The sequence below is a fragment of the Lytechinus pictus genome, chromosome 3 (assembly GCF_037042905.1).
Source record: "Lytechinus pictus isolate F3 Inbred chromosome 3, Lp3.0, whole genome shotgun sequence".
Lineage (NCBI taxonomy): Eukaryota > Metazoa > Echinodermata > Echinoidea > Temnopleuroida > Toxopneustidae > Lytechinus > Lytechinus pictus.
In genome coordinates, this window is record NC_087247.1 from 79,530,885 (window position 1) to 79,602,973 (window position 72,089).

The window sequence follows — 72,089 nt, forward strand, 5'->3', positions numbered from 1 at the left end:
CGCTCCAGGCGTTTGGAGAGTGAGGGTACGTATAGTACCATGATTTTTACTCTCCAGACGCCTCCAGGCTAAGTACAGTAGCGCTAGCGTACCGAAGCCTAAAATAAAAAGGGAGTCACAAGCAAAAAAAAAAGAAGCGAAAAAAGGGAAAGAAAATAGAAAAGAGGAAAAAGGAAAGAGAAAAAAGGGGGAAGGGGAAAAAGTAGAAAGAGTTTAAGAGAAAGGGGAAAACAAAAACGGGACTGCAGACTGTCGGAAAAAATGATATAACTGTCAGTGTCAGGCACAAGGCCAAGGGGCTGTTCCAACTGATTCGTTTTTTTTTAGTTCCACCATATTTTCGGTAAATATCAATTAAACTGTACAGTTTTAGCGGTAAATTGTGATTTTTACGCAATGCGACTTTTAGCTAGAGCTCTCTGTACCGATAGTAAGGACGGACTGGGCTGACCAGGGACCACTCACACAACATGCGAGGTTAGTATTACTAACCTCGCACAACACATGTGATTTCATAGTGCATTTTGACGTTTTCATTCATCACACGAATGTGAGGGACTAAACTACGCCAAGCCTTTCAATATTTGTCCACTATGTTAATCTTGATCGTATTATTTGAAAAAGGAATTATAAATTATTTATTAAGGTGTTTTTATCGCTTACCTCCAAATCTCAACCAGGATACTTCGTTCGATCCGTCCTTGGTCATCCTCATACTGCGGTGGAAATTACGCAAACTACAATCGAAATGCGAAATTTTCCTATCGAACATTCTCGATTCAAGTCGTAGAGGAGGGAGAAAGGAAAGAAAAGAAGGGAAAGGAAAAAGCGAGAAAGGGAATGGAGGGGGCGGTAAAGGAAAGGAGAGACAATGAAAGACAGATCAGGGGAGGGGGAAAGGTAAAGGAGAGAGAGGGAAAAGGAGACCATAAAATAGAAAGAAAACAAAAGAAAGGAAGAGGGGAAGGGAGAGGGAAAGAAAAATGGAAAGAGGGAGAAAAGAGTAGGGGAGGGAGAAAGGAAATAAAAGAAGGGAAAGGAAAAGCGAAAAAGGGAAGGGAAAGGGAGAGAAGAAAAGAAGGGAGAACGAAAATGGGGAAAGGGAGAAGGAGAGGGGATGATGAAGGGGATAGGAAAATGTCAAGTTTGAAGATCTGAATATTAACACTAAAACAAAATTAGACTCCCATGTTTTATTTATAAAAATACCATCTTTTTCATGATTATAAAGGTTCAACGTCCCTGTTCTAGGTCTAAACTTCAACATAAATCTACTGGCGCTTCGCGCTTGAATTCTGGAGGTCATTCCTCTTTTAAAAGTATAGGTAATCTGTCGGACTTTTCAAATCCCAAATTTAAATCTTAAGCGCAAATGCCCTCGCATTATTTTTCATTTAGATACAGTCCTGTCATCAATATCAAAAACTCTAAGCGCGAGCTTCGCGCTGGCATCATTTTTGTAAGTGACATTTATGATGTTGTTCATATTTTTAAAATGTCCATTTGTTGAGGTTTAAATGTCCAAAAGTTCAGCGCTCGCATAATTTGTAAGGTAAATAGGCCTACCCTTTTAGTTGTTATACAAAGGCGCTTATACAACGTCCAGAATGCAGTTCGGAATATTGAAAATAACTATTGGTCCCACTATTTCTGCCCGTGCGACAAGCATTTATCATTTTGAATCATGAGATTCACCTTTAAAATATGATGAAAAAGTATCGTTAAGACTGAATTAAGAAAAAAAGAAGCTCACGTTTCACGCTCGCATTTTGATCCGTTAGCTTGTGATAATAATGGTGACTTCGTTAGTATATCTTAGCGGACATGTCCACCTTTTGGTGCTTCAAGAAAAATAAACACAACACACAAATAATAATAGAAAACGAACAAGGTTAGAATAGATAGTTACCTATCCCACTCATGAATTCTTATTTAACAGTCCCCAAAACGTCTTTTTTTCGTGTTAGCTTATTTCATATACATATATATATATATATATATATATATATATGTATATATAGGTCTCCTCATCATGGTTATAAAAAGTGCTCAGAATGTTTTATTTTCAAGTCCTTGTATCAGAATTTTCAGCTCGGGCAGCTCTATCGCATTTTGATTACTATCCTGTTGATTTATTTACTTGAACAAAATATTTAAAATGTCCAGCTTTTAGAACAGATATCAAAAAAAGGTATTCACCTTTGATCATAGATGAGGAAGAAGAAAAAAGTGCAAAAAAATAGGTAACAAACTAACGAATTAATGTGACATAATTTTTCTTCATTTCAAGGCGACTCTTTACATTTCATCATCGCTGATGGCGCTACAATAGAAAATACCGCTTGACAGCAAAAAAAAAAACAGAAAGAGGAAAATAATGCTGAGCGTCTAAAATGCAGCTAGCAGTACAAGCTGCAGAACCGTAAACAAACATCTTGTGAATAATATCGCGCGCCCTCTTTAAGCAAAAGTTTACAACCACGATTACCCTGCGGTATCTACGTGAAGATCACGAGAAAATGCTTTTTTTTTCTTAAAAACACACCAAAGAGAAGACAAGAAACGATCCATATGGTTCGGTAAGTGTCATAGCACAATTAGAAACATTATTTAAAAAGGAATGGCATAGTTATTTTAGTAAAAAGGGTGTGAAAAATTCGCGTGCACCATGTGCATATGAATCCTTCGCACGCGAGATGCATTGATCCCATGAGTGACCAGGGACAGGAAAAAGGTAGAGAACAAACTTTTAGGTAATATAATTATAACAATAAAAACTTCACTTGCGCTATGCGCTCGCCACCCAAGGGTTCATCACATGCCGCCACGCACAGAAAAATCAAGCTATATAGAAGTCGTGTGTTGTTGACCCAAGAAGTGAGATCCCAGCACGCGCGACCCACTAGTTAGAAATCCACTGCCAAACGCGGTTCGTGGTGCGAGGTTAGTATACTAATACTAACCTCGCAATACGTGTGAGTGTGCGCTCGCATCAATTTTTTAGTTGGATACCTAAGATAATTTAGTATCCCGTAATTAGTAACCATCTGGAATAAAATTATTGGAAATGTTTTTTTTGACTGATTTGAGTAGGTATGGGTGTCAACATTTACCCCAAAATAGTAAGGAGGAATACGGGTTGGGGAAGGTGCTTTTTTTTCAAGGTCAAAGGTCAATGACCTTTTTAAATATACTGTATCATGGTATCTCTCAGATAAAATATTACAGGTTGGTGATCATGGTGTCAAAATGCACAGATTCTTACAAGAAAATCAAATCAAGTACCTACAATGCTCATTCACCCATGAATTTCAAGGTCAAAGCCTTTCAAAGGTCAATGACCTTTTTTACATTATATACCATATACATGTACGGTATAATGGTATCTCTGAGATGAAAAGGCACAGGTTGGTGATCTTGGTGTCAAAATGCAGAGGTTCTTACAGGAAATTCAAGTAAAATAAAATTAAGTACCCAGAATGCACATAAAACAAAAATATTCAAGGTCAAAGCCTTTCAAAGGTCATTGACCTTTGTTACATTCTATACCATATACGATATAATGGTATCTCTGAGATGAAAAGGCGCAGGTTGGTGATCTTGGTGTCAAAATGTAGAGGTTCTTACAGGAAGATCAAATAAGATAAAATTAAGTACCCAGAATGCATATTAAATCCATAAAGTTCAAGGCCAAAGACCTTTTTGCATAGGCTATATATCGTATAATGGTATCTCTGAGATAAAACGCTGCATGTTGGTGATTTTGGTGTAAAAAAGCAATTACGCAAAAAGATAAAAAGGCACAAAATCATAAAGAATTATCCTTCACCTTTGATATCCAAAGTCAAACGTCAAAAGTTAATATTTATATATCCATGCATGATTCCCCCCCCAAAAAAAAAAAAAATTAATCCATTATATTCACATTTTATTTGTGAATAAAAGAAAGAAAGATGGCTATTTGTAATAAAAACTCGGATGTTTGATAATTTCACTCTGAAATAAGGATAAATATTGGCCATGAAAAACATATTTAGGGGTTAGAGGTCAATCAACTATGTCAATAACGTCAGGGAATTTAAGTAAATAGGTCGATAACTTGATTGTGGCATGTACATGTAGCTATACAGTGCGTCCCACAAAAAACGAAACAGAGATTTAGCGATGATTTATCATAACTTAATCATAAATAAAATAGACAAATGACCTACCAATGTAACGCTAAGAATCTTCCTCTTTCATCTGGTATTACTTAGATTATTCCTCATTCACGCATGATTAAGCAAAAACAATTCGAAGAAAGGATGCCAAAAACTCATTTGGCGGGGGTATCTGAATTTCAAAAAGAAAATCACATGACTAAAAAGTTCAATATCTTCTCTTTTCTTTGATACCTAAATCACAGAAAATGGTCAAGTAGTAAAAAAGTTATGATCCCTCGAAACAATGCTTGTATTTCCATAATTTCATTAAATAAACGTGTTTTCACCGGTTTCCCACTGAAGCTATCGCACGGTAACAAAAGACTTAATGCATGGCTGATCGTCAACAAAACGGAGTGTCGAGTGAGTTTGAACGCTAGCCTGTAAAACCTCTTCATTTTATGAAATTATTGAAATTCAAGCCTTATTTCAAATAACCAGAACTTTGTTATTTCTTGACCATTTTCTGTAATTGAGGTATCGAATTAAAGAGCAGATATTTAACTTTTTAAAAATGTGGTTTTCTTTTTAAAACCCAGATACGGCCCGCCAAGTGACTTTTTGGTATCCCCTTTTCAAATTGTTTTTGCTCACTCATGCGTGAATGAGAAATCATCTAAGTAATTTCAGATGAAAGAGGAGATTCTAAGCTTTAAAATGGTAGGTCATTTGTCTATTGTATTTGCGATTAAGTTATGATAAATCATCGATAAATCTCGGTTTCGTTTTTTGTGGGACGCACTGTATAGTGATTCTGATGGGAAAAAGACTGACCTGGGTGGAAAATGAACACAAATTTAATAGTTGATTCCTTGACCAATGATGATGTCAAAATACAAGTTCGAGGTGAAATGGAGATCAAATAGCACTTTTCAATATATATTGTAGTAATGCATTGCCAAAAGTGTTTAAAAAATCATGAATGATATAATTTGAAATGGTGAAGTTGTCTAAAGAAGCAGCATTTAGATATGCATTTTATAGATCTAAATCAAGGTACTAATTTCTCTGTAGCAATAGGTCACTAACCTCAAATGCTACAATCAATACTATAAACTATAACTTCATCTGAAAATGGAAAGGATAGGCCTAACTCTTATGGAAAGCATCATCCAAGAACATTTTCATATAGCCAGGGACAATGATGAAGAATTAAAATAAGGCAATCATTAGAGCTGCAGCTTTTGTCATAGTAAATGAAGTTAAGTGTCTCAACTTCAGCAAAGAGTAATTGAACTCTTGAAAGCCTTTTGACATTTTCAGGACTTTGATCTGGCCCATACAATGAAAGCCTAACATTCTGTCAAGGGATATCAGACCAGGATCTATTATGTTGCACAGCTTGATTCTCAAGAACTGGAAGTGGTGCTGGAGGAGTTTTGTTAGGTCGATGGATGTGTACTTGTAAGCTATTATCTCCTTTTGAATTTCATTATTATATGCCTAATTTTTGCATGATAACAATCAGTTCTGGACCAAATACATGATCCTTGTACATAATGATACCTAGTAGAAATAGCATCATGGGTGACGTACGGCAGAGAGCAGATATGAAGTTTTGTCCTGCAGCATTAGCATCTCAAGAGATTTTGGCAGCTCGCAATGAGAGGTAATTAATAATAATACGGGAATTCATCTTTGTTGTCAAAGTTGAGATACATGCCACTTACTATGACAGAAGCTGCAGCTCTAATGATGGCCTTCATTTCATCTTCATCATCATCCCTCTGCTGTTTGGAAATGCTCTCACGATGATGCTAGCTGTGACATGAGAGTTAATCCTATCCATTTTCAGAAGATTAAGCTAATAGTTTATAGTATTTATTATAGCATTGAGGTGAGTGGCCTATCGCTGGAGAGAAAAAGACACGACAACCTTGATTTAGATATTATGATGCATTAAATGCTGCTACTTAAGATAAAAATCATTTCAAATTATATACTTGATTTCATATATTTTTTTTCATTGCTTTTGGCAATGCATCGCAGTGTATGAAGAAGTGTTATTTGGTTATTAACTTTGTTTTTACTTCATTTCCACTGATATTTTGGAAAGAGTTCATTGACCTCTGACCCTTAAATACATTCTCCATGACCTTCTCTATTTCAGACTGAAATTATGAAACCTCCATGTTTTCATTACAAATTAGCCATCTTTATTTACATTATTCACAAATAAAATGTGAACACAAAGGATAAATTTTTTGTTATTTTTTATGTCATACAGATTATATATATATATATATATATATATATATATATATATATGCAGCAATGGAGATACACACCTGAAAGTTGACCCTGAGTCAACCGACTTGAAGTCAATTTACTCAGAGTCATGTTCAGGACTTAGAATTTTTTTGAGCTCGGAGAGTGTACTACGGGCGGCAATGGAGTGCTTTCACGATGGGAAACACAGTTGGGGGGTGTGATCGCTTATTAGAACAGCCACTACGTACATTCATAGACCTGCTGTGTGTTCTGCATGCAGAGCGAGAGCTGATTTTGTGAAATAGTGTAGTCTTATTCCAGGAACGAATAAATAACTAAAAAAAGAAAAAGAGTAAAATTTTGATTTTTTTTTTTTGGTAGTTGAATAATATGGTTCCAAGATTAATCACCAAAATATTTGTTCATTCAATTCAATTTGGATTACATCCAATTAAGTGTACTGAGGCCTGGATTAGTAGGGTTTTCAGGGCTGCAGTTGGGGGGGGGGCAGTTGATATTTGAATTAACAATAAAAATGAAAACAAAGGTAGATCGACTTGATTTCGATGTATACATAACATATCATAGATCCTGTCCATGTCTCAATTCCTTTTTTTTTGGGGGGGGGGTGCAGTTGATGTATTAATATTGCACAATACTCAGTATTATGATTATATTTCTTGATATAATGGACTAAAAGTGATGGAATGTTTTTGTACGGTGACTGGAGGTCACTGTCTGTAGTATTCACTTAACTTGATGTTGTTATGCCTCACTTCATGGATTTTCATGTTGAGATAACATTACCTCATCCCATACCCTGTCTATGACTTTTTTTTTCCAGCGGGGGGGGGGGGGGGGGAATTGATATCATGATTTTGCATAAAACTGTTAAATAAAACAACCTCAGTCGTGTGATTATATTCCTTCATGTAACTGACTAAAAGTGATGACATGTTTTTTTATTAGATGACTTGAGGGTTTTGTGGGTAGTATTAACTTTACTTGAAGTTTTGGGTCACTTTATGGTTTTCATGTGTGTACATTGTCTAGAGACATTTAATTTATCCCGGCATGTCCGACATCCACGTATCATACCTACTCATACTATTTTTTCCCATTTATTTATTTATTTATTTTTCATTTGGGGGGGGGGTGAGTTGATATTTAAAGACGCACATTCCTCGCCAGTAGTTCTGCAGCATGGAGATTTAACGCAGCAATGCCCACGCGATTTCGTGCGAATGGGACTGTGTGTTGTTATGACTCTCTTTGTGGATTTTCAGGACTAGATAACATTACCTTATATCCCTTAATATAATCAACTCAAAGAGAATATATGTTTTAGTTTGCTGACTTGAGGTCAATAATGGTGGTATTCATCTTACCTGAAGTTGTTATGACTCTATTTGTGGATTTTCAGGAATAGATAACATTACCTTATATCCCTTAATATAATCGACTCAAAGTGATGATATATTTTACTTAGCTGACTTGAGGTCAATAATGGTGGTATTCATCTTACCTGAAGTTGTTATGACTCTCTTTGTGGATTTTCAGGAATAGATAACATTACGTTCTTCCCATATCCTGTCCATATCTTAATATAATAGTTTTTTTTTTTTTTTTTTTTTTTGGAGGGGGGGGGGTGGAGCAGTTGGTATCTTACTTTAGCGTGAAACTGACCTAAAATATATGAAGTATATAAAGTAATATATCCTTCATTAAAATCGACTCAAAGTGATGATATGTTTTAGTTTGCTGACTTCAGGTCAATAATGGTGGTATTCATCTTACCTCAAGTTGTTATGACTCTCTTTGTGGATTTTTTTAGCGTTGCGGGGTGATATGTATCGAAATCTGACATAGTTACCATATAGATCTAGATCTAGTATTTTAATTATGTTGAAAGAAGTACAATTCAATGTCAATAGATCTACCAAGAATTGCCTCATCCGGCCTAGATCTACATTTTCAACTTGACAAATCAAATCAAATCAAATTAATCAACATTTTCATACATGCGCGCACACTCACACACACACACACATACACACACAAACCTTTTGAAGAAAATATGGGGGATGGGGGAACAGCAGCGCGCCCCACAAAGACACAAACCCTACCAGAAGTAGGCCTACGCCACTGTCAGTACACTTTATTGGATGTCAAAATTGACGAATCTTGGAAAATAAGCGTCGAACCATAATATCACACCACAGTTTGAACAACAAAAACAAAACCAAACAATTTTAGAGCATTGTTATATTTATTATTTTACTTATTTATTTATTCCTGGAATAAGACTACACAATTACTCAAAATCGGCTCTCGCTCCGCAGAGTACGCAGTAGGTCTATGCACGTACGTATAGTGGCTGTTCTAATAAGCGACCACAACCCCACATTAATCGCTCTGCGTGGAACATTACAATGACAAATCTAGACTCATTATTTTGTTATTAAGGCATTATAATTAATACAGGAAACGCAAATAGAGATGAATAACCAAGCAATAACTCAAACCAGTTGAACAGTTCTCAAGAAAACAGACAACATGTTAGAAAAATCAACTGAAAGAAACTGCAATCGTGATATAGCACTCCGTTGCCGCCCGCAGTACACTCTCTGAGCTCGAAAAAATTCTAAGTCCTGAACATGACTCTGAGTAAATTGACTTCAAGTCGGATGACTCAGGGTCAACTTTCAGGTGTGTATCTCCATTGCTGCATATATATATATATATATATATATATATTTCATCTGATCTTGGATTTCAAGGGAGAAAGTTTATTCTTTATACTGATTTTGGTGTTGTTTAATCTTCTTGTACAAATCTTTGCATTTTGGCACCGAGATCACCAACCTGCAGTGTTTTATCTCAGAGATACCATTATCATTATTGTATGTTAAAAAGGACATTGACCTTTGTCCTTGAATTTTAAGGGTGAATGTGCATTCTCGATGCGTAATTTTATTTTATTTAATCTTCCTGTAAGAATCTGTGTATTTTGAAACCAAGAACACCAACCTGTGCCGTTTTATCTTAGAGATACCATTATACAATATGGTATATAATGTATAAAAGTTCATTGACCTTTGGTCTTAAATTTTATGGGTGACTGTGCATTCTAGGTACTTAATTTTATTTTATTTGATCTAATTTTATTTTACTCGCAATTATTATTTTTATACTATTTCAGTGTAAATTGTCAGGCACGTGCAAGTGAAAGTGAAGACTTTTTGGGGGGTGGTGCTTGTCAAATTTGTTATAACGATAATGTCCCCCTTTAAAATCCTGGATCTGCCCCTGGGTTGGATATAGACACTCATTCAATGAACAAGGTTATGATATAACCTTGTTCTCAGTTATATCTCCATGTGTGGCAACATAAGGATGGCAATGTTTGGCTTATTTTCTCTTTTTCTTTGGGACAAATGCTTGATTTTTTTACACTGACAGTTTCCATTACACCTATTCGTCATACAACTTGGCCCTTAACTAAATTTGATTCTTTGAATTATTTTTTTCTTAATTAAAAATAGAGATAAAAAAATGAAAATTTTCTTGCCATATTATTTTCCACTAATAGAGGGCGTATACAAAAATATGCCAAAAATTCAAGTTTTTGAGCGCTCTAGTGAATACCAATTTTATTCCCAAGTTACTAATGAAAAATAAATTGCAACTGTACGGAAATTAGTAATTTTGGTCACAAAAGTTATATTTTAATCATTTTTTAAAGTGTGTGCTGTGTACAGCATTGGCATGCCATAGTCCAACCTGTAGATTCCCCACAGGCAGGGTGGTTGCAGTGAACAAGTGGATATAGATGAGTATTGGTCGTTGAACGTCGGTAATCGGTACTGATATCTGTTGGTAATCAAGATCCCAACTGTTTTAATGGGCACCCCCTGGGTAACCTTTCCCACCTTCAGTGCCACTTCCAGACCTACACATCCAAACATGTATGGGGGGGGGGGTGGGCTGCAAAATGCAGGGCAACAAGGACTGCGAGGTGCCCAAATATCTTTGTGTATTAGTAATTTCATGACCGAATGTATAATTTCTGCACGTTTCACATCATGTAAAAAGGCTGAATAATAATTGAAAAAAAATGTTCGCTCGCTCGAAAATTAAAAACTGAAGTTGATATTTGGGCAATGACTATCAGCCCTCCCCCACCTTGCTCATCCTTGTCGCTTGCCCCCCCCCCCCTGACGAAATATGCCAGGTACGCCACTGTACAGTAGAATTGAGGAGGAGGTGACACAGCTCCCATGAATTTCAGATTTACTGGAATATAGCCTGTGACATCTAAAGTGGAAAAGAGTTCATTTTCCATCAGCCATGTACCTAATTCCTAACCCTAACTTACTCTTTAGTCCTAACCCACTCATTCAATGAACAAGTTTATGATATAAGCTTGTTCTCTGTTACTACTCCCTGTGTGGTTAAATAAGGTTGGCAATGTTTGGCTTATTTTCTCTTTTTTGGGGGACAAATGCTTGATTTTTTGACACTGTCAGTTTCCATTACAACTATTCATCATATAACTTGACTCTAGATTTGATTCTTTAAATTATTTTTTCTGAATTAAAAATAGAGATTGAAAAATGACAGTTTTCTTGCCATATTACTTTCCACCAATAGAGGGCGTACACAAAAATATGCCAAATATTCAAGTTTTCAAGCGCCCTGGTGAATACAAAAATTACTCCCAAGTTACTAATGAAAAAAAATTGCAACTGTATGGAAATTAATATTTTTGGTCACAAAAGTGATGTTTTAATGATTTTTTTTTAAGTGTGTGCTGTGTACAGCATTGGTATACCATAGTCCTACCTGTATATTCCCCACAGGCAGGATGGTAATGAACCCTTGAGTGACCATAGTCCTACCTGTAGATTCCCCACAGGCAGGATGGTAATGAACCCTTGAGTGACCATAGTCCTACCTGTAGATTCCCCACAGGCAGGATGGTAATGAACCCTTGAGTGACCATAGTCCTACCTGTAGATTCCCCACAGGCAGGATGGTAATGAACCCTTGAGTGACCATAGTCCTACCTGTAGATTCCCCACAGGCAGGATGGTAATGAACCCTTGAGTGACCATAGTCCTACCTGTAGATTCCCCACAGGCAGGATGGTAATGAACCCTTGAGTGACCATAGTCCTACCTGTAGATTCCCCACAGGCAGGATGGTAATGAACCCTTGAGTGACCATAGTCCTACCTGTAGATTCCCCACAGGCAGGATGGTAATGAACCCTTTAGTGACCATAGTCCTACCTGTAGATTCCCCACAGGCAGGATGGTAATGAACCCTTGAGTGACCATAGTCCTACCTGTAGATTCCCCACAGGCAGGATGGTAATGAACCCTTGAGTGACCATAGTCCTACCTGTAGATTCCCCACAGGCATGATGGTAATGAACCCTTGAGTGACCATAGTCCTACCTGTAGATTCCCCACAGGCAGGATGGTAATGAACCCTTGAGTGACCATAGTCCTACCTGTAGATTCCCCACAGGCAGGATGGTAATGAACCCTTGAGTGACCATAGTCCTACCTGTAGATTCCCCACAGGCAGGATGGTAATGAACCCTTGAGTGACCATAGTCCTATCTGTAGATTCCCCACAGGCAGGATTGTAATGAACCCTTGAGTGACCATAGTCCTACCTGTAGATTCCCCACAGGCAGGATGGTAATGAACCCTTGAGTGACCATAGTCCTACCTGTAGATTCCCCACAGGCAGGATGGTAATGAACCCTTGAGTGACCATAGTCCTACCTGTAGATTCCCCACAGGCAGGATGGTAATGAACCCTTGAGTGACCATAGTCCTACTTGTAGATTCCCCACAGGCAGGATGGTAATGAACCCTTGAGTGACCATATTCCTACCTGTATATTCCCCACAGGCAGGATGGTAATGAACCCTTGAGTGACCATAGTCCTACCTGTAGATTCCCCACAGGCAGGATGGTAATGAACCCTTGAGTGACCATAGTCCTACCTGTAGATTCCCCATAGGCAGGATGGTAATGAACCCTTGAGTGACCATAGTCCTACCTGTAGATTCCCCACAGACAGGATGGTAATGAACCCTTGAGTGACCATAGTCCTACCTGTAGATTCCCCACAGGCAGGATGGTAATGAACCCTTGACTGACCATAGTCCTACCTGTAGATTCCACACAGGCAGGATGGTAATGAACCCTTGACTGACCATAGTCCTACCTGTAGATTCCACACAGGCAGGATGGTAATGAACCCTTGACTGACCATAGTCCTACCTGTAGATTCCCCACAGGCAGGATGGTAATGAACCCTTGAGTGACCATAGTCCTACCTGTAGATTCCCCACAGGCAGGATGGTAATGAACCCTTGAGTGACCATAGTCCTACCTGTAGATTCCCCACAGGCAGGATGGTAATGAACCCTTGAGTGACCATAGTCCTACCTGTAGATTCCCCACAGGCAGGATGGTAATGAACCCTTGAGTGACCATAGTCCTACTTGTAGATTCCCCACAGGCAGGATGGTAATGAACCCTTGAGTGACCATAGTCCTACCTGTAGATTCCCCACAGGCAGGATGGTAATGAACCCTTGAGTGACCATAGTCCTACCTGTAGATTCCCCACAGGCAGGATGGTAATGAACCCTTGAGTGACCATAGTCCTACCTGTAGATTCCCCACAGGCAGGATGGTAATGAACCCTTGAGTGACCATAGTCCTACCTGTAGATTCCCCACAGGCAGGATGGTAATGAACCATTGAGTGACCATAGTCCTACCTGTAGATTCCCCACAGGCAGGATGGTAATGAACCATTGAGTGACCATAGTCCTACCTGTAGATTCCCCACAGGCAGGATGGTAATGAACCCTTGAGTGACCATAGTCCTACCTGTAGATTCCCCACAGGCAGGATGGTAATGAACCCTTGAGTGACCATAGTCCTACCTGTAGATTCCCCACAGGCAGGATGGTAATGAACCCTTGAGTGACCATAGTCCTACCTGTAGATTCCCCACAGGCAGGATGGTAATGAACCCTTGAGTGACCATAGTCCTACCTGTAGGTTCCCCACAGACAGGATGGTAATGAACCCTTGAGTGACCATAGTCCTACCTGTAGATTCCCCACAGGCAGGATTGTAATGAACCCTTGAGTGACCATAGTCCTACCTGTAGATTCCCCACAGGCAGGATGGTAATGAACCCTTGAGTGACCATAGTCCTACCTGTAGATTCCCCACAGGCAGGATGGTAATGAACCCTTGAGTGACCATAGTCCTACCTGTAGATTCCCCACAGGCAGGATGGTAATGAACCCTTGAGTGACCATAGTCCTACTTGTAGATTCCCCACAGGCAGGATGGTAATGAACCCTTGAGTGACCATAGTCCTACCTGTAGATTCCCCACAGGCAGGATGGTAATGAACCCTTGAGTGACCATAGTCCTACTTGTAGATTCCCCACAGGCAGGATGGTAATGAACCCTTGAGTGACCATAGTCCTACCTGTAGATTCCCCACAGGCAGGATGGTAATGAACCCTTGAGTGCTCCTAACCCTATTAAACCCACTATAGGCTATAGTTTTATTTTTTGAGAAAGTGAGTCCAAACAGGTCTGAGTTTGAACGTTTAATGCCAGCCAAGTCCTCTAAATTACGGTATAAATTAAGGTCTAACTGGTTCTTTAATTAATCATTTATGAATTATAATATACAATCGGTACTCACCGGTTCTTTTGTTGATTTTTTCCCCACTTTTATAATGAGTTTGCACCAATTTCCGTGACGAGCCTTATCGCGATAGACAGCTTCACATCCTTTATTTATGAATAGAGCGCCCCTTATGATTCAGTTTTAGTTGTCTAAAATATCATGTAATATTTTATTCTGTATATATTTCATAATAAAATATATAATTATGGAAGTCTCACGAGAGAGATGATTAACAGATCAGCTGACGAGTACGCGTGTCACGTGAACCGCATATCAGCTCCGACTACCAGAAAAAGCAGAAAAGAGGCCTAAAATGTAAGTATTCCTTTATTTTCATTTCATTTTAGTTATAAATTCACGTTCAGACTAAATGTCATGTGCAGCCCCACTAAAAATCAATTAATTAATGCATGAATCCCACTCGTATTTTACCGATATTTGATGAGTGCCTGATTTGAAGCTAGTACATGTACCAACACATATGTGGGATTGTCGTCTATGAGGTCCATACATGTCAATGTTAGGACCTCATTGGTACTAGGAGTGATTAAACCCTACTATTATTTTTTTCACTTTGGGTGGCCGGCTGTCACAAAAGGAACTCTTTCCCTAAAGGGTTGTAAAACATAATTTTTGTTCATATTCTCTCACTCAGATCACATGGTTGGTCTCTCCAGCAAGAAGTTTGCCGATAGACTAAAATGCAAGTAAGTCAGAGGGTAAAACCAACATATTCTATAACTAAGATGAAAGGTACAATTCCTTTGCCATGTTTCCAAGTGAGATTTGAATTACCCCCATTTGAATATCTGGAAATAGGGCCTTTTCAATATTGACAAATCCTAATCAAACAATTCATGCTTTTATTTTATATTTTCTTAATTTAAAAAAAATCATTCATTGTTCGGATAGGAGGTACTCGTGAAGAGTATTCTGATACTTACTCCCATCAATTAGCTAATTGTGTGTCTATAGGAAATAGAGATATAATTTAGGAGACCAGGAAGAATAAGTCTCAAAAGACTAGGGGCAATTTGTAGCAATAAATGGAGTACCCATACACGTTGCTTCCAATAACTAGCGTACTTGTTAGTTGTACCTTAATAACGTAGATTAGAATTTGAGTTTTGTGATATTTTCTAGTTTGGTCTAAAGATATCAATTGAAGGAAGTTTCAATATGAGGAAGCTCTTGAAAATCAACCAATACAAATAATATGACTTCAGTAATATTTTACCTACATGTATCTTGTCTTTTTATGAACAGTCCCCACATTAAATTGTACTGCTCAGAAGTGACCTTTGAATTTCTACTGACAGATGAGAGGTACAAGCACTTACAGGCCAGTTTATTCTCACTCCCAATTGAACAGACCAGCACAGTCATACTAGTCAATGAATTTAATGGACAGGTATGTGGTCTTTCACAATAGGGAATTTTTTCACTCCACGGTGCATAACGGATTGAAGAACATAGAAAATATATTGTCAAATGCCCTTCATTGCAATGAACAACCAGGGCCCTGTTGCATAAAAGTTTATGTATTGATTTATGTGATGATTTATGTCACGATTTATGTCATACAGCATAAATCATGACATAAACACAAATATTGACATAAATCCGTTGCATAAAGCTTTATGTCTTAAATCACGACATAAAATCATGACATAAATCCATATGAATGACATAAATTTAAGTCGTGATTAAAATCAAGACATAAACGACTGCTTTCCGCAATAAGTGACTAAAGGGTAATTTTACGATTATTTTTTATGATTATGCCCTTTTTACTTTGATGATATTTTGAGTTTTACTTGGGCCTGCGAAATAATTTTTGTGTCATTGGATAGTGCATGATGTATTCTTTCAATATTTTTAAATATAATAATCATAGATATTTCCCTTATTTTTATAAGCAAAACTAGGCCATAGCATAATAGTTAATGTGCTTGCTTAATTGAGGATTATACATTTTCCTTAGAATAATATTTAAATTTATTTCAACGTCGCATACTTTTCAAGCACCACCCCTCCCTCCCAAAATAATGATAATAACTTTGACTTTAGTCTAGAATCGCCCCTTTTGTGCTAAATTCAGATGTGAGTAAACAAGAAATTTGCTACTCACGGAATCGGGTGATTTCAAGTCCGGTGTTGGCGTTGGTGTTGAAATTTTGATTTTTTCCCCTAGCTCCAAAATCTATTTGTGTGTTAGAAATCATGTTGCCATGGTAACGGCATATTATATGACAAAAAAAGTAAAAAACTTTCTGTTTTAATTACTTCATCGATTTTCAACCAATTCTAATGAAACTCGGTTCATACATTGAGTTAGAGGTAGAGGTGTGACAGACACATATTTTGTGTGTATTGGAAATTGTGTTGCCATGGTTACAACATATTATAGGCCCCAAATTAGGTAAAAATCTATTGGTTCCAACTACTTGATTAGTTTTCAACCAATTCTCATGAAATTTGGCTCACACATTGGTCTCGAGGTAAAGATGTACCGGACATATTTTTGCATGTGATGGAAATCGTGTTGCCATGGTAACAGTATATAATATGTCAAAAATTAGGCAAAAATCTTGGGGTTCAAACTACTCAATCAGTAATTCTCATGACTTGCTCACACATTCATGTAGGTCTTTGGTAAAGATGGGCAATTTTTTTTTCCATGTGTTGGAAACCGTTGCCATGGTAACGGCATAGGGCAGGGGTATTAATCACCTTCAGTGATAGTGCTAGTTTAATTTACCCAAAAATTTTGCTCGCTCGCAGTTTTTAGAAATTTTGCCCCTTAAAAATTTAAATCAAAAAGCCACCCCCTTAAACTATAAAAAAGAAAACTCCTTCGCAGAGAACAATATTTATATCAGTCATCCCCAAACCATGAACTCCACGATTGACAACCGTGCATATATCCCTGTAATCATTTATTCATTTTTTTTTTCTTTATAATTTTAGTTTAGTGGAGCGTTGTGGCCCAGTGGATTAGTCTTCGGACTTTGAAACAGAGGGTCGTGGGTTCGAATCCCAGCCATGGCGTAATTTCCTTCAGCAAGAAACTGATCCACAGTGTGCTGCACTCAACCCAGGTGAGGTAAATGGGTACCGGTAGGAAGTAATTCCTTAAAAAGCTGTGTGCGCTATGAATGCCTAGCTTAGCCGGGTAATATAGGAGCGCCTTGAGCACCTAACAAGGTGGATATGTGCGCAATATAAATACCCTATATTATTATTATTATTGTCTATTTTATAGGCGTGTCATGGAACCCTCTTGCCTGTGCAGTTGGGCAAGGGTTACAAATTTGGAAGCACAATTGGGCAATTTTGTCAAGAAAATACTTGACAGAAAAAAATAAATAAATGTTCCTCACTTCCGAACAAAGGTCTAATCAGATGAGGGTTTCCTTTCCCAAAACTGGCAATTAGAGATGGGGCGATTTGGGGGCACTTAAAAAACCCCCACTTATTGTCCAAATTCCAAGAGTGCACATTAGGGGCCACTGCTCATCACAGCTTTGTGCCTAAATTGGGACACGTTCATGCCACCTGTATCCCTTGATCCATACCTCTGTCACCCATCATTTATATTTTGTCATCTTTGAGCACCTGGCCATTTTCTTTCTATCTCTCATCAAATGTGACCCCCCCCCCCCAAAAAAAAAAAAAAAAAATGCTTTATCCTCTTTTTCCCTTTTCACTATCTCCCTCCTTCCGAGATTGGCTCACTATCATTCTCGAAATTTATCTCTTTAATTCTCTATACATCTCTCTATCTCTGTTAATGACTCCTTCACATTTATACTTTTTCCTTTCCCTTCTCCCATTCTAATTCAACTTGCCCCCCCCCCCCCTCTCTCTCATTATTCCTTATACAGTGTAATCTTTGCATATCTGGATCTTTCTAATTTTTATATAAATTTTCCTTTTAATTTATCGCCCTTGCTACTTCAAATCTTCATCTCAATCAATTATGTTTCCAATTTGACAATTCATGGGACAATATTTAGAATTCTTAAAAAAATAATACTACAATTTTCTACGAATATTAATTACTATTTTTAGTATGGAAACATGTGTGTTCTGAGGGGTGAATCATATTTTAACCACACACTAAAATTTGTAAAACAATATAATCTTGTCACCTGTCCCATGTCCTTTAATCATGACTGTATAAACATGATTAAAAGAGGTACAACTACAAACATGACACATAATAATACATTAAAAAAAGAATAACAATATCGCCTTTGTATGCTCAATAAATATTTCCATTTAAAAGAGACAAAGATTTCTGTAAGATTTCATAAAGAGGAACTCACAGAGATGTAATGTATTCTTCTCATTTTCTCCTCTTCCACCCCTCTTCTTTTTCTTTTTCTTCTTCATCTTCTTCTTCTCCTCTTCCTTCTTTGTCGCCTTCTTTTCTACTTATTGTTCATTTGTATTATGACTTATCATCATTATCATTATAATAATTTTATGATAAAAAATCATAAAAATGTATCCCCAATATCAATATAATGATTATCTTTGAAAAATGAAAATGAGTACTTTTGTTAATTTTACAAAGCATTTTGAGAATACTTCAGTGAACAGTCTTATAGTTCCATTGCCAGGTGCAACCAGGTCCATGACGTCATGTCTTCAAAAGTCTTTACTCTTGAACAATCTGAAATAAGAAGAATCAGTGCAAACAACGTTAGCAGCTCAATTTGACAATAGCAGAGTGTTCACATACATGTACATGTACATGTAAGATTTATCTCTTTAAAGGGGAATCCAACCCAAATAAAAACTTGTTTTTATAAGGAAAAGAAAAATCAGACAAGTTGATAGGTGAAAGTTTGAACAATATTGGACAAACAACAAGAAAGTTAAGAATTTTTAAAAGTGGTAAATATTGGTAATCACTATATCCATGGAGACTTCAAATTGGCCGCATATGGGATGACATAGTGATGTAAGGCAAGGACTACTCTTCCATGTACTCCAATACATATTATGGCTAAAATGTCATTTTTCCCAAAAGTTTTATTTCAAATTGTATTTTTCTTTCATGAGGACATAAAACAATATACTACCTGGGCTATATTTAGATTACTGCCCCAGGGGAATGGGTACTTAGGAGAAAACCACAAATCCCTGATAATAAAGTACATGGCCTATGAGAAAGGTGTCCTTGCCCCTTGTCATAATTTACTTACTCAGTTGCCAATTTGAAATCTTCATAGTATTAGTGATCTCAATTTTAAAGCAGCTATAACTTTCTTATTGCTTGTCCGATTTCTTTCAAACTTTCACCAATCTGTTTAATTTATTTTTCTTCTTCCCAACACAACATTTTATAGCCAAGGCTGGATTCCCCTTTAAGATTATGAAAGAGCTTTATGAGATTGCAATCACAGGCTTGAAATAAACAAAGGTTGAATGTGAAATTAAAAAAATGGTTGATAGTCTCCGAATATTATTTTTGATACCCTTACATTGAAGTCAGAATATATGTCATTTCAATCATAACATGTTACTTAAGGAGGGCAAGGGTGTAGGGTAGGCGACTCACCTCTAGTAGTGGGGGAAATAATACCCCTTTCATAAACCCAATAAAACACAATTATGCGGCTAATAACAGCATAATTTGGTCGTAAAATCAGAGGAGGACAAGAGTTATCCGCATTATTCTGATGCTGCTATTATCCGCATAATAGCGGCATCGGGACAAGATTTTGAGTTTATGAACGTATTTCCAAATAATGCGGATAATTGCCATGGTGCAGTCATAAGGTCACCCTTTTCCAACACAACCGCATTGGAGGGGGCGTGTCCAGTTGTCATGACGATTATCCGCCTTTTTCAGGACGGGCGCTCGTAAAAATAATTTATGGAGTTTGTGAACGCAATTTTTATTGAATTATCCGCATTACTCTTAGGCGGCTAATTGGAGGATATGTTTTATTGGGTTTATGAAAGGGGTATAAGAGAACTATAAAAGAGGGGAAAAACAAGAAATGGGGCTAAAATACAAGAACACAAAATTGAGGTCAAGGTCATGTTTATGTTACCAACTTGCCACCTATCCCTACTACCACTATTTCATTCTTAAATGCACTTATATTGTGTTTATGCTTGTAAGCTCTCATTGTTTGTCTCTTTGTTGAGATTCTAATAAAAAATATAAATCAAATGAATCCGAATTTCTTGCAAAAGTTAAGTGGAAAATAATTATAACAATAGTATGGATCCAATAGTCTACCTAGATTTTATTTTTATTTTGACAATTTACATTGTTGTTCTAACATATTTTTGAGAATGCATTCCATAATAATATTGTCATTGATTGAAATATTAAGAGGGCTCAGATGTCAATTTAAACTTGACTTTCTATAAAAATTCATGAGATTGATATTATCAATTTTTGTGAGTAAATTTAAGATGAATTTATTACAAGATTTGGATTAATTGTATAAAGAGATTCATATTTGAAAATTGATATAACAGTACATCACATTTACAACCGTTCTTAAGAGTAAAATAAATAAAATAAAATATTACCATACAGTATACTTGTATTTACAAGTAGAATGTTCAATAAACACAACTTTATATAAAAACTCACCTTCATACTAGAAGCTTGACCCCCTGATCCAAAGAGAGATTTCTTGTTCAATGGCACACAGTGGCAGAGTGTCTGGACTTCCATCTCCTTCCAGTTGCTGTCCCCCTATCTCTTCCTCTTCTCACCATTTGTGTGGTTCACCTGTTAGAAAAGTGAATACCAAATTTTTCATAGTAACAGATGAGAGTGAATTCATATTTATATTTTTGTATAAACAACAACTGAAGTCCCTTAAAAAAAAAAAAAAATTATCATTACAGATTTTGTCAAATATATTTGACAGGGTATTGGACTGTCGTTACGGTTTCACTGGCTATTATCAGAACTGTGTAAAAATGAATTCTATTCATGAGTGCATTGTGAATACAGATCAAAGACAAATAAGGTCTAGTCATTCAACCTTGAAAAGGTTTGATAAACACACTAAGAATCGGGGTTCAAATTTGAACATTAGGGGTTGTTACAATAAGGGGTGCTAATGAGAGCAATTATGCTCATTTGTGCACATTTATGGGTGTAGCATAAGCTATATTAAGCACTATATAGGGCGCAGATCTGAACCATGTAATACAGGTTAAATAATTTGAACATTTTTAATGTTTAAGTATTATGCACCTTAAAAGATAAAATGTTGCCCCTTTTATCACTTAGGGTGCAATATTACAAGGAGAGTACAAGTGTTTCATTTAGGCTTCGTTTTTTTAATGTTAGAAAAATATGTAAGAAAAATGATTTACACACGTAAAATATGAATACTTCTAATGAAGATAGGTTTTATAGGTAAGAAAATTGTAGGCCCTTTAATTCTATATACAAAAATTAGTGATTTTCTTCACTTCAAATTGCCAAGGTTTTTTTTTCTAAAAACAGCACCCCTTTAATAATTGATCTTAAAAAATCCTCTTTACAGTAAATAGGTAAAAGGAATAGAATATAGAATGAGAAATTCTTCATAACAGTCAATAAGAGAATTTCAATTATCATGGTCATTTTATCCACAGATCAGAAACCAAGCATTTGATAAGGTTTTTAACCTGTAAAACAAATCAAAGAACTAAAATGTGCGCTATATCCTCAGAAGTGTATTAAACTTGATATCAAACAGATAGCTTGTCTACAGGGCAGTGGCCAGCTCTCAGTGAATACATTTAAATCAGAAAACACAAAAGAGGATACATAGATTTTTTTTTTGTTGACTGCCTGTTCAACTTGTTGTTTTTGTTAAAAATTGGAAGAGTCTAAATATCCATAGAAGATGTACATTAATATCTATATTAGATATCAACATACGATGTAGTCATCAGTCTCATCAGACTAGTTTTTCGTGAAGTTACATGTCTTTTCAGTTCAGTGTTTGACTTCATTAGTTCAGTGTGTAATTCCCCCCCCCCCCCTTCCTGTTCAGCAGTCTCCAGTCTTCGTAAGCACAGAGGGTGACCCAGGAATTTTTGAATTATTTTATCACCTTTATTACACACCAATCACATCGTTTTTTTTTTTCTTAACAGAGAGGGACTCCCCCCCCCCCCTCGCTCCTAGGGTCTTATACTCTATATGTTATTGTAGTGCATATCTATCTACCAACTGATAAATCTTGACTAGATCTAGGCCTCTGCCCCTGGCACTAGAAAACAATATTATATTAGAGCTAGACTACCCTATTCCATAGCTCTTTCATAAACCCAGTGGGCTCCACCACCATAGCGTAGACAACGGAGGCCCCGTCTCCCAAAAGTTTAAGTTAGAACCTACACATGTACATGTACTGGATTCTATTTGAATTTTTATGTCAGAGGTAAAAAGTCAGGCTTAAGATTAGACATAGAATAGACCTAGAGAAACATGTGTAGTTCTAGTAGATCTACATGTATAATGTTAGATAGATGATAGATAGGCCCTACAAATGATTAGCTCAATAATGATGTAAAGACAGTTTCAGTTTTGGGCCCTAGAGAATATACAAATAAATCACAAGCGATGGCTCGTTCCTGAGCTAGACATCTATTCTAGATCTCTTGTATTGCTAAACTAGATTAGGTCCCGGATTAGATCTCGGTTTTGATCTATAATAAATGCATGAATGGAAGTAACCCAGGGAGCTCCGGCCCGCAAAGCGGGCCGGCTTCGCGGGCCGGATCGAGCCCCCTGGGTTAGAATGGAAGGAGCCCCATACAACATCATAGGCTCAGCCCAACTAATTTAGACCCCTCGGCTAGGCCTTAACTTAGTCTTAGTTAGTTAGGGCTAGGCCTAGAAATAGTCTAGGGCCTGGTCAGTGAGTGACAGAGTATATTTTGTATAGACTCTAGAGTCTAGTCTAGACTTTAGTCTAATCTAGACTAGGCCTAACGTTAGATCTATTATTAAAATTTTCCAGGAAGGGCAGTGCCAGGGGTGCTCTTAAAAAAACCTATAGTATGGCCTAGGCTAAAAATCAATGAAACTGTGCAATAGAATGTCGTGAAGATAAATTAAAACTGTTTTCTGTCGGTGTTAATTCCAAGAACTATTCGTGTTTATCCGATGCTTGAACCTTAAAATCAATGTCCAATGTCGTGAAGATTATTTAACACTGTGTTTCTGTCGGTGTTGATTCCATGCATTAAGCCATTACTTGTCTGTGTTAGACGCCGGAACCTCCGGCTAGTACTGCCGGCGTTGTACGGCTAAAGCAGCCGTAGAGTAACCGAGCAATCATTGCATAAAATGGACGGCGATAATAATTCATTTAAACGATCTTTTTATACTTAGAAACTTTGAATTTTGGTCAGAAAGTGAGATATATATATTATCTATGATATACAAACAATGAAAATTGGATACATACCAAAATATGCCTCTATCCCGTCAAAATGGGAAGCCGAAGACCCTTTTTCGCAAGAACTTGCTGCGGCTGGAAAATGACGACTTATGCCAAGTTTATGTCAACAGGCTCGTTCATGACTATTCAGTTTATGTATATCGCGTGATAACTTGACATAAGCTAAAACAATACTTAAATATTTTTATGCAACGAAATTTATGTCAACGACATAAGCTATGCATGATTTTATGTCATGATCGAAATTTATGTCATTATGACATATATTTTTATGCAACAGGGCCCGGGGTATTTGTTATATGTTGTTTATTCAAATATCATAACACCCTTGTACTAAAGCCAGATGGTAGCTCTTCATAAAGCTCTTGCTTTTCTTGTTGTGTCCTATGTCTTTGAATAATTATATTACTTTGTATGTACTTTTACAGAAAAATTGATGGAAATAAATGAAATGTTATTAAAAATATGGTGCTAAAATAGAGGTATAAATGTTTGGGAAACCATGAGTCGAGCTACCAAACCAAGATTGTGTTTCATAAAGCTGTTTGTAAAGTTCAACATGACTGGAACATGCTCATAGATGCTAAGTATTGATTCAAAGTAATGACAAGGCCTTCTCTTCATGAATTGAAAACAATTTTTGTTTATGGATAAATCATATTGGTGATCTGTTTCTAATGTTTTTGATTTGTTAATACAGGAAGAGAAACTGTTGGTTACATTGCTTCCTGCAGGTCACTGCCCTGGATCTGTCATGTAAGTGTATCACAAGATTTGAATGAGAAACCTCAGAATAAAGACGTCTTCAAAATTAATTATTCAGTTATTAGCTCATCTGGCCCGAAGGGCCAAATGAGCTTATGCCGTGGCGTCCGTCATCTGTCATCCGTCCACAATTTCAATATGCTACTTCTTCGCCATTTCAATTCTGTTTGCTTTATATGATAGCACTAGGTGGGGGATTCAAAACTTCTACACAGAATTTTGAAATTCATTAAATATGCTAATTTATGCGCATTTTTCAAAATTCACAAAAAAATGCTTCTTCTTTATTTGTTGAGCGATTTTGATTTTTTTGCTTCCATCTGGTAGAGCTTCATGAGGTTTACCAAATTTCTACACAGAATTTTGAAATTTTGACTAGAACAATTTTTATGCTAATTTATGCGAAATTAATTTATTCATATTTTTAAAAATTCACATAAAATGCTTTTTCTTCTTTAATTGTTGACCGATTTAGATTTTTTTTTCTTTAATCTGGTAGAACTTCATGAGGTTCACCAAAGTTCTACCCAGAATTTTGAAATTCTCAGTAGAAAATTATTTATGCTAATTTATGCGAAATTTATTCAGAAATCACAGAAAATGCCTCTTCTTTATTTGTTGACAGATTTTGATTTTTTTTCTTCCATCTGGTAGAACTTCATGAGGTTCACCAAACTTCTACACAGAATTTTGAAATTTTCAGTAGAAAATTATTTATGCTAATTTATGCAAAATTTATTCATAAATCACAGAAAATGCCTCTTATTTGTTGACAGATTTTTATTTTTTTCTTCCATCTGGTAGAGCTGCACGAGGTTCACCAAACTTGTACACAAAATTTTGAAATTTTGTCTGGAAAATTAGTTATGCTAATTTTATGCAAAATTTATTCATAAATCACAAAAAAATGTTTTTTCTTCTTCATTTGTTGATCAATTTCAATTTTGTTTGCTTTATATGATAGCTCGAGGTACTGATACAAAATTTCAACACAGAATTTTGAAATTAATTAAATATGCTAATTTATTCATATATTTTCAAAACTCACAATTACTTATTTATATGTCGATTGATTTTGATTATTTTTGTTCCATCTGAGAGCTACATGAGGTTCACCAAGGTTCTACACAGAGTTAAGAAATTTTGACTAGAAAGTTATTTATGCTTAATTTATATGAAATTTATTCATAGATCACAAAAAATGCTTCTATGTCATTTCTTCATCAATTTCAATTCTATATCCTCAATTTATGTCACCAATATAATTCACTACAGTGTCAACTGGGCTGAAATTAAAATCGTGTTAAATTTTGTTGCGAGATGCCGGATGAGCTCCACATCATTGATGTGCTAGTTATTACAGAGATCTTTTAGTAGGCTGGGCCCCCTGTTTCATTCAAATTACTTTCATAGTAACTACAGGTGTATATGAAACAGATTGATTCTGTGGAAGCTACCATTGGATGGCAACATTTATTGTAAGGGTTTTACAATCTGGGTATACCATCGAACAGGGTTGGCTGATTTAAATCATGATTTAAATCACTTTGATTAAAAATAATATATTGATTTAAATCACTTCAATTGAAACGTGGACAAATGATTAACAATTTTTTCATTTGTGGCAGTTTATTAATTTTTTTACTCATCTAGAAAGATTTTATCAACTTTATATCATCAAAACATGAATAGATCCTTCATACTGTATGTACTCAAAACAATTGAAATGTCAATAAAATCAGGTTAACTCTTAGTGCCCTATTCCACTTTCACAATGAAATTTTTTAATTATTGATTTATTAAAATCTCTTCCATTTGAAACATGTACAAATGATTGACAATTTTTTTTATTTGGGGCAGGTTTGATTTATTTTTACTCATCTAGAAAGATTTTATCAACTTTATACCATCAAAACATGAATAGATCCTTCATATCTACTCAACACAATGTCAATAAAATTCAGTTTGATCTTGCAATGTAGCCTACATGTATTAGCAGTGAACACTTAGCCCCCTACTCTACTTTTATTAGTGGACTTACAACATTTTCCCTGTGAAATTCCTCTTTGTTGATAGAAAAATGAATTTCTCATTTCTTTATGTCACAATGTTTTTAGAGATGTGTTAAGAGAGCAGAACAACAAATATGAGAGTAAATAAATGGGTTGTTGGCAGTTCTTCTATTTTGATCATTCACATCAACTACTTTTGCCATGTCATATGAAAGATGAATATTTTCAATTTGCAAACTGATTTAAAAAAAAATTCAACACTACATTAGGTAGCAATCAGTATTTTAAGCTCTATCAGATTGAAAAAATAAGCTTTGGTTTTTATTCTTTGATTGAAAAGTAATCAAACTTATTACATATCACACATATTTTTGAAGATAAACTATTGTTTGATTGAAAAAAGATAGAACTGTACACCCATAGCAATGGTACTACAGAACCCCCCAAAAAAAGATAAAAAAAGGAATTTAGAGAATAAACCCTTAAAGGGGAATCCAACCCAAATAAAAACTTGTTTTTATAAGGAAAAGAAAATTCAGACAAGTTGATAGGTGAAAGTTTGAACAATATTGGACAAACTACAAGAAAGTTATGAATTTTTAAAAGTTGTAAATATTGGTAATCACTATACCCATGGAGACTTCAAATTGGCCGCATATGGGATGTCATAGTGATGTAAGGCAAGGACTACTCTTCCATGTACTCCAATACATATTATGGCTAAAATGTCATTTTTTTTCCAAAAATTTTATTTCAAATTATATTTTTCTTTCATGAGGACTTATAATATTATACTACCTAGGTTATATTTAGATTACTGTCCCAGGGGAATGGGTACTTAGGAGAAAACCACAAATCCCTGATAATAAAGTACATGGCCTATGGGAAAGTTGTCCTTGCCCCTTGTCATAATTTACTTACTCAGTTGCCAATTTGAAATCTACATAGTATTAGTGATCTAAATTTTAAAACAGCTATAACTTTCTTATTGCTTGTCCGATTTCTTTCAAACTTTTACCATTCTGTTTAACTTATTTTTCTCCTTCCCAACACAACATTTTATGGCCAAGGCTGGATTCCCCTTTAAATTATAGGCCTGAATTTCAACAGAGAATTTAGCCAGGAGGGGTTTTGAACCAAGGCCTGTTCAGACTTACCATACAATTGTGTTTCATTTAGTGGGTACACTGCATGAAAAGGTTCAATAATGCACAGAAAATGCTCCTGCCAAACTTCACTAAATCATGGCAACAGGCAACAACCATATATATGGTGCCATTTGCCAAAAAGGAGCATTTATTTTTATTCATTTCTCAATGAATTGAGTGCAATAATACACTAAATCTGCATTGTCACTGGTTTTATACCATGGTTAACATTTTATTCTTTTACATGTATTTAAAGCTGTAAAACCTCTGTTATTCTTTGCAAAACTGCTAAGAACTGCCAAATACTAATTTCAGGTTGATTGTACTAAAATAAATAATTTAAACAAACTTTTTTCCCAATAAGTCACAGCTTTGCAAATCAATACTTTAAACAGTCAAAAAGCTTCAACCATGGCTCAAATAACAAAGGAGGTTTAAACAAACAAAACAAAATGTAATTTTCTTTTAGTAACACACAATTTTCAGTTCTTGGCTTGCAAATCAAGAATGTTTCTCTTTAGAGAATGTGAATCTCTTAGTCATGGAATTCTTCCAAAGAAACTAATCCTCATTTCATGTTTGAATAGGAACACTAACTTTGCAGTATTAGCTGTACCAAGGCAGTTCCTCAACTTTGACCAAACCCATCAGAAGGAGCTAAATACCCTACACGAGAGGATGCAGAAAAAAGCATCTTCATCATGACTTACATATTCTAAATAAATTCTATTTTGACTGGATTCAATTATGAAATAGAATAGCAGTTATTGATAATTTTAATTGTGAAATGTATAATTTTTGAAAATAATTTCAGTGTAAGAGTTAAATTTTTGGTGTTTCCACTTTGTTTTAGATATTTTGTTTCAAAAAGTAAAAAAAAAATTAATATGATTTCAATAAAAAAATCTTATTTGAATCAAATCCAAAAAAAAAAAAAAATTGATAAAAAAATGGCCAACCGTGCCATCGTAAAATATGTCTAATCCCAAATCAACCATAACAAGCTGTAGGGACCCGTTAAAGCGACAGGTAGGTAGGAGAGAAAAAATTGGTGAAAGCCACATTTACTTCTTGAAATTTACTTTTAACTGGCTCTTAAGGGCCAAAATTACTCTCTCATTTGTTTTTTCCCAATTCTTGAACCCTTGCATCTCATTGGCAATCATAAGATTTTATTTTACCCATTAGAATTGATTATTGAAATGCAATCATCTGAAAACCTACAGATGATTTGATTTTTAATGACTACTCAAAATGGGGTGTCAATTCCATCCAATAGTGTCCTCTCAGAATCCAGTATTTTTTACGCATGGTTTAGACATTACTTCATTAAGTCTAGAAGAACACTTGTATTTATGCAACTATTGTAGAATGTTTACTTTGCCCACATTAACTTGTTTTTAAGACAGTTCACACTTCAATGTGTCAAATCCAGTTCTATCCAAAATGTCCTCTAAAAAATTGAGCAATTCTCAGAACATGTAATAAATAATTGAACTCCTATTAAAAAAATTAGTGACTAACCTTATGCCTCACAATTCAAAGAAATATCATTTGACTAATTAACAACACATACACAGAAATTTAGGAAAAGCATAGCAACCTTTTTTTTTCGTCATATGAGACAATTTGGTTAACCTGATTGTAACAAAAAACTGTAACAGTAATTTTTTTGTACTCAGGTTTTTGTTTGAGGGTAGTGAAGGAACTGTCCTGTACACTGGTGACTTTAGATTAGCCAGAGGTGAAGCAGCTAGGATGGAACCCCTTCACTCCGGTTATAGGTATGCAAGCTTACTTTAACATAATGTATCTATTAGGAAGATTGTAATGCTGTTATGTCATTATGATGAATGATATGGAAGGTCTTTTATTTGTATATTCTTTTGTCTTTGGTTTATTTTATATTTAAAATTTTCTGCTCATTATAATATCAAAACAGATTGATATCAACATTTATTAAATCATTTGCTCTAATTGTTAGAATAATATGTGATCTGCATTTTCAGTTCTGATATTTGACATGTCAGATCAGAAAAACTTTTCTTGAAAATTAGTAACCCTTGTTGACTATTTTAAGAAAGCATGCTAACTCATAAGAGAGATTTGAATGATTACCTATAGGTTTCTTTGATAAATGAGCAGCATTGTTAAAACTAATGTTGCAAAATAGCATATGGTTCACTTCTTCCTGCTTGATGGAAGGGATTTGATCAATTAGAATAACCCACAGATGATTACAAAATGATACCACATTAAGATTACCATGAACAACATGTGGAAGAAAGGTAACCTATGATACTGGGAGAGCCCTTGGAGTGGAAATCAGCCTATTAGGTGTTTAGTATTAATACTGTGCAAACCTTGACCAATCCTAATTAACAAATATTGATAAAGGATACAATGGGCGTATAAGAATTGAAACTCAGCTTTTCGTATTTTTAAAAGGAATTTTTTTAAATCGGTGATCATAAAAAATGATTGCTTAAAGGTTCAACTTATGCAAATGATAGCTCTTTATGTTCTCTTTCATCTTTCATTATTATCATCTGGAGGAAATAAACAAACACCAAACATTGTTCTCTGTCAGATGTTCATTTGTAAATAATATCAGTGGCAGATTTTAATTTTCTTGAAAATTATCTTGACAAGTGAAATTAACTTACCGTAAATGCACTAGTATTCAACCTGTTTGGAGAACTTCCTCAAATATATAGAAATAGGGAATCTACCTTAATTTCAGACCTTTTTCATTTCCAAGAGGAAACTCAGGGTTGTCTGTTGCCAGTATTGTTTTTATCAATCTGTCAACTGTACGTGCATGCGATGGAATAATATGGCGATGGCTTTTTGCACTAGTATTCAACCTACCAACACTAGTATTCAACCTAGCGATGAAAGATTGCCCTGTCTCTAAATATGCCCTTGTCCCATCCGACTATGGACTAGACTATTTGAGATGAGACCAAACAGGGAATTAGTCAAAGCCAGAGACTGACATAGATCTAGTTGAGCAATCTAAACCATTTTGAGATCTGCTATCTATCATCACTAGGTTGAATACTAGTACCATTCAGTGCAAAAGGTCATCACCGCATAATTCGATTCTCCGCACATACAGTCGACAGATTGATAAAGAAAATACCAACAACAGATTACCCTGGAAATAACAAAGGTATGAAATTAAGATAAATTCCCTATTTCTAAATATTTTGGGAAATTTCTCCAAATGGATTGAATTATGCCGGGTTGAATACTAGTGCCCATACAGTCCATCTATTGATTTGAATTTATTATAGAATCCTTTATATCTTTTCTCTTTATCTTACTTCAGGGTAAAAGATATCAGCAGTGTGTATCTTGATACTACTTTTTGTGTACCTGAAGCCATGTTTATTCCTAGCAGAGTAAGTATATTCTCTACTTGTTAACATAGTTATGTCTAGCAGAGTAAGTATATTCTCTTCTTGTTAACATAGTTATGTCTAGCAGAGTAAGTATATTCTCTACTTGTTAACATAGTTATGTCTAGCAGAGTAAGTATATTCTCTTCTTGTTAACATAGTTATGTCTAGCAGAGTAAGTATATTCTCTACTTGTTAACATAGTTATGTCTAGCAGAGTAAGTATATTCTCTACTTGTTAACATAGTTATGTCTAGCAATGTAAGTATATTCTCTACTTGTTAACATAGTTATGTCTAGCAGAGTAAGTATATTCTCTACCTGTTAACATAGTTATGTCTAGCAGAGTAAGTATATTCTCTACTTGTTAACATAGTTATGTCTAGCAGAGTAAGTATATTCTCTACTTGTTAACATAGTTATGTCTAGCAGAGTAAGTATATTCTCTACTTGTTAACATAGTTATGTCTAGCAGAGTAAGTATATTCTCTACTTGTTAACATAGTTATGTCTAGCAGAGTAAGTATATTCTCTACTTGTTAACATAGTTATGTCTAGCAGAGTAAGTATATTCTCTACTTGTTAACATAGTTATGTCTAGCAGAGTAAGTATATTCTCTACTTGTTAACATAGTTATGTCTAGCAGAGTAAGTATATTCTCTACTTGTTAACATAGTTATGTCTAGCAGAGTAAGTATATTCTCTACTTGTTAACATAGTTATGTCTAGCAGAGTAAGTATATTCTCTACTTGTTAACATAGTTATGTCTAGCAGAGTAAGTATATTCTCTACCTGTTAACATAGTTATGTCTAGCAGAGTAAGTATATTCTCTACTTGTTAACATAGTTATGTCTAGCAGAGTAAGTATATTCTCTACTTGTTAACATAGTTATGTCTAGCAGAGTAAGTATATTCTCTACTTGTTAACATAGTTATGTCTAGCAGAGTAAGTATATTCTCTACCTGTTAACATAGTTATGTCTAGCAGAGTAAGTATATTCTCTACTTGTTAACATAGTTATGTCTAGCAGAGTAAGTATATTCTCTACTTGTTAACATAGTTATGTCTAGCAGAGTAAGTATATTCTCTACTTGTTAACATAGTTATGTCTAGCAGAGTAAGTATATTCTCTACTTGTTAACATAGTTATGTCTAGCAGAGTAAGTATATTCTCTACTTGTTAACATAGTTATGTCTAGCAGAGTAAGTATATTCTCTACTTGTTAACATAGTTATGTCTAGCAGAGTAAGTATATTCTCTACTTGTTAACATAGTTATGTCGAGCAGAGTAAGTATATTCTCTTCTTGTTAACATAGTTAATGCACAATATTTGTATCTTCTTCTTACCATGTACCATATATGAAGACTTCGGTCACAGCTTATAAGTGACCCTCCACCACAGAAGGACCAGTAACTTAAAAATTGAAATGTAACTGGGATGGAAAGTGGAGATTTTAAGCGTTAAAAGATGTTTAATTTGTCATATTTCGTAGAAGAAAAATCCTTCAAATATCACAGAATAACACATCTATCTCAAGAGTAGGACTAAGCTATTGTGAGCTTCTAGCATGATTACATTAGGTACATCAATTTAAAACCTTGAAAGATGTTATTTCTTTACCATATCTGGCCTTGAAAATTTGACAGTTTTTAGATCATGATATTAAATTTCAGAATCAAATGTAAACTAAAATGTAGGAGTTTCTTTCCCTTTCCTGCTCTGCTGTTTCAGATCTTTAAACTGAAAAATCCATTGCAACTATTTCCATTGCTACTATTTGCATTGGAGGGTCACATATTTTATGTATAGATGTTTGGTATTTGTAATTATAAAACACAATTTTCTCTTTTTATTTGTTCGAATTTTATTTCAGGAGGAATCAAAGGATGCTCTTCTGGATCTAGTTGATAGGTGAGTGTAATCTTTCACTTCTATAATCAGGAGGTGTTTCACTAAGATCTCTGTCTGACTAAAAATAACACTTCAAGCCTGTCTTAGGTAAAGGGTCAGTAATGCGATACTAGAGTATCAAACATTATAAATTACAAAAGCATACTTAGTCATTGAATGCATTTCAACCCTTTAGAATTTTTATATGGAATTTTTCCGGCAGTTAGAATTTTATATTTTGATCTTGAAACCTCTCTTTGTTAGGGTTGTCAAATTTCTGGGAATTTTCGTAGTGGAAACTTTCCATGGGAATAAACAAGAATTTTGTGGGAAATTTTTGCAATTTTCAAGAAATTTTGGGAATTTTTCTGATATTTATATATAGGAATTGAAAGGAGTACCCTGGCAGATGGTGCTTGATTATTCTGAAACAGTCAGAAAATGCAGAATTGTAACAAATTTCATGTAAAAGTTGATTTCCTTTATTAATGGCTGAATAGTATGTATGATGGCAGTACACTACACATGCTTTGCACAAGGGATATCCATTGTTCATGGGATGATGCCTATTGGATATTCTGAACTTGTTGCAGATGATGAGAATCATTATTAATAATAAAATAATTATCATTGTTATTAGCATAATTATTATTATTATTATTTTATTATCATTAGTTTATTTCTCATTTATTTCTGCATAACAAAAGTGAGAATTTAGTGCCGGCAGTGATAATTTGATGAGTATAAATTTACAGATTGATGGTTCAAGGTCAAAGTTCATTTTAGTTCAATTAACCTTGACTGAAATAAATATTTTGTTCATTAATTTCAAAATACTTGATCAAATCAAATGAAAATGATATGGGATTGTCATTTGATATAAGAAAAGATATGTTCCTCAAATTTCCGGCAGCTGAAAATTCCCAAAACTTTCCATGGAAACTTTCAAAAATTTCAGGAAAAGTTTCTAGCCCTTTGCAACCCTACTCTCTGTAATGTTTTTATTTTATTTAGAATAGCCATTTGAGCACTTACTTTGTATTTCTGCTTATTTGATATAGAAAACTACTGACAAAGGTCGTATCCTGAAATTTTCTGCCCATTCCATACTTATAGGCTTGGTCCCACTGCACTTACGGATGCAGAGAGGATGTAAAACTGAAAAGAATCTTGCCATCCGTTGGAAAATATTATGTATTCCATGTGTACTCTTTGCATACGTGTTTCATACGCTCTATATCCATCGAGTATCCGTCCTCTGTGATTTCATTGTTCGCCCATTTTGTCCATTGTCTGGAGTGGATGAAAATGGATGGAGCCACCCCAAAATTCTGCTTGTCCGCTGTATCTGTTATTAATACGTTTTGTGTCCGTCGGCCAGTGGGACCAGGCCTTTAGAAAATCTTTTATATATATAAACAAGAAAAAATATGCAGATATTTTATTTTGATCAGAAACTCGGTCAAATAATATTTTGATGCAAAATCTGTAAATTTATCAAGTAAAGTCCAAATCATCATCAAGCCAAAGCCAATGGGGACATCATTATTAGTTGAAATTGAATTTGCTCTCATTCATTCAGGGAGGCTCAAAGTAGACTTGAATTTTGATCATAGTATTCATACCACTGTTTGGAACCGGGACCATTAAGATTTTATAGGTTGGAATGTTCGTATCAAATGCTGTTACAATTTCTTTGAAAATTGAATTGCACAGGATCATGTAGTGTGCCGGCGCTGGGCTTTAATCTGATGGCTAACTGAAGCTTATTTTATGTGCCCCGTCCCTGTTTATTAAATGCACCATCATTGAGATAGTATAGTTCCTGTAAAGGTGCAAAGTAATCATATCAAACGACTTTATTTATTGTATAAAAGAAGGGAAAAACTTTGGTGTGGTGACTACATGTGAATCATGTGAAGATAAAGTGAGAGGATTGGTTGTGACTTCCTTCATGCTTCAATATCAGGTGTATTTCTAAAATTTGATACAAAGAGGCTTATTTAGAAGGCTTAGAGTAGATTCAATTGACACTGCTTGTCTGTAGGAGAAAAACATTTCTTAATATATTATACCTCTAAGAGAATAAAAATGATTTTAGAAATTCATTTAGGTAAATATTTTAGGTAAATACATTTTGTAATTGTATTGGGAGTCTGAATTGAATTTAGCTAAATTAACAAGTTATTGAATTACATTCATATTAGATGTAAATGAAATCCGGATTATAATGAAAATATTAATCATAGTCAATGATATAATGATAATTAAGTGACTATTAAAATTCCTCAAAATGATGTGTATTCAAACAAGATTGACCGTTTTAGTTTTCTTTCTCCTTATGCTTTGATAAATGTTATGTCTGAAGGCAAATTAGCAAGAGTGCTGGTCACATGGTGAAGCTGAACTGCAAAGCAAAGTATGGTTATGAGTATCTCTTTGTAGAGCTGAGTAAAACTTTCAACCAAAAGGTATCATTTTCTTCTAATCATCCTTTGACTTTGTATTGAGTTCTTGGGGCTGTTTCACGTACAGTAACTTTATGCATAACTTTTCACCTTCGTGCTACATGAGATATCTTAATTATTCTCTGTTTTGACAATGGGGATTCATATCCTAAATTAAGCTCAGAAAAATGTTTGATTTTCTATTCAGATGTTGGTTAACAACAAAGAATTATAATCTACAAAGTTCTTATTTTAACTGTTACTGGGTATAAAACTGATTGAAAATATGATTTGGCAACAAATAAGTTATTATCAGTTTTATGAATAACCTCTTTGAGATAATTGATTCATGTGCATATTAAAATAGTGCATAGTTTCAGTAAGGATATGAATTTAGTCATTCTAATATTTAACTCTTACCAATTGTTATTTGTCATCAACAAAATCATTGTGAATATTTTATTTGATGTTTGGGGTTTGATATTGGGCACTCTTTCATTAGTGTCAGTATTTTCATTTCATATAGGCCCTTTGAACACTCAAATGTATTTTCTATATTAAGTGATGATTCTCCTGCATTTTTACCCTATCAAAGAGAGAAAAGGAAAAAATAAATCAAATTATCACAAACATTTTGTATAATTATATACCCACTGGCATGCAACTTTCACACATCTTATATCACCATTCATTCAAGCATGGAAATATACACTACTCAAAAAAAGTTAAGGACCACTTTTTAAAACGTACATAAAGATTTTATACAAGGTGTTTTATTTCTGGAAATACCTCAGTACAACTGTCCTAAATGTCCTTAAACACGCTGTAATCAATTTCACGCATGGGTGGTTTCAGTTGTTGCACAATGTCTCTCGCATCACTGCACATCCTGAAAAGTGGGCCCCGAGGGGTATCAGCTACCGACATGAAGTGGTAAAAACGAATGTCTGAGTGTCTTTCAGGCAGTTCAGTAACGAGTGTGACCACCTCCTGCAGCAATAACGGCTTCACAGCGCTGTCTCATGGAGCTGATGAGGCGATTGATGTCTCTGACGTCCAGTGCATCCCATGCAGCCTCCAGAGCCACACCCAGCTGCTACAGTCCAAGTGGATGGGCTTCGAGCTGCTCGAGACTCCTCCCCATCATGTCCCAGACGTGCTCTATCGGGTTTAAGTCCGGGGACCTCGCTGGCCACTCCATACGCTCAATCCCCTGGCCCTCAAGGAACTCGGTCACCACCCTAGCTCGGTGGGCACGGGCATTGTCATCCATGAAAATGATGTTTTGTCCCACATTTTCTGCAAATGGCACCACTATAGGTTCAAGGACCTCATCCCTGTACCTCACTCCTGTCATTGCTCCCCCTGGGACCACGTAGAGACGAGTACGGTTGGCGTAGGTGATGCCTCCCCACACCATGACGCTGCCTCCCCCATAACGGTCATGTTCTGCAATACAGGGGTCTGCAAATCTCTCTCCTGGTCGCCTCCAGACTCTCGAACGTCCATCATTGTGGTCAAGGGAAAATCTGCTCTCATCTGTGGACAGAACTCTACGCCATTGCTGTCTGGTCCATCTGAAATGCTCCCGGTGTCATTAGCAGAGCAAATCAAAGACACCGAGAGACAGGGCTATACTCCGAGAGACCCCGCAGTGGCCGACCAGTTTCGACAACCCCTAGAGATGATCGCTACTTGACGAATCTCAGCCTCCGCAACCGCTTTCACAGTGCACGCCGCCTCAACAATGACTTCGCTGCAGCAACTGGAGTGATTGTTTCCACTCAAACAATCCGTAACCGACTTCACAGAGCCAATATGCATGCCAGACGGCCAGCTCAGTGTGTCCCACTCACCCCTGCTCACAGAAGAATTCGTCTCAACTGGGCCCGGGAGCATGTCAGATGGACCAGACAGCAATGGCGTAGAGTTCTGTTCACAGATGAGAGCAGATTTTCCCTTGACCACAATGATGGACGTTCGAGAGTCTGGAGGCGACCAGGAGAGAGATTTGCAGACCCCTGTATTGCAGAACATGACCGTTATGGGGGAGGCAGCGTCATGGTGTGGGGAGGCATCACCTACGCCAACCGTACTCGTCTCTACGTGGTCCCAGGGGGAGCAATGACAGGAGTGAGGTACAGGGATGAGGTCCTTGAACCTATAGTGGTGCCATTTGCAGAAAATGTGGGACAAAACATCATTTTCATGGATGACAATGCCCGTGCCCACCGAGCTAGGGTGGTGACCGAGTTCCTTGAGGGCCAGGGGATTGAGCGTATGGAGTGGCCAGCGAGGTCCCCGGACTTAAACCCGATAGAGCACGTCTGGGACATGATGGGGAGGAGTCTCGAGCAGCTCGAAGCCCATCCACTTGGACTGCAGCAGCTGGGTGTGGCTCTGGAGGCTGCATGGGATGCACTGGACGTCAGAGACATCAATCGCCTCATCAGCTCCATGAGACAGCGCTGTGAAGCCGTTATTGCTGCAGGAGGTGGTCACACTCGTTACTGAACTGCCTGAAAGACACTCAGACATTCGTTTTTACCACTTCATGTCGGTAGCTGATACCCCTCGGGGCCCACTTTTCAGGATGTGCAGTGATGCGAGAGACATTGTGCAACAACTGAAACCACCCATGCGTGAAATTGATTACAGCGTGTTTAAGGACATTTAGGACAGTTGTACTGAGGTATTTCCAGAAATAAAACACCTTGTATAAAATCTTTATGTACGTTTTAAAAAGTGGTCCTTAACTTTTTTTGAGTAGTGTATATATATATATATAAATGGTGTCCTGCATCATCTTTTGAGTTGGCCTCATCACAATATGTTTCATACTCACACCTCAAGAGCATTTGGTACAAGTAAACTTGTCATCACATTATATATATATATATATATATATATATATATATATATATACCTTATCATCATTCATCTGTAATTCATCATTTGTTTTGAATTTTAGGTCCATGTAAGTGATACTCTGATGAAACAATATGATAGAGTACCTGACCTGTGCACTCATTTAACAACAGAGGGCAGTCTAACCCAGATACATGCATGTAGATATGGGGTAAGTTCACCACAGAAATATTGCACTGACATGTAATAAATTCACATTTTAATGAAGAAAGCCCATTTTGAAAGCAGGGAAATGAATCAAATCTCTCGATTTGGGCAATGTTTAACTCAATACAGACAGGATATGATTTGTAAGTCTTTTTCTGGATTTTTATTTCTTTTAAATCACTCATGAGTGATTTTCCAAGAGTTTGATTAAGTCGAGCTTACAAGTAATTTCCAATGGATTCAGTTAGACTTTGGGTATCATTTAAGGGTGCTCTAATCTGAAAATAATTATATCTAAATAAATAGAGTAAATATCACAGAGCAAAATGCTGAAAATTTCATCAAAATGTGGTAACAAATAACACAATTATAGAATTTTTAAATTCACCAGTATTTTGTAAAAGCAGAATATATGCACATCGTGATGAATATTAAATAGATGAGCTAATGATATCACCTCCCACTTTCCCTTTTCTCATCTTATTACATGAAATCATATTAATTCTATTTTTTATACATGTATGCATGTATGATACATGTATGTCTCCCTTAAAGTAGAAATATATTGAAAATCATAAAAATGAAGAATTATATATCAAATTAAAGGGGGAGAACACGATGGTGTACATCATTTATCATGGAGACCGATGAAACTCACTTAATTGATAGTTTAAAGTTCTCTCTCTGAATGCTTCAAACACGCACAATTACGTCTGTGAAATTGGGTTTTTTTAAGACGTGTATAAGTGTACAAGAGACGTGATTGGCTCTCCCACGTCAAGCTCCACTTGCATGCAAAACCTGTTGCGAGGGTATGTTTTCTCCACACTGTCACTGAATACTTCGATCACGAAATGAAAGAAAACCCAGAAGTTTATCTAGATTTTGGATTTTCAAATTGATGATTTTGAAGATGAAGAGAATGATGATGAAGTTTCTAGCTCTAGTGACGTGGATGGAGGTAAATTAGGGGAATTATTACGTCTATGATGATGAGTCGGACAATTCAACTTGTATGCCGATTCGCTACCAACTCATGCAGCTGCTAGTGCTAGCTGCACGTACCGCGATACCGCGGGCCAAAATAAATCCATGAAAATGAATTCCAGCCTGACCATCCAGACAGAGTCTCGTCCCTCGGTCATAATGATATAACTGTACTTACAAACAAGTGAATATATCCAAATCTGAAGGCAAATCAACTCAACGAATAGCAGCAGACGATATGTATCGACGATAAACTTCACGTGGCTGGGATAAATTGTCACTCGTTCTGTTAGATATAATTTCTACCTCATTAATTTGACAAAATTACGAAACTCGGGGAATTATTTATCTATATAAAAATATAGTAACACCTCGTACTATTTTTAAATTACAATAAAACCCTTTTTGAAGCAAAAAGTTGAGGTAAATTAAAATTAGATGTAAAAGATCATCCCCAACATGCGTAGCTAGTATGTGATTGTAAACAAACCATCCAAAATGCCGATTGAGAGCTGTGCAACACGTGCATCTACTCTCTCAGCCAAGGTGAGCAAGCAATGTGTGTTTGTGATGGTTTGTTTACAATCACATACGAGCTACGCATGTTGGGGATGATCTTACATCTAATTTTAATTTACCTCAACTTTTTGCTTCAAAAAAGGTTTTATCGTAATTTAAAAATAGTACGAGGTGTTACTATATGTTTATATAGATAAATAATACCCCGAGTTTCGTAATTTTGTCAAAATAATGAGGTAGAAATTATATCTAACAGAACGAGTGACAATTTATCCCAGCCACGTGAAGTTTATCGTCAGTGCATATCGTCTGCTGCTATTCGTTGAGTTGATTTGCCTTCAGATTCGGATATATTCACTTGTTTGTAAGTACAGTTATATCATTATTTTCCTTCTTTAGAGTAAATTTTATTGACCGAGGGAAGAGACTCTGTCTGGATGGTCAGGCTGGAATTCATTTTCATGGATTTATTTTTGCAGCTGCTAGCACTAGCAGCTGCATGATGAGTTGGTAGCGAATCGGCATGCAAGTTGAATTGTCCGACTCATCATATCATAGGCGTAATTCCCCTAATTTACTTCCATCCACGTCACTAGAGCTAGAAACTTCATCATTATTCTCTTCATCTTCAAAACGTCAATTTGAAAATCCAAAATCTAGATAAACTTCTGGGTTTTCTTTCATTTCGTGATCGAAGTATTCAGTGACGGTGTGGAGAAAACGTACCCTCGCAACAGGCTTTGCATTGCAAGTGGAGCTTGACGTGGGAGAGCCAATCACGTCTCTCGTACACTCATACACGTCATCAAATTCGAGTCAATTCAGAGACCAATGGGAGGCATATTTCGGAGAGGCATTTTAGCGCTTTTTAATTGGCGATTTCCACCTTATGTATTACTTTCGTTATTTTTGAATGACCAAATGATAATCCCCACATCATGACCTTTTCACTGATATATAGTAAGGCCATATTCATAATCAATATATTTCTCCTTTAAGTTGCAGACCTCCATTATCCATCAGCTTTTAAAATGATTTCATGTAATAAAATAAAAAAGAAAAAGTGGAGATAGATGATCTTTGTAGGTTTGCATGGTTGAGTTTATAACGTGGAGAAGGTTTACGGTTCACCATGTGTAATATGAAGAAGGGAAGGAAATACAGGCAGAAAGATTGAAATGGAAAGATGAGATAGAATGAACAGAGAAAATTAGAAGTATTCTTTTCTTGAAAGTGAGTGAAGTCCTTAAAAGGACTGTAAACCAGATGAGATGAGCTGAATATCGCTTGAGTAGCGATGGTTTGAAGGATGCTAAACGAGCGCGGGGTAATTATGGTGAGAATGCGGACGTCGGATCCGACCGGCCACCGATTCCTCCGACGTCCGCATTCTCACCATAAGTACCCCTCACTCGTTTAGCATCCTTCACTCCTGAAGACGGACAGTCAACCTGCCCGAAACGTCGAGTAACCTCTCTTCACTTCAACCTGCTACTACTCAAACCATCACTACTCAAGCCATATTCAGCTCATCTCATCTGGTTTACAGTCCTTTTCAGGACTTCACTCACTTTCAGGAAAAGAATACTTCTAATTTTCTCTGTTCATTCTATCTCATCTTTCCATTTCAATCCTTCTGCCTGTATTTCCTTCCCTTCTTCATAATACACATGGTGAATCGTAAACCTTCTCCACGTTAAAGTGGAGATATTTCACCATCAGTTTACTCATTGAATATTCATGAAGTTATGCATAAAAATGTTTCATAAGAAAAGTGCAAATCTTTAAATCATCATAACTTTATTAATTCTTGTCGGATTTTGATCAAATTTTCAGTTTTTCGTTGTCTGATTTTTCTTATTCTGTTCAAATTATATTATTCAGTATCCCATTGAATTTTTTCCTCTTGGCAGGTATCAGGGACATGTTGACAGCGCTAATATATTTTTTTACTGTATAATTGACGATATTTGAAAGTTTAAGACAAATTGGAAGTCATTAACTTTATATACAGGTGACAAATAATGAAGGCTTGCTGCTTGCTGTGCTTGAGAGTATCAAGCTAGCAGGATAGAAGTACACACTGAGGCTATGGCTACTCTAAGTTCTTAATGACATGGTGACATATATTGTCTGCCATGGATATCTTGATATAGGAATGACTGCTTTAGTTTGTAAAGTTCAGGTGATTCCTTTCTGACCTAAAGCTATGCAATTCCAACAATAGCTAGAACGTTGTTTTCATTTTGAATCCTGGACAAAATTAATAACTGAATTTATAAATGATTTATAAATTTAGTCCTAAAATCTTACTGAAACATCCATTAATTTCTTTGCATGATCATTTTAGATTTAAATGAAATCATGTTCTTTTGATTCTTAGCCGTGTTCACTAAAGAAAGCAACAGATATTCTTTCAATCCAGCCTAGTACTATGTGGTTTACAGGGAATGCTCGACCAGATGATGTTGTGAGGTAAGTCAGCTCATTCCTTTTTTATGCCTCTGCCCACCATAGGTGGTTTCCCAGATGCATGTTTTCGGTTCGTCTGTCTGTCTATCCATCCTGTTTTTGTTCTTGCGATAACTAACAAATCGTTTGAGGGATCAACTTAAAAATTGGTTTATGTGTGCATGTTGGAAGGACAATGATCTGATTAGGTTTGTTGGTGAAGAGGTCAAAGGTCACAGAGGTTAATACGTACCTGAAAATATCTTCATTCTCATGATCACTGAAAACTATTAGAGGATTCAACTTCGAACTTGGCTCATGTATTTATATGGAAGGGATTATGATCAGATTGATGAGGGGTTGTAATGTCAATTGTTATGGTCACAAGGTCATGTACATACTTGGAAATATCTTATTCTCACAATACTTAAAGAACTGTTCGACTTCAAACTTTTTTCATTTGTGAGTGACAATGATCTGTTTAGAATTTTGGGATCACAAGATCAAAGGTCACAGAGGTCATTATTTGACAATTTGATAGTTAGTGCAATATGTCTTGACCTGGCAATTGCAGAGGCATGAATGATCATTGCATGCAGTTTAGAATCCATGTGATATGTTGTCAAGGTCTCTTTGAACCTCTAACACATATTTTGTTAGTTTTAAAGCAACATAAGATTTAAACAATGAAAAGTCAAATTTGAATGTTGATTCCAAGAGCCATCCTTTGAAAATGATTCACATAAATTTCATACATTGGTTCTTTTAAAATGGTTTCTATAGATATATCCAAACTCTAAGTCTAACTCACATGTTTGTCTTGAACTTTTTTAAAATCTTAAAATAAAATTACTTTGATGCCTCTTTTCCTAATTTTCTCCCTGTTTGTAAAACTTTAAGAATTTCATGGTAATGTGATTCAGATTAAATAATTCTTTCAATAATCAATGTCTGTATTCACCATTTATGTGAATTAACTTTAACCAAGAGTTTATTATAATATTGTGTATTTAGTGTACTTAATAGAGCACTATTCATGGAAGGTCCAACATCAATATGCACTTTGATAAAGGGTTCTAAAATTGTACTTGTTGTCCTGCACTGATTAGCAAAAAAAAAATTTTTCAAAATAGAACTAAAATTTGCTAAATATGTACTAATTTGATTGTATTTCAAGCTAGCGAATCATTGACTTTACATAATGCAAATTCTGCATGCATTATTTTGTAAAAAAGCACTCACTACAGGTGCCCTGGAATGGTTTTGAAAGTGGGGGGGGGGGGGGCTGGCTATACAAAAAATCACACTCAGATGGTCATTTTTATGTTTTTGTACAGAGTTTTGGAGAAAAAAAATTGGGGGGGGGGACTGAAGCATTTATATTTTTAGCTTATTTTCAGCTTTTGTTTTCAACTTCTCTGCATATGAGCTTTTTGCACTCTTTTCATTTGTGGTCACTATCAGCCCTGTTTCATATGTTCACATTCTTTAATATGGAACATTTGTCATTGTACATTGTGAATTTGGTAAAAAGTACCATGCAGTCTGAATATGCCATCAATTTGAGTGAATTAGCCTTAGCTCAAGCCCCTATCATATTTGTTCAACAGGAAGATTGGTCGTAGATACAGACTCTGCTTCTCCTTTCATTCTTCGTTTAGTGAGGTAAGCTATTTTTTCACCCCTGCCTCTCCATGGGAATGAAATGAATTGAAATTTAATTTCTCAAACTCCTATGATTCATCATCATAACCTTATTGATCATATTGCATGTATGTATTCATCATGCTGCGTGTACTTTTTCCAAGGCTATTATACCAAGACACACTATGCCTTCTGTATTAAAAAAACATGACCCACTTTACCTAAAATGATGATATAGTAGAAAAAAAAATAAAGATTTCAGAATTCATATATTCTTCCTGTCCTAAATATGACTCATTTCTGTTGCATTCAGTTCCACCTCTATATGAAGGTCCGAGGTAAAACAAAACCAAAATGTTTGCCTGCCATTTCCTGTTATTTTGCATACTGAATGGAATAAAAAGGGGAATCCCCTTTAATGTGGTTTCATATTAATGCATGACTAGCTACTTTCAATTGAAACGTGTACATACATGTGATCTTTTGTAATTGACCTTGTATTATGGTCATAGTTGGAATTTTACTTGTTTAATCATTTTTTATTAGTTTAAAATGTTTTTAACTTACTCTTAATATAACAACTTTTATGAAGTGGATTGTGATTCAGTTGTTGATGGGGATATTTGTTTAATAAACCCTTCCTTTCCAACTATCTATCCCTCCCTCCCTTCATTGTGTTATTAATCTGGTCATTATAATGAGAATGAAACTTATTTAGATAGTAGATGTCTCTTAATGAATTCTGTTTTATTTTATAAATCCTGCTCTTTTTCTTTTCATCCCTGTACCGCTCTGATTTCTTTGAAATATCTTACTTTATAATTTATATATTCCATCTCTTCTTTGCCTCTCATTTTCTATTTTTCCTTGAAAGTAATATGTTAATTTTTTTTAAATAATTTTTTTCCTTTTTACATGTTTAGATTCGTGATTTTCTTGGTTATATCAGGCCTCATCATGTTTATCCTAATGTCATTCCATATGGCTCATCAGAGGAAGAAGTTATTCAAAGGTGAACTTCCACAGGCTATCAGCATTGATTTTGTTTTATCCTTGATTAATATATTCAGTAATCTTTATTTTGATATTGAATTCAGAAGGTTCAGTTAACTTTATAGTCGTCTGCCTGAGATATTTGGAATATGGTCGTTTTCTCGGTAATAGGCACATAAAAAAATTACATATGAAATAAAGCATTAACAAGCACCACAACAAAATATTAAGCCAGATAATGAACATTCATTTAATTTTCTGTTGCAATGCACATTTGACCAAATTTTCAAATTCGCTTTTACCTTGCACTATAACTAATTCTATTCAATAATATCATCAGCTGGTTTATTCTCCCAAGCATTGTCCGAAAGAAATTCTTCATCTGAAAATATGGTATAGTTATTTTGAATACATGTATAGAGGAAATACTGTGTAATAAATGTAAACGCATTTCTTAATCTGATTCGCTCTTTGGTATTTACGCATATTTAATGAAGCACATCATATATCTTTAAAAACCTATCCAGACTGCAAGACTGTTTGAGAGGTAGTAAAGGAGGTGTGTCCCAGGATCTTGTTTCCATAGCAACTGACTTCCAACCATTTGGTAGTTTGAAGATAGTTAAGAATTCAAGCAAGAAAAGACAGCATGGTAAGTATGTGTTACTATCAAGGGCTTCTTGTCTGTAGCTCCTTGTTGATTTTTAGTATTCAGTGCTGCTAATTAGTAGGACTGTATCGTATTTAGTAGAATTTTTAAGGTTAAGTGACACTGAATATGATTGTCCCTTAGAAATAGGATTTTTGAAACGTGTATGAATGATGATTTTTTGTATGTTTTTCAAAATATTAAAAAATTAGGCATGAAAATAGGCAAAAAAGGATTTTTTTCACAGTTAAAGCCGGCAGCTCTGATAAACATCACGACCCCCCCCCCCCTTCCTCTCTACACAAAAAGTAAATTTGATAGAAAAAAATATATCACAATTGGATATAAAATGATGACATTTTAATTGTTTTCTTATTTCTACAGAGTAGGTTACACAGACATGCTATTTAAATGATTGATTTAAACTCACAATTTAATTTTTATCATATGAAATATGAAATAATTCATTTTTTATGGATTATATGATAGAGAAGTTTTCAATTGAATCATGAAAATAATGATTTCACACTTTCACAATGCAGTCAAATTATCTTTTCCACTGCGGGTTTCAGTGTTTCATGTAATAAAGTACCCCCCCCCCCCCAAAAAAAAAAAAAAAAAAAAGATAGGAATGTGAGATGCCATCTGCTCCCTTTATTTACCTACTTTTGTATGAATTTGACTGTTTTTTTTGTAATGCTAATGTTATAACTTTCATTTATCATATTATTTTGGTTTTGATGAAGTTTTCAATGTTGTGCTTATTTGCCTTTCATGATTTGATTCAAATCGACTTTTCATTGGGTAGACTTCGCCTCTAATTTCTTTCTCATTATTTTGAGCTTTTTACTTAGTACTTTCTGGCATTCATTTTATCCAAGCATAACTGATAACACTAGCAAAGTAACTGCAAAGACTTACTAGAAATACTTTCTGAAGAAAGTCATAACTTCTTTATTGCTGTAAGAGAAAATGATTCAGGTGAAATTAAATTACAACTCACTATCATTGTGGTATTATTATTTTTTTTTCATTGAAGATATTTTAAACATTCTGTTGTTACTTTATTTTCAAAGAGAGAGCCCAATATTGTCTGTATTGCAGAACTTTCAATGTCTTGAACTGTAAAAGTTCAACACTTTTTTTAAATTGTAGATTGCACTATTGTTAACAATTTCTATGAATTCTATCATTATTTATTTATTCGTGACTGTTAGGCTGTAATATGATTAGGGTATCAGGATTTCCAATTTCCCTAGTCATTAAATTGTTTTGGTACTTTATATCCTAAATTAGAACAAAGGAACATGTCCCAATAATAATGTTTTCATGATATTTAATAGGAAATGTCTTTTGCAGGAGTACCCAAATGACTCATAGATGTCTACATTAGAAAAATTACATATGTATGAAGTATGATGAGCTTTATAAATATGAAGGTTGTTTCCTTTACTGGGACAGCAAGTTTATCCTACAAACTTGCTGATCTTTGTATATTTTATTTGGACAAATTAGCCCCTAATAATGATACAGATTTTTTTAATGACTGAACAGGTGGGAGAAGAGAGGGGGGTCACATCATGTCTTTTTATTCAGTTAGCAAGAGAGAGAAAGAAGAAAAAAAAGGGAGAGAGAGAGGAGGGATGGCGGGAAGGGGGGGGGGGTGTTACACCCACAAATGTAATAATCGCCCACAAATGTAATAACGCCCACAAATGTAATAACACTTTACCCACAAATGTAATAATACCTACAAATGTAATAATTTCACCCACAAATGTAATAATGCATTTTACCCACAAATGTAATAATTTTTGATTGCCCACAAATGTTATAATGACTTTACCCACAAATGTTATAAATTTGAAGGGATTTTTGGCGAATCTGTTCTAAACTAAAACCCTATAGTAATGCGTTCATATAGCGCAAGGTCACAGTCTTTTTTCTCCAGACCCGGTTATATAAAACATTTAAACAATCTTCCAAATAAAGATCCCAAAATTAATTCTTCTTAATGTTGAATAACATAGAAGTTTAGCGAAGTCTTTCCTCCAGACCCAAATATTTTAAATGGCAAATGAAAAATAATAAATAATAATAAAAAAAAACAAAGACCCCACGATCTTATTAATGTTGAATAAAATGGAAATATAGCATTGTCTTTCCTCCAGACCCAGTTATAAAAAAATCATTCAAAACATAACAACAACAGCAACAACAACCAAAAACAGACCCTGCAATCTTTTCAACATTGAATAGCGTGTGTGTGTTTGTGTGTGTGTCGAAATAGCATCGAAATATGGTGTAGTCCTTTTTCCAGCCCCGGTTATTTCAAAATAGCAAATCATAAAGAACAATAAAAACAATATTAACAAAGACCCCACAATCTCATTGATGTTGAATAACTTGAAAATATAGCGTAGTCTTTCTTCAAGACCCAGTTATTTTAAAATATATAAAAAAATATTTTAAAATAACAAATCATAAAAAAGATATATAATAATAAAACAAAGGCCCCATAATCTTATTGATGTTGAAAAACATGGAAATATAGCGTAGTCTTCCCTCCAGACCCACTTATTTCAAAATTACAAATCATTTTTTAAAGAGTCAAAAAGTAACAAAGACCCCCACTATCTTATTAGTGTTAAATAACTGTTGTTTTTAACTTAGGTTTTAAGGTGCGTGTCATTCAGATATGAATATTTACGCCTATGATTAATTTGTCGTTTTTGTGGTTATAAAATTTGATACATTATGGATCAGCGCTGCTTTAAGACAATTTATATGAGATCGTGAAAGGCGGCCCATCACAAATCATTGATTGTTTGAATAGTATTTTCTGGCAAACCTGGTTCAGTAATTTGAACGGGCTTCTCAGCATGTATGTGATTGCTAATAAAAAGCAAGCACTGCCTAGGCCCCCCCAATACCCAACCAAGACAGTGTGATGCCTGTCAACAGACCTCTCCTTCCAAGTTTGAAAAGAGAAAATAAAAAATGTGTAATATAAAATACATGTTACTGCATGATATACCATAACCTATACAAAAGAAACAATTAATTAATTCAGACATTCTGGGCTTGTGCTCGGTGCGATTAATCTCATATGTTATTATTCAATGTTATATGTTTTACATGGTTATTTGAAATGTTCTATCGATTCATAGATGGGTGACCCCTGTGTACATAGACTAAGGGGAACTTCAAAATGTAGAATCCAAATTACAAGTAAATTTAGAGAGAGGAAAACAAAGCAAAACATAAAAAGTTACAAAAATAACAAAAACAAAATAAAACATATTATATACATATATACACATTATATATTTACCGCCTGCTACGTCTTGTAATGTTATGCAGAGAGAACTTAAATATAAGAGAGTCTATGTGTCCTTCTTACGAAAGACACAAGTGCTCTCTGGTGTGAAGCCTCTGATGAAGATAATGATCCTTCGAGATCTGCGGGGGCCTGTTACATGACGAGATGAGCGATACGTAGGAACGTCCTAGGACCATTCTTCCGAGATAGAAAGATTGGCGACAAATCACCATTTTCCGTTTCACGAAGGCAATTTTGTCTTCCAAGTCCGCGACATCGTTTGATATCGATAGAATCGGAAAAATATTTAGTCTTCATCATCACCTGAACCTTTTATTTCGGAATGACGACTTTTCATAAAATCATATATTTCAATAAATGGAGATCAAATAAAGTTTTATGTATTACTGATTGTAGAATTGATGTATGGAGCTTACTTTATGAGTTTAAAAAAGAAAAAAAATCAAAGATTCACAAACATAACTGGATAAAATCGAAATTTTCATTATTTCCATTATCTAGAACACTGTGCCCGTTTAGAGACACCTTTCATTGATATTTCAACGAAAGAGACCCTTGTCCGACATAAAAATTGATGTAACTGAGTAATTTCGACATTGTATTAGTTCAATATTCTGATTTTTTATAGAATACTTATTCATAGTGATAATTTTGCAAATTATGCTTTAAATGTTTTTTGTTGAGATAAAAAATATGGTTTGAATGGAGTAAACAAAATCAACGTGTCTGATTGTATGAGACTAAAAATAAAAATATGAGAGGCTGCGTGTGAAAAATCGAATTTATTTATTTTATTTGTCAGATATAACGCAAGAAATACAAAATGTGAGTGTTTAGAGTAAAATCCTATACCCTTTCATGAAAATTATCAGAAGACAAGAAAAATATAAAAATTGCTGCAAACATGTCAGCGGGTAAGTGCTTTGCAATAATAAAATATAGAACAATGTGTGAAATCAATCCACAATGGAAAAAGAAAATACTATTTACAGAAACAATGCTAAATATGACAAAGATCATAAACGTTGGTCATTTTTAAAGTTGATAACTTTATGGAAGTTTATAAGAACATAAGCTTCAAGAATATAACAAAAATATATGTTCAACATTTCAAAGAAGTCGAGACGTACTGCTTTGATATGACATAGGGCCTATACCCAACAATTAAAGATGCGCCTTTTCGTATGTACTTAATTTCCATCCTTTTTTTATAGGTACAACTTATCATAATTTGTAATGATTGTGATGGATTCGTAAGCTACAGACCTAATCTATATTTTAATTAGCTATTTTTTTACCGAAGATTTTTTTGGGGGGTTTATTCATCATATCTCAATTAAGTTAGCACAAATCCAACAATTTTCATTGATTGAAATTAATCTCAGCAAAAAAAAATCATGATGATTTAGCATGTTTAGTAACATTTTAGTTTTGTATCGCGTTTTTTTTTTTTGCTGAACGTTATAAACATGTTTTCTTTACCACACATAATTTATTTTTGAAAAATTTGTTTTCATGTTGTTTATCTAATGATAAAGCATGAGGGGTCAGAGAGATTGCCGCCCCATTTCTATATTTAAAGTTTGGTTGAAAAAAATGGAAAAGGGGTGTGGAAAAGAGGGAGAAAATATGAGAAAATAAAAGAAAACATATTTGTTCCAAAAAAATATATGGGGCCCCTATTGGCCTAGATTACCCCGGAGAATTAAAAATGACATCCGTTTTGCTGTGAAATTTATGACAGCCCCCATATAAAAATAACTTGGCGCCATCCCAGATAAAATGCATCAGAGTGCAATGGAATGACCCCCAAATATGTTTAAAGGTGATATGTCAGTGTGGCTTGCCGTAAACGCATTTTATCTCAATGCGGACGGTGGCGGGCGGTGTGCAAAGAAGATCATGCCTACGTAGGACATGTCTGGAGGTGTCTTTCCAAGGACCATTCTTCGTATCACCCAAATCGGCTTTGTGAAACAGTTGAGCGATATCTCGTTCTTACGTAGAATGGTTCTACGAAAGACCCTTTCATGCAACAGGCCCCTGCCTCTTGGCAGTCTGTATCGACTAACAGCATTGTCCTTTCTATAATATATTTTGTGCATTCAGTTAGAAAATGTCTTGTTGTTTGGAAATATAGCATAGTCTTTCATCCAGACCCAGATCTTTCAAATAACAAATGATGAATAATAATAAATTTATAATAATTAAAAAAAACAAAGACCCGCGATCCTATTTATGTTGAATAACATGGAAATATAGCGTAGTCTTTCCTCCAGACCCAGTTATAAAAATCATTAAAAACAAAACAACAACAACAAAACAAAGACCCTGCAATCTTATCAACATTGAATAGCTTCTTCTTCTTCTTCTTCTTCTTCTTTACTTGGTTGGCAACCAGTCAGGATTGACTATTTTTGCCACAGCTTTTGTTCATTTTCACCATTTTTTTTTTCTTTCTCTTTTCTTGTTATTTTTCTTTTCTTCTGTTTTCTTTTCTTTTCTTGTTATTTTTCTTTTTTCCTCTTATTTTTTTCTTTTTTCTCTCTTTTTCTATTCTTTTCTTTTCTCTTCTTTCTTTTTATTTCTTTTCTTTTGTTTTCTTTTTTCTTTTCTAGATTCATTTTTTCCCCTGCATTTTTTCTCTTTTCTTCTTTTCTTTTCTTCTTATATAGACATATTGTATTTTTGTCCTTTTAAAATAATAATTTTCCTTTTTTTCTTTTTTTGTATGCATTCTGTTTCTTGCAGCACGTTTGATTTTCTTCTGCTACAGTAAGCTGTAACAGAGAAAACAAAAGTAAACTGGATTTGTGGCCTGATAAAACTTCAGGTTTCGGGACACCGAAAACTAAAGTATGGGATGAAATTGCAAAAAACAAAACAAAACAAACAAACTTGAAAACAAAACCAAACAAACCAACAAATAAACAACAAAAATTCTCTCTTCATTTTTAACTCCTTTCTGTCCCCCCTGACAAATCACCAAATTGAAGAACTCGGATAATTAGCAAAGGGTAAGGAAGGGAAAAAAGAATAAGGAAAAAAGAGAGAGAAAAACAGGATCCACGACGATCGCTGAGCTCTGTTGTCGATGTAGTAAAATGACATATAATCAAAATATACACAACAAAAAAAGTAAGTCCCCCCTAAATCAAATTGCTGTAACTTTTGAACGGAATTATTTTGAGATATGATATTTCGTAGGTGGTTTTATACACTCATTAAGCAACTCCTGGTGAAAAATGAGATTGATCGGTTGAGTCATGCATGAATGATTAAAGATTGAATTAAAAATGGCCATTATTGAAAGTCACAAGAGTCGTTTTTCAGATTGTGCAAATACAAAGTTGGGCAAAAGTTGTTTTTAGGTGAATTGTTTGGTGTTATGCTGTTTTACTATACATCATTTAGCCACTCCACACACAATTTTGATATCGTATGTTCATGGTTGAGTGAGCACAATGTATTGCAGGGGCCACGGAAGCGGGGGGGGGGGGGGGGCTACAGCCCCCCTCCCCCACTTTTTTCCAAAAGCATGTACAAAAATGTAAAAATGACCATACGATTGTGATTTTTTTGCATGGTCAGACCCCCCCCCCCACTTTGAAAACCGTTCCGCGGCCCCTGTATTGTGACGTATTATGATAGGGGTTTATGGTAATATCCTCTACAACTTGTTAGATCATGTTAAAATTTGAAAATGTTGGTGTCTCCCCCGATTATAGGCCTCTCCCCCATTTTAGAATTTTGGATCCACCACTGATTTGTCCATAAATTAAACTGATCATGAGAAATTGTTAGGAAAGAATACATTTATGCAGTATAAAGAGTATTTATTCCTAAGTTTTTGCTCGCTCAACCATGAAAATGTTTAAAGTTCGGAAATTGTGTGGTGATAGAAATGATGGATGATAAAAACACAGCAACTAAAGTCACATTTGAAACCGAATTTGCCCCCCAAAATTCACTTTATTACCCTTTAAAATGAGTCTGTGACATTGAAAATACCAATTTCCCCACTTTGATGCGTGCTCACTCATCCATAAATAAACAAATCGATTTCATTTTTGCACAGAATTCTGCCCATGGGTTGATAAACATTACTACGAAATGACATTGAAAAAGACAGCCTTGAAAAAAAGTTCCACCATATTGAATAAGGGGTTACGTATTCTTAAACATATGCACCCATAATGTACACAAGTCTATGAGAGAGGAAGTCAACATTCTAACAAATATGAAATGAGGGTTTGTTTCATAGACGGTTTTTGTTACTTCTGCCAACAGTTAATTCATGAAACTTTGCACATGGGTTCAGAGTAACACTATCCAAAAGGCGCGCACACCAAAATAACCATTCGATACGGCACAGAGTGGGGCCAAGGCATTGAACTTTCTTCTCATTTGCATAATTTTCGAATATTGTGTGCTCACTGATGCATTAAACATCGGGATTTTCATAAAAATCAAATCAAATGAACTATGCATGGAGGTTTGTGACAGATATCCATAGTTACAAATTGCATTTTTTCCAATAACGTAAAAAAGAGCTAATCACATTCCACATGTTCATTCAAGCGTGAACGTTTAATTAAACGCCTTTGAATCATTGAAGCATGTTAATTGGTCATGAACATAACGAAAAAGTTGAGAAAAGATCATTTTCAGTTACCAAAATGAAACAATACATGCCTATGATATTTGAAAATCGTATTTTTTGTATTCAATAAATGTTTATTGAACCGTGAAACGATGAATATTGCTGAAGATATTCTTGCCAAAAATAACTGTCATCATATTCTATCATTTTTATTTATAGAAATGTGTAAAAAATCCAATTATAGCAAATTTGGACTTGTGTTTATTCAACCGTGAAATTTAGCCAAAAAAGTTGTATCGTCTTTTAGAAAGTACCTTTTACAAGCCTTCTGACTATTTTTCATGATGAGAATGTGGAATTAGTTCCAATAAAATGGAAACAAAGTAATGATATTTGGCTTGTGACTTTTAAAAAGTGACATTTTTGCCTTCTGACGGTGCTCACTGAAGCATGACGTAAAATATGTCCATAACATTTACTCAGAGGATAGCTTATAAAATTACCTACACGCTCAAGTAAAAATATATTAAAAACTCGCATTGGTTCGGAAATTATTGATGTTTGTTTAAGGGGGGACTTACTTTTTTTGTTGTGTATATATAGGACCATAGGAAAGTGAGTAAAAATCAACCATGTGTCTGCATCTTAATTCTTCTGCTTTGTGTCTCCCTTTCATAGATTTAACGCTTGTAGAAAAGAAAAAAAAAAAAAAAAATAGGGGGCGGAGAAAAATTCAGACTTTATATAGTCGTTTCGTTCTGATAACGAAACGGACCAGTGCAGATTGGGTTTTTACCTTAGTACTCTTTAAGAGATCCATTATTTTTGGGGGAGTTGATAGATTTGTTTCTGTAAGTAGCATGGTTCTCTCTATTATATATTTGGGACACTTGATTAAAAAATGCTCAACTGTTTCTAATTTGTTAGGCCTACATGTATCACAAAGTCCCGTGGGGTGTATATTAAGTCTTTTTAAATCGTAGTTCAATCCTATTACACCAAAACGGAGTCTGTGGATAATGGTTTCGTGGAATCTACTCAGGGAACAAAAAAAAGGGAGAATTAACAGTGGGATAGTATAGTTTGAGTAGGAGGTGGGATTCATTCCATCTTTTTTGCCATTCTAGAGTGTATCTTTTGAAAATGAGATGTTTTATTTCTGTTAAAGATAATTTGTTGTTGACTTCAATTTTTTTCTGCAATGCATTTTTTGCTTTCGTGTCCGCCATCTCATTTCCACTAATACCGCAGTGGCTGGGGATCCATTCAAAGTTTATGTCTATGCCTAAATATGTTAAATTTGTTAGTAGGGTATGAATTTCGGAGACAAAAGGTATTTCTTTTTGTTCTGATATTGCTACTAGAGAGCTTAATGAGTCACTAAAAATTACTACTCCTACGTAAACATCAAGATTTTCTAACCAGTTGAGGGCTAAGATGATTGCTGCTAATTCAGCTCTATATGATGAAGTATAATCAGTGAGGCGTTTAGACTGGGAGTAATGGAAAGCTGGAACGTAAAAGGAGGCAGCACAGGCTCCAGTGACGGGTTCTTTGGATCCATCTGTGTAAATATGGAGTTGATTTGACCATTTTGAATTAATAAGATCGAGGCTCTTTTGTTTTTTATATAAAGGATGGTCATGTTTATTTAATTCCTTGTTCAGTTCTATTGAAACCTTTGGTTGTTGAAAAAGCCATGGAGGAAAAGCGTATCTATATGATTCTACAGAGTAGTTTATTTTCTCTGCTCTGATTCCAAAAGGTTTATTATTTTTATGAGTTTTGGATAAATCGAATTGCCAGCACGGTTTTATATTAAGCAAAATTGGATGGTCTTCATGTGTTTCAATCTTTGTTCGGAACTTATCTGTGAGTGCTTTTCTTCTCAGGTCGAGGGGCATTTCCCCGAGTTCAGCCTGCAGGGCTTCTAGTGAGGTAAGAGGGAGCCCTCCAACACTAATCTTGAATTGCATCTAATTTTGCTTTCATTGTTTGGGATGCACTATCATAAGCCTCGCATCCATAATCCATTAGCGATCTTATTATTGCCCTATAAACAATGAGGAGAGATTTGGAGGAGCTTCCAAATGAAGTTCCAGTAAGGCTTCTGAGAATGTTAAGTTTCCTTTTACACCTTGTCCCTATATCCTCGATATGGGCATGCCATGTAAGTCGGTGATCAAAAGTGACACCTAAAAACTTTTAACAGAGTTGAAAGTTGGACAATTTTCTCCTAGTTTTATCTCAGGGCAATTATTTTTTTGGGCTTTTGTAAATAAAACCAGAGCGGCTTTATCAGAGGAAAGACGGAAACCCCATTTTTAAAACCATACGTGTAATTTGTTAAGATATTCTTGAATTTTTTAAAGGTTACATCTAATTGATTACCGGACATCCAAACTGCTACATGTATATCATCTGCATAAATGGATGTGGTGACTGGATTGATGATAGGGATGTCCCTCATCATGATAATATGGGACTAAGTGTACTTCCATGTGGGAGTCCGTTTTGCATTACATATATTTTTTATTCACTCTTTCCAATTGTAACTTGGAAATATGGTGTAGTCTTTGCTCCAGACCCAGTTATTTCAAAATAGCAAATTATAAGAAACAGTAAAAACAAACAAACAATATTAACAAAGACCCCACAATATCATTGATGTAGAATAACGTTGTTGTTGTTATCTTGGGTTTTATTTTCTATTGAATCTAAGGGTGGCCCAAAACTTTCGGCTTGTACTGGATGAATTAAATGAATCCAAAGTAAAGACAACGCTCTAAACCCACGTTTTATCATAGGGTCTTAGTTTCGAAGATGGTTGTGTCCTTCAATTTTAAGTGTTTGTTTCTTTATTTGTGTGTATGTGTTTTTTTTTATTTTTTTAAGTTAGGTCTGGAGGAAAGAATACACTCAATACTCATACCAAAATAAATGACGACAACAACAAAATAATAATTCCACATGTATACGAATGGTAGGGTCTTGTGATTATTTTTGTAAAAATGACCGGGTCTGGAATAAAGACAATGTTCGAAACCGTTCTTTTAATACAAGGTCTTAGTTTGTTTGATCGCTTGTTTTGTTTTAAGGATTGATTGGCCTTAGGAATTCTTTTTCTGGTGGTGCTTTATTTATTGTTTTTAGATTTAAGTAACCGGGTCTGGAGAAAAGACTACCCTTGATTCTCAATTTACTCTTTGCGCATATATTCACAATATGCGCCGTATAAGTTAAAACAACAACAATGACATTTATTTTACCAGTTTTAATTAACTGGGTCTGGAGAAAAGACTTAGCTCATTTTTATTCTACTGGAATATCATTATGGTATCTTAGTTTGGACTTATATTATAATTTTTGAAATAACCGGTTCTGGAAAAAAGACTGCACTTTTGCGCTATATGAACGCATTACTATAGGATTCGAGTTTAAAACGGATTCGCCAAAAATCCCTTCAAATTTATGACATTTGTGGGTAAAGTCATTATTACATTTGTGGGCGATCGAAAATTATTACATTTGTGGGTAAAGTGCATTATTACATTTTTGGGTGAAATTATTACATTTGTGGGTAAAGTGTTATTACATTTGTTGGTGTTATTACATTTGTGGGTAAAGTGTTATTACATTTGTGGGCGTTATTACATTTGTGGGTGCAACAGGGGGACACTACAGTCAGTAAAAATAAAAGAAATGAAAGTCCATGTATATCCAATAGATTCCTCCCCCAAATAATTGATGGTAATATTGTATACTGTATTTTCTTCAAACAGAGGAGAATATTAATAAAGTTAATGTGGTGTACTCACTTATTTGACTCTATATCACATTGTCTACAGTTCACACCTGTCATTACTAAGGCCTCCTCATTCTCGGGATAATATTCTATAATGGCCAAACAAATCAAGTAAGTAACCTAAGTAAACAAATTGGTTTCTGGTATAATGGAATGCTTTAGTGATTGTTTCTCTTACCCCTGTTTGATGAGCTGGGAAAATAATACAGGGCCTCGCTATCAGGGCTTTCCCAAAAGGGCCATGGATTTTATTTAAAAAAGAACCCCTGAAATTCCTGAAGGGTCCAATGTAAATTGTAATACATTGTACAAAATTTTGGCTGTGAGCAAAAGTAACCCACCAAATATTTGATTTTCTCCCCTGGTACTGAGCTATAAGGCTCCTTCAAATATGGCACATCGCAGTAACAAACCTTAAAGGGGTACTCTGGGCTGAAAAAAAATCATATTGAAATATATAGCGTAAACATTTCATCAATATCTGAGACTTGAAGCGTGTGATTTGTATGAGAGAGCTGATTTTTCTCACCATCATTGATAATACTATCTGGATGAGGCTTATGGGGCCATGTAAATTGTTTTACCAGTTTAAGCTAAGTTTTGATTAGGCCAATGCTGATCCATGAAGTGGTTAGAGTGAGTACTGTATGAATTTACTTGACTTTTTGTCATATTTGATATTTTTCTCAATATTAAAATAAATCGAAATGTTCAAGAGGATTGTGTAAGAGTGAATTAAAACTGTCTTGTCATACCCTGGTTGAAAACTACAATCCTAGACAATTCAAGGATATTCTTTCAGTCATTATTGGAAGGAAGCTTTGAGTTGGAGATCTTATCATGGTTATCTTTTCTTGACGACATTGTTATATAACACATCCTGCTCTCCATTGCTACCGATCAGTCATACCTGGGTTTTTTGTGATGAGAAAACATTCTCCAACAGCAATATACAAATTGTTAAAACAGATGAGAAATATTAAATTTGAAGGGGAATTTATCATAAAATAAATATATGTTTATAAACGAGCATCATCAAGGTTTAACAAAAGCTATTTACACGTAGCCTGATTTGATTATTATTAAGTTGAGTTCTTTCAAAATTTGGCTGAATATTAATTTTGCTGTGGTCAGGGATGTTTTCCTTTTCTTTACTCTTTCACTATAACCCTACCAAACATAGTTTGAAGGGGGTATAAAGGAATCAGTTTACATTTGTGCGGGCGGTCGGTCAGTCCATTGCAAGTCTTGCGCATCGAACTACTTCCTCAGTTTTTACCCAATTCTCATGGCACACATATTGGTCTTGAGGTAAAGATGTACAGGACATACCGGTATGTAATTTGTGTGTCAGAAATCATGTTGCCATGGTAACAAGATATTATATGATGAAAATTTTGCGGTTTGAATTACTTCATCAATTTTCATGAAATTTGACTCACTCATTGGTTCGAGGTAAAAATGTCCAAGACACGTATATTGTGTATGTCAAAAATCAAAGTGCCATGGTAACAACATATTATATGCCCCAAATTAGGAAAAAATTTGTGGTTCGTACTACTTCATCAGTTTTCAGCCAATTCTCATTAAATTTGGCTCACACATTTGTCTTGAGATAAAGATGTACAGGACATATTTTTCCATGTGTTAGAAATTGTGTTGACATGGTGACAACATATTGTATATCAAAAAAATTAGGTAAAATCTTGCGGTTTGAACTACCTCTTCTATTTATTAACAAATTATCATGATATTTAGCTCATGCATTGGTCTTGGGGTAATACTTGGCAAGACATTATTTTTCCATGTGTTGGAAACTCTTGCCATGGTAATGGCATACGGCGGGGGTATTAATCACCATCAGTGATTGTTCTAGTTTAAATCCGTTTCACATGTGCACAAACCCCCTAGGAACAGGGTAGGAAATAATATTATTGGGGGGGGGGGCTATTTTTCTCTTCACATTGGGGGGATTGCTGAAGATTGAGGACAACTTTTAATTTTTGGTGCAATGAGCACTTGTGCAGTGAATGCCAATATCTGAGTAGAATCTTGGTTTTCTATTTGTGAATATTGTTTGTTGCAGATCTTGATACAACTAAACTCTTGAAAAGATTGTCACCCTAAAACTTGCAATTTTAGGGGCAATTTGGGTCATCATGAGTGTGAAATCACAGGTTGCCCTCATTTATTTTCAACACATTTATTTCATTGAGTTTTTCATAGTCTATCTTTCTCAACTAGCTGATGTCACCAATTTGCACATGCACATAAAAGGGAAGTTCACCCTGAAGAAAAGTTTGTTGTCAAAATAGCAGAAAAAATTATCAAAAATATTGGTGAAGGTTTAAGGAAAATCCATGAAAGATTAAGAAAGTTATAAAAAAAGTTAGTAGAATTTTAATCATTTGATTTGTGACGTCATAAATGACCAGCTGTGCCTTATGTTATGGAATGTAAAATGCATAAATTTCAAATTTTTTATTGGTTTTTATTACTTTTGTTTTATTTTAGGAATGGGTGTGAAATGATTTGTCTATTGATATACTCACAGTAAAAACCATTTTCAATTTTCTGAGAAAATTACATTTCATTGATTTTTTTACCATACGTTATGTAGGAAGCTGCTCGCATATGACATCACAAATCAAATGATAAAAATTCAACTAAATTTTTTTATTTTTTGATGGATTTTCCTCAAACCTTCAGCAATATTTTTAAATTATTTTTTCAGCTATTTTTACAATAATTTTTTTGTCAGGGTGAACCTCCCCTTAAAGTTTCATGTTCTTTTCCATCTCTTCTTATCTTAAACACTTTCTCTCAATCAATTTTGATTTTCTCTATGTTTACGAAACGTAGTTGATATAAAGCATTTTGTTTGACAAAATTTGTTTTTAATAGTTTGTTTTAATACTATTCACAAATGTACAATATTTCCAAACTCATATATGTAATTGCATTTTACGTCATTTATGTTACTTCGATATTAGTCATCAAGGTAAAGTCCACCCAAACAGCAAGTTTATTGAGTAAATCATAACGCTGAAAATTTCATGAAAATTTGTTGTAGAATAAGATTATTTTCAATACCTTTAAATGAAAAATTAAGGTGATGAGAGATGGGGTAATTTCCTTCGGCAAGAAATTTATCCACATTGTGCTGCAATCAACCCAGGTGACGTGAATGGGTACCTGGCAGGAATTTATTCCTTGAAATGTGTGTGCGCTGTAATCTTGGTAATTACGGCTGCCAAGCTAAAGCTGGGGTAATAATATCCAAGTCCTTTGGAAGCGCATAGAGACATTGTTCATAATTGTGATATGCACTATATTAGAACTGTATATTATTATTATTATTAAAAATATATTTTGATGGAGCACAGGAACCCCCATTTCCGACTCGACTACAATAATGCAGTCATACATGGTATAGGTTCGTTGTTAAAAAATAGGCTGAAAACGTAGCCTATAGACTGCCCAGTGGGCAATCAATCTTTGCTGAAATCATTTATTTATTAACAGAGACATAATGAAGATGAAAATATGTTGTGTGGAAGATTTAATATCATGTAAAATGCAGGAAACATCCATAAAGTAGGCATATCGTTCGCACACCTCAGCTATATGGTGAAATGGGCCAAAAAACAAATTTTTATGTATGCACCATATTGAAAAGGGGGCTGAAATCACAGTCTATAATGTCATTTTCAATTACTGACATATATTTTCTAAAAGTAGAGATATAGATGAAGAGAACGATATTATGCTTGACAGGAAATATATCAAAAAAAGTACACTAAAAAAAAAAAAAAATTTCTAAATCGATTTTCGACATTTTTAAAAGCAAGAAATCTCCCAAACTAATGATACGCAAATTTCATGACGTAATTTGCATATGTAAACAATAATTTCTGTTCATGAAATTTTGCATGTCTCTTTTGCACTACTTGAACAATATAGTTTGAAAGTTTCATACAAAACAATCACGGTTTGGCTGAGATATTCTCCCTTGACTTCATGCTATGTGTAGAATGTCTAAAAAATGGTGAAATAGGGCCATTTTGTAGTGACGTCATAGAGTATGTCATTTTGGCGGGAAGACCACGGATAAAACACGGCAGCAATGCATTTTTGTAAACTTCAAGGTCCATGCTGTCCAGCTAAGGGGTCATTTGCTTGTCCTGCTTTCGGTTGAATAAATCTCCCGGGCTGCCGGACTAATATTTTTGTAACTTGTCTGCGGCGTTTTAACATATCTTGTTTTCAGAAAGTGATCGTAAGCTAGAATTCTGTTGATTTTATCAATATATGAGCACACCCCTTCATATCAAAGCAGGTACATGTAAATTCTACATAACTGTACTCTTGCCTATATTATGCTGACATATAAATTGATTTAGTTTTTACAAATCAACAAGTTCAATTTATAAATTTTAATACTTCATTGAAAAATGAATTACACTTGTTAAAAAGAGTAATTAGTTTTTTTGGGGGGGCAAAGCCTAGATTAACTGGTGCTTTTGTGTTTCTTTGCCTGCTGACTTGACTTACAAATGAACAATAATTACCCAATTTAGGACAAAACATTTTCTTCAATTGTGGTTTCCTTTGTGCAGCATTGAAAATAGTTAGGAACATCACCACACTAGTTAATTGTTTTAGTCTGTCTGTTCCAAATAAGCAGGATAATCAAGATTAAATAAAACATGTGAAGTATCAGTAAGTTTAACTTAAACAAAAATATTTGAACCATATTTACAGGTTACAAAAATATACAATATTATTATTTACATTAAATACACAAGAAATGTGAGCTTCAAACTAGCTTTCATGGCATGTTGATAATAATTGTCATTTCATTTTGTCAGGTGTCAATTCAATAGGAACCAAGTAGTAATCAGTGTCAGAATCTAAATCCTCTTCTACATCCTTGCTTCTTGTTTGGTCTATCCTACATCTCTGAAGATTCATCTTAACAATCTTGTCATTAATATATAAAGATGGATCACAGCATAATGTTTCCTTGAATTCTGGCTTATCGTAGATATGAGATCGAAGCGTTGAGCTATCACCAGCTACAATATTAGTGGGTTTTGTTGGTCCATTTGTGATGCTTGGAGACAGAGATTTTGGACTGATTGCATGACACAAGTATTCATGTTTTGGAAGTTCAACCTGACTGTCTGTTGTTGTCATACTAGTTTGAGGAGATACAGGATTTACTCTCATCTTTTTCTTTTGATGGCACTTTCTTCGAATGTAGAACATACAGACAGACACTAAACTAAATGTTACAAGGATTGCAGAGGAAATGATTATAATGTTTACTGCAGTGGTTGATAAAACAGGTTTGCTTTCACAAGTTTGCATAAAATCAAAAGTAACCTCCCTCCTTCTGGTACTTGGAGTGGCACAAAAGGTAGATTCTTGTTCAATGATTGTCAGGTTTCTCTGATTTTTAAGAAGTGACCATACCTCTGTGTTGTTGCATATGCAATTCCATGGGTTGTTATCCAGTTTGATCTCTTGGAGTCCTTGTGGATGATGTACCAGCCAAGCATTGAAGTTGGTCAGACGATTGTAGTCAAGGTGCAGTACTTGTAGCCTCCTAAGATACTTAAAGACATCATCAGAGAGCTCAGGTATATCATTGTTTGTCAAGTACAGCTCTTCTAAGTAGTCATAGTGCAGGTATGATGAATCAAAAGAAACCTTTATCAGGTTACTTCTCATGTTTAACACATGTAGCTTCTTCATTCTATCTTCTGTTAAAGCTTCTGGCATTTCAATTAAGCGATTGTATCCTAAGTATAGGTAATGTAGTTTGGTCATTCCATCAAAGGCATTAGAACTGATTTCTGTAATGCGATTTAATGTGAGATTTAATACATCCAAACTAGGAACATTTACTAAGAATGTTTCAATATTTTCTAGTCGATTGTCATCAAGGCGTAAAACTTCCAAGTTGTCTAAGCCTTGAAAAGCTCTGTTTGAAATGTTGCTAATTCTGTTGCCTTGAAGGTAGAGGATTGATAATTCTGGTAGAGATTCAAACACAGCTTGGTCAAGGTTCCCTATTAAATTGTCAGAAGCATCAAGATGTTCCAGGAATGGAAAATTTTGCAGAGCATTTCTTTCAATTTCAGTTATCTGATTATCAGATATCACCAATTTCCGGACATTCGTACTTTCATTTAAGCTGATGAAAGACGCTTTTGACAAAACACCCAGATTTCCACCTTGAATAGTTATTGTTGTACATTCTTGAGAAAGATCTTCAGGAATGTCATTATAGATGCAGCGTGGAGTAGCACTTGTTGTCATTGTCACAGCTTCACCAAACACCACTAAAGAGAGCACCAGCAAGGCTATTTGCAAGAAATCTTGCCATGCTAAATATCTTTTTGGGTACATGTTGATGAGATAGAGGTAATAGGAGCCAGAAATAACTGTATTTCTCTCAGTATCTAAAGTTTGATAACTGACATGAATGATGGAGTGGAGATCAGATCAAATGCTTCATAGAGATCAGTGAATATCAGTCTACAGTAAGTTGATTGGTATGGTAATAACAACTGACCAAATTCAGCTTTCATCTTTCCTTTTATACAAAAATGTGTCCTGCGCAAAATGGTTTAAGTAACTAGAGATAGAGAGTGAGAGAGGGAGGGAAAGAAAGAGAGATAGAGAGAGAGGTAGAGGATGAACGTAAAGGATGTACGGTACTCTCATTGTATACAACAAACCTCTATTTCCAGGATATTAGATAAGCTGATCTAAACAATACGACAGAAAACTGAGTATAATCAGGAAGGAGTTTTCCTGGCTTCCAAGTTATTGGGTCAATTTAGTCTATTTTAGTATATCTACATAATTCCAATCTCATGTTTGTTCTTTGCTTTGATAAAATTTCCAAACTTTTATGTAGGTGAACTTACAGGAAAAGAAGGGCAGATCAGTAATCATTAGTCAGATTCTATTCACAAAATTTCAAAATGAACACAAACAGTTGGACAATAATTTCTAGCATAATTGTTGCCCGGGGGTCAGTCTAATATATTGCTGTACACATGCGTGACCCAAAAAAACTTGTTTAAAGGGGTGTTTTTTCAGTTTTGGATGCGGGCTGCGTGTGCACTCGTTAAGGGTATAAAAAACACTTATTTTCAAAAAAAGGGATGGTTTTGAAAGACTGGTCAATGGTCAATCGCGGGGTCAAACGAATTTAGGGTATGTTTCTTTTTCCAAAGCTTTATTTTTTTAAGGCTAGCCAAACGTGTTTAGGGTATGTATTTTTCCCAAGCTTTTTCCCCGCGGGGGACAACTTGTTTAGGGGCCAAAATGTATAAATGAAGCCCACGAAAAACTTGTTTAGAGGGTTATTTTGCATACAGAGAAAAACTTGTTTAGGGGGTGTTTGGAAATAATTTGGTCACGCATGTGTACATCAATAAATTTGACCCCCCCCCCTGGGAATTGTTGGCAGTCTAGTGTTTCTGTATGCAAGTTTATACATCATGTAGCATTTGATGAGGGTTTATCAGGTCCTTTTATTGAGTGCCATTCATAAGACAAGATGTTAGAGTTAGGGTTAAATTGCAAACTCTCCCTCCATCTCCTGTGTGTTTTAAAAACTTAATCAAAGATATTATAGACATCTTGACTTGATCCTTTCTCTTCAGTTCTTCTATTTTCTTCTCCCTATTTGTCTCGTCTGAATGAAATTTGGCAGAGATGTTTTCCTGTTAGTCTGCTAGTCTGTTGGTCTGTTACAAAAATGTTAAAATTTCTGTTCAACTTGCTCTCATTTTATTATTTCTGCATCAAATATGTTCACACTTAGCACATATAATCCTTGAGGTCAAAGGTCATCTAGGGGTCACAAGATCATATTGCATATTTTATTGATCATGAAATCAGGTGAGACTCATGGTTTGCGAATCACCTTGTATTTTATTTTTGTTGTATTGTTTATTTTCACCTCTTGAAATATCAAAATGTGAATGCCTTTTTCCCCTGTAGTGCTGCCTCTGTGTAGAGTTACTTTTTTGTCTTCTGCCTTGAATATATCTTGATCTAATAAATGAGTAGTTAATTGAATTTCATGACCATAGGTCTACATTTCATTAGAATCAGACAAGACTTAAACAATACTCAAGTAATGTTCATATACACATATAAAATGTGACTCTTGAAAAAGCCATGCAAGGTTGATTGAGAGATTTAAAAAGTAGAATTAGTGATTGGATGATGACGACAATGGCGATGTTGTTGTTATTGTTGATGATAGAGAGGGAAAAAAAAATAAATATATATATATATAATTACCCACAGGCCTCCAACTTCATTGCACTCCCGGTCTCGGTACGCTCACACCTGAACTTCGCAAACGATGGAACCAGACCTTACATGGAGCTTCAGTTTGACTAATTAACATCCTCTCTGAACAGTGTATTGCTTCTCTTGATTCTTTTTAAGCTGACATCAGTAGCCTGGAAGACGAACTACGTTCTTGCTGTACCCAAACCCAATGGCTTCAGTATAATGATGAAATTGAATCTGATCTCTCTAAACACAGGTCTCTCCTCACTGAACGCAGGAACAAGAAAATAGGCAACCTCACAAAGAAGCGACAATGGTCAAACAGATTTAGACGACATACCAACAACAATGATGCATCCCCATTTGGTTGTTAATCTCTCATCCTCCCCTCTTTCCCAAGCAGAAACCTCTCTTCTCTCTAAAGGTCTCAAGTTTTGCCCAACGCCACCAGAAGTTGAACAGATAGCTCTCAGCCAAGACCTCTCTACATTCTATTGCAGGATATGTCTCAAAGAGTTCTTTTTAGATGCACCCCCTTCTGATCCCGAGCCCTTCTACCGGAAAAGCACATGGACTCCACCCAAGAATAGAGTTCATTCCCTTGAAACTTACCGTACATTCAAGCTGTCTCATCCCAAGTTTGCTCCACAGATACCCTTGACACCAGAGCACATGACAACCTTCCTCGAGAAGAACGCCAGGCTCTCTCATCACTCAAAAACAGGTCCGACATCATCATCAAGCCTGCAGACAAAGGATCAGCCGTCGTCGTTATGGACCGCCAGCAGTACATCGATGAAGCCATGAAACATCTCAATAATCGATCTCACTATGCACTCCTCGATTCTGACCCTACTTGTAATTTCTCCCTACAGATCCAATCGACACTGAATGACATGAAAGAACACAAGCATCTCTCCGAGAAGGCCCACAAATTTCTCTCCCCTACTAATGCTCAACCTGCCCGCTTCTATCTCCTCCCGAAGATCCACAAACCTGGCAACCCCGGTCGGCCCATCCTCTCAGGAAATGGTTCCCCAACAGAGAACATCTCCCTTTTTGTTGATTACCACATTAAGCCCCTTGTCTCACGTGCACCCTCTTACATCCACAGACTTTCTCAGGAAACTAAATTACATCAAGGACCAGATACCCGAGACTGCGATCATCGGCACTTTCGATGTTTCTTCACTGTACACCAGCATTCCCCACGACGAAGGTATCCAAGCATCATGTGAAGCCTAGGCCGCCAGTGGCCATTCCAGTCCCCCCATATCCGATATCAAATCTCTGATGTCTCATGTTCTAACAAAAAACAACTTCACATTCATGGGCAAGCACTACCTACAGATATTCGGTACAGCAATGGGCACCTGGATGGCTCCTTCATTCGCCTGTCTCTTCATGACCAAGCTGGAATAGTAGATATTAGATTCAGCCCCCTGTCGCCCATGGATTTGGTGGCGTTACATAGACGACATTTTCTTCATCTGGACCAGGGATGAAGATAGCCTCCATACATTCATTCATTTCATTGACCACATCAATTCCTTCCACAGGACCATCAAATTCACTTCTGATTTCTCCCCGGCCAACAGGAAACCCACTTCCTTGATGTCACAGTCCAGAAAAAGCCTAACGGTATCACCACTACCCTATACACTAAACCCACAGATACCCACCAGTACCTCCACTCATCCAGCTGCCACCCCCGTCACTGCAAAACCGGCATCGCTTACAGTCAAGCCCTCAGACTTCGCCGTATCCGCTCCGAGGACCCTGATTTTTCCTTCCATGCCAGGAATTTGCAGAAACATCTCTGTGCCAGGGGCCACGGGGCCAGGGCAGTCCAACTGGCAATTAACAAAGTTCGTTCTCTCCCCAGATCTGAAGTTCTCAAACCAAAAAGTGACAAGGAGACTACCAACAGAATACCGCTTGTGACCACCTTCCATCCCAATCTACCCCCTCTCCGCAAAATCCTGTGTGATAACCACCACATTTTACACACTTCTGATCGTCTCCAACAGGCCATTCCCGATACTCCCCTTCTAGCATACCGACGCCCACCGAATCTCAGGGACCTCATTGTTTGTGCGGAAGTGCCCTCCCTCACTAACCATTCTTCTCCCATACAGCATGGCACCTTCAAATGCACCAGCAACAGGTGCATCATATGTGAAATACACCTTCACGAGGGCGACACTTTCACCAGCAACTCTACCAGCCTGTCTCACCAAATCAAGGGCAACATCACATGCACTACCACTAATGTTGTATATCTCATCACTTGCAGAGTTTGTAGGGTACAATACATAGGGGAAACCAAGACGACACTCAAGAAATGATACTACGGGCACAGATCCACCGTCAACACAGCAAAGCTGGACACTCCAGTTGGCCCCCATTTTAACCTCCCCAACCACTCCATCACTGACATGATGCTACAGGGCATCGAATCTTTAGGTAACCGTCCTGACTCAGTCCGTACTAGCAGAGAGAAGTTCTGGATGAGACGACTTCGCACCACCCACCCTCATGGCCTGAACATCCAAGAGGGGAACGACTGATTATTCTTTCCTATCCACTTTCAATTTATACATACATATATTTTTTCCCCTCAGCTCTTTTGAATAGTTACATTATAGTTTCTTCCTCTACTTTCCTCCCATATCTCATACAAGCTCAACTCCAATTTTTCCTTCCTTATTCAGGCGATATAATAATTATTATATATATATTTTTTTTTCTCCACTCACCTCTTTTAGATTTACCACATTTGCTTATTTACATGTATACTATGGTTTCTCCATAATACACCCCCTCTCTTCTATATTTGCTTTTACCTTTTTAGGCAATTTGCTTCCTCTTTTTCACATATACAGGGTTTTGTTTTTTGTTTTTTTCCTGCTATATAGTCTTATGTTTTTTTCCCGTCACACCTATATAGCGGATTACAATATCAGTTACACCATATGTGTATTTATATTTTTTCATATACATTTCTTTTTTGGATATATTTATATACATATCACTCAGATATGCTTTTCACACTGCACTTTTTTTCCTTAACCCCAGGAAATTGGTGGGGCTAAGGGGGGGGTCTTAGCCCCACCAATATCCCGGATTTAAGCTTAGCCCACTTCGTTTTCACACTACGTTTTAGCAAAGTGGGCTAGCACGGTAAATAGTACGGTACTATCTGGCCCTGCAAAAAAGCAGGGTTAGCCGGCTTATTGTGGTGCTAGTACCACAATTGCGGTACTAAGAGAATGCAGTGTGAAAACCAACAGGGCTAAGGAAAGTGGGGCTAAGCATTTAGCCAATCACGGAAGTCGAATTGCACGTTAATCATGCTCTGTATGGTAAAATCATCAATATTCATGAGCTGAGGGATAGTCCGGGGTTAATGCATTATCCCCGGCTGAGCAGATAGTCCCGACCTTTCGTTTGAGGACGCGCACGCTTATTTACGACGGTAGTTGATTTTGGAAGAGACTTTTTGGGCCCGTCATCAATGGTCGTAAAACTCTGTCCTGCAATGCAAATTGTGTGACATGAGATTATTTTTTTCGTTTCGCATCTGCGACGGAAACATTCAATATGCGTTTCGTGTGCAAAATTCTGGTTGCTACTATGGTAACAGCGATATATCCGATTGAGGACGACTTTCCAAAGCCACATTTGACTCCTCCTAGAGCTCGAGAGGCCGCCCGGGGGGCCCACTTCCATTGATTAGTGGATACCAGGAGCGAACACGCGTAAAAGGGGACAGAGTGGGCAAGTACGTTACTTATAGGCCTATGTAACGTAATAAGGGTGTCAAAACGATGTTTAAAATGCTGAAAAAAGGGATATATATCCAATACTTGTAGGGTTTCACAAGCCAAATACTTGTTAAGAGATGCATTTTCATAATCTGGAAAAGAATTGCTTCCCTTGTTTAGGGTACTTTTCTAAACCTCATGGTCGTGCCTGGTATCCACTCATCAATGGAAGTGGTCCCCCCGGAATTTGAATCTAATCCCCCATTTCTGGGGAAAGTAAAACATAATGCCCATTACATCGTGTGCGAGAGGCATATCGTTTTTGTAGAAGGAGTAAACAAAAGAAACAAAAGAAACAAAAGAAACGAGTTCAAACGTATTGCATATGCTGAGCACATATCAACGCGTGCGAAATTTTCGGCTGGAGAGGTTGATCTAACCCATGAAATCAATTGCCAGTGATCCACCAATAATCCACATTAAATGTAATATCGATTCGATGGACTTTAATGATCTATATCTAAGCCATCATTCAATAAGTTTTTCCTCACTCAATATGTACTCAATTTGTTTGAAAAACCACTTTCTTATCCATGTCATAATCTATTTTAGGTCCTGCATTTCGAATATCTCCAGCCATCAGTCGTAATATACATGCATGTATGGTGGGTGTCGCGGAAAAGGATTTTGCACACGAAAAGCAGATCTGTAGGGCCTGTAACCCCCCTGTAACACAAAGCTTAGCATTGATTGTAGAGCAGTTTTCTACGTTTGATTCTATTGACTATAATGCACAATCAATCTTAAAATTCAAGTGTATGATTAAGCGTTAACTTTTGTGTTAGGGGACCCTAATATTAGCGTCCGTGAGGATTGCGAAAGGTCCCAAGTATGGGGTTAAGAAAGACAAAGTGAATCGAAAAAAAGATAGTATGGGGTTAAGGATAGTCCGGGGTTAATGATAGTATGGGGTTAAGGAAATGCAGTGTGAAAAGCATAATAGATACATCTTTACACTTACATTCTTCTCTTAGTTTGTTTAATGCTTTATCATATATACTTATATGTCTTTTGCACATTATCAGTTGTTCCCCATTCTTTTCCTTTTTTCCCCACTCTTATGCACCAGTTTATTATGCCTTTCTTTGTAACCTGTTTGACCCACCTCTCACTAATTCTCTTGTTATTCATCTCTTCCTCATACCCTCCATCACTGTTTTGTTCCAGATCCTGTTTGATGTTGCCTGCCTCATTATATTAATCCCTCTTGGCTTGAGGTTTTTTACTGGCCTTTCTTACACTAACTTCCCTCTGTGTCTGCCTACTCCTAACCTGATTGGTCTTCTCTACTCACTAATGCCCCTTTTGTCTCCTTGTTTCTAGTGTTGCTGTAGCTTGTCTGTGGTCTATATTATGGTTGTTCCACTTTATATGTTTGTCATTTTGCCTCCGACGAAGATTCTGCCAGGATCGAAAGCTTAGGCCCCTTTTGACTTTCTAACATATATTATTGTATCTAATTATAAATGTATGTATGTTTTAAAAAAAAAATTCTGTAGGAAATAAAATTGAATTTGATCTGCACCATCCTTGTAAAGATTATGCAATGCCTCTTTAAACAAATCTACAGGCTGTAGGATTAATATCTCTTTTAATTTTGTCAAATGTCACTCTTAATGAAATTGGTCTCACTCTCTGATCTTCCTCTCTCCTCCCTTTCCCTTATCCTTCTTCCCCTTCTTTCCCTTTCCTTCATTAATCTCTGTTTCTGTTTCGTCTTTCATTTTCCCTGTTTGGCTCCCTATAAAGTGGATTCTCTTTCTGATATTCTTGATCTTCATTATGGATCTAAAAAAAAATTATTAAAGCCTTCAAATATTTCATATCTCTTTCCACAAGCTTTTTCTTTCTATATTAACATTTGAATGTTTTTGCTTACTAATATTTCCTGTCTTACTATGCTTATTCTTTTATATTTTTCTTACTTAATATTCACTTTTTTCTTATCTCTCAGCCTCTTAGTTTTATATTGCGAATGAGCTAGCTTTTCTTATTTTTCTCCTCACTTAAGTGTTATTCTCAGAATTATACAGTGCGTATCAAAATAAAAGTTAACACTTTGAAAAAGCCCTGGGAATTAATAAATATACAACATGTGGGTATTTTTTTCACATATAATCTTGGGTTTGGGTCTTGTATATCTAATGAAAGTAAAAGTTTTGACAGAATGTTACACTTGAGTGAGCACTGTCCATTTTTGTAAAGCTCTTAGAAATCTGTTTGCACAGAAATGCTCGTTTTCACGCTGTGTACAGGGTAAAGGGCGAAATCAAACTTACCCTGCGAAACATTTCTCATCCATTTCCCTTGCACTCTTAGTCAATTGAAATAAGACGGATACATTCAAGCATTTTGTAACAATTTTGCCACCCAAATTGAAATTTCAACACTTAGTAAGCACAACCTTTACCCTTTTTTGGGGGGCAGCTGGATCTGAGGACATAACTGAATCTGAACAAAAGTTTATATTAGACATCTCCAGCATTTTTTTCACTAAGTTTGTATCATTTAAAGTGGGTTTACATTTCATTTAATACTTGTTTCTCTACTTTTCCCAAGCTTAACAATGATTAACAAAATGAAAATGAAGCCTAAG

At 35.6% G+C, this 72,089-nt stretch overlaps 2 protein-coding genes across 3 annotated transcripts; one reads left to right on the forward strand and one right to left on the reverse strand.

Moving 5' to 3' along the window:
• Nucleotides 1-14,756: 14,756 nt before the first annotated feature.
• Nucleotides 14,757-47,200, forward strand: LOC129256651 (protein artemis-like). Of its 2 annotated transcripts, XM_064097779.1 has the most exons (12): nucleotides 14,757-14,860; nucleotides 15,420-15,564; nucleotides 24,300-24,355; nucleotides 29,207-29,308; nucleotides 30,859-30,931; nucleotides 32,809-32,846; nucleotides 35,194-35,296; nucleotides 38,244-38,351; nucleotides 42,237-42,328; nucleotides 43,915-43,969; nucleotides 44,872-44,960; nucleotides 45,469-47,200. In XM_064097779.1, exons 1-12 carry the CDS (start codon nucleotides 14,814-14,816, stop codon nucleotides 45,629-45,631), a joined length of 1,071 nt encoding a protein of 356 aa, XP_063953849.1. In that variant the 5' UTR covers nucleotides 14,757-14,813; the 3' UTR covers nucleotides 45,632-47,200. The 2 variants fall into 2 exon arrangements, with proteins under 2 accessions (XP_063953849.1, XP_063953850.1); XM_064097780.1 differs by lacking the exon at nucleotides 38,244-38,351.
• A 13,031-nt stretch (nucleotides 47,201-60,231) lies between these two features.
• LOC129256075 (leucine-rich repeat transmembrane neuronal protein 4-like) lies at nucleotides 60,232-65,634 on the reverse strand. Its single transcript, XM_054894373.2, has one exon. It carries the CDS (start codon nucleotides 63,756-63,758, stop codon nucleotides 62,196-62,198), a length of 1,563 nt encoding a protein of 520 aa, XP_054750348.2. The 5' UTR covers nucleotides 63,759-65,634; the 3' UTR covers nucleotides 60,232-62,195.
• Between the last annotated feature and the right edge of the window lie 6,455 nt (nucleotides 65,635-72,089).

Excerpts from the sequence above, each read along its gene's own strand:
- LOC129256651 (XM_064097779.1), top strand. The coding sequence starts at position 14,814 with ATGGTTGGTCTCTCCAGCAAGAAGTTTGCCGATAGACTAAAATGCAA. Across the intron at positions 32,847-35,193 it reads CTTCTGGATCTAGTTGATAG|GCAAATTAGCAAGAGTGCTG; the intron begins GTGAGTGTAATC and ends TTATGTCTGAAG. Across the intron at positions 35,297-38,243 it reads GTAAAACTTTCAACCAAAAG|GTCCATGTAAGTGATACTCT; the intron begins GTATCATTTTCT and ends TTTGAATTTTAG.
- LOC129256075 (XM_054894373.2), bottom strand. The coding sequence starts at position 63,758 with ATGTACCCAAAAAGATATTTAGCATGGCAAGATTTCTTGCAAATAGCC.